The sequence below is a fragment of the Hyperolius riggenbachi genome, chromosome 9 (assembly GCF_040937935.1).
Source record: "Hyperolius riggenbachi isolate aHypRig1 chromosome 9, aHypRig1.pri, whole genome shotgun sequence".
Lineage (NCBI taxonomy): Eukaryota > Metazoa > Chordata > Amphibia > Anura > Hyperoliidae > Hyperolius > Hyperolius riggenbachi.
This window is the reverse complement of record NC_090654.1, coordinates 192,008,299-192,080,387: the sequence shown is the minus strand read 5'-3', so window position 1 is coordinate 192,080,387 and position 72,089 is coordinate 192,008,299. Positions and strand designations below refer to the sequence as shown.

Below are 72,089 nucleotides of genomic sequence, written 5' to 3'. Positions count from 1 at the left end.
AGCCCCATGCAAGTAAAGCTAGCATGCCGTCTGGAGTCGGGAGGGAATTTTTCCCTTTAGGGGCTAATTGAACCATGCCTTGTAAGGGTTTTTTCGCCTTCCTCTGGATCAACAGGGATATGTGAGGGAGCAGGCTGGTGTTGTACTTTATACTGATTGAACTCGATGGACGTATGTCTTTTTTTCAACCAAAATAACTATGTAACTAGGTAGATTCTACAAAAATTATGCAGCGTTGCACTGTGGTAAACTAACACACTTCCTTCCAATTGGCCCAATTCCAAGCTGCATACAATGTGCATTAAATGTAATAAAGCATCAGTCATTTTATGTAGACATGCAGGGTGGCAAAATGGGTATCAGAATTTATTAACCACTTTGGGACAGCAGTAAGTAGAAGCTATGCCACACTTGCAGCTCTGTAATGGATATGGGATAGATTCTACGCTGCAGGTTACCGCAGTCCTCAGTTGATCACTCTTCCTAGAGGAAGTGGACTCGGCTGTCATGTGACAAATGAGCTTCCGCCTAGCGATCAGGAGCAGTTATCATTGGCTCCTGACCACCTAATCGTGAGCCAATCAATGGGTGACAAAAAAAAAATTTAAGAGCCTCTAGTCCTTATAAGGGCCAGAGGCTGCAGTCCCAAAGAGGATAATTAACAATCCTATCTAGCACTGAACCTATAAATCTCTTTTCCCTGTGCTCCCCAATCAAGCAGCCCCAACTTGCAAAGAGCAGAAGGGACAAACAAGATGGACAGATATCTGCTGTGAAAAGACTCCATAGCCCAGCCACCAAGTTCATGCATACTCGTTATGCACTGACATGTGACAACTGATTTGTCATCACAGAAGACAACCGTAATAAAATGCAAATGCTGTAGAGATGTAAAGGGATTATTCTTAATATAGCCCCTTTCCCTATTGCACTCTGCAAAGGGAGGTGTGAATAATCACAAGTCTGGGAAGTTATGAACTTTGTGTGCTGTTAAAACCATAAATCCACATCCCCTAACAGTTGAGCAAAGCTTCTCTAAAAGCAGATGACCTGATAAACCAAATACAGGACTGCCTTCTTACTCAATATTAAGTTATAAAGGCAGCCTGGTTTATGAAGGGCAGCAATAATATGGTGAAAATGAAATACAAACACAAATTACAAATGTCAAAACAACTTTATTATCAAAAGTTAATGTCAAGTAAAATGCTAATGTGTGCAAGGGTGGCAAAAACATGGTAAAATAAGTTAAAAACGGCCACAAATTAAGAATTGTAACTGCAATACAGTAATTCCCAACATACCTGAGCACAGAACAGTACACAAATTATTAAAAAGCTTTTATAATGAAAGGGTATAATAGAAAATAAAAAATTATACAAAGACAGCAATTGAAGGCTACCCATCTTGGGTGTAGAGAAAGATGGGCTGTTTTCTGCACACCAACAAGTTTAGGATCATTACATCTTTAAGAAAGGGGTCCATAGTGTTACCGTGGTGAATGACAACATCTTTAGCAAGCGGAGTTGTTGGTGCAACTTTAAAAATAATGCCATCTCTGTATTGCCAATCCTAAGGGAATAAGAAGTAGATTGAACCTGGTGGCTGTGTGGCTGGGGACTCTGCTTTTAGTGGACTGTGAGGCAGTTTAGTGTATAAAAAAATAAAATTAAAACTAAATGAGATTAAATTATGATTTGTTCAGAGATCTGATTGTTGGTTTGCACCGGCAATCTCTGCAAGATCAAGGGGTATGGTTTTACTGGAAGGAGGAGATAACAATAGCTAGCTCTATTGTGATTGGTCGTCACTAAAGGTGGCCACATACCATACAATTTTTAAATATCTGTTCAATTCAAGAATTGTAAACAATTGATTGTAACATTTCACAAATATGACCAATTTACCCCCACACACACACGTTAAATTTTTCCCCAGCTATGATAAAAATGATTGGAAACTGAGAAAATGGCTAGGGTGTGTATATCAATAAATTGACAAACACACACCATACACTCTTTAGAAAAATTGAAAAATTTCCAGCATGCCGGATCAATAAAAAAAAATTATATATAACAAACCTATAATTAATCAGTTTTTTTTCCATTCGACTGAAAAATCCAAACACCTTCCAATTTTCTTTTCGTAAGATCCAATCATATTTATAGAATTTGTGAAATCGGATCATTTTATTGTATTGTATTGTGTGTGGCCACCTTTAGTCTGAAGAAGATTGTATAAAATTAGAGGTTACCTGAAAACAAAAGTGTCACAAAAAGGGGGGAGGGGGTTGAAGTTCTCAAACAAAACTCATAAAAAAAAAAAAAAAAAAAAAAAATTCAGCTGCAATTGGTCAACATTTGATGGCACACGCTCTTCGCCAAATGATCTAGGTAGCTAGAATTGTCAGATGTTTGAAAGTAGCTTCCTGACCAATTTTCCATTCAACAGATCAATATTGTAATGTTTAATTGTTGATTTTAGTCCTGTTTATACAATGGCAAGCTTAGGCTACTTTCACATTAGGACGTTGTGGTTTGATGCAACGTCAAAGTCGCACCGCAAAGTCACAACGCAGCCAAAAAGTCACAACGCAGCCACAAAGTCGCAACGCAGCGTTACAATCGCATACGGCATGTACAGTAGAAAATACAGGCAATGAAGAGTATGTCGCCAAGTGTTACTGAGCATGTGCAAACAGTCTAACGCAGCTAAAAATGTGTATAACGCACTGCATGCATCACTTTCATTTAACGTGCAGCGTTAGACACCAACGCAATGTGTGCACTGTGAACAGGCCATTGATTTTTCATTGCAGTGAGTTATTCTGCATTACATGTTTTTTTAACGTGCGACTTTAACGTTGCACTGTGAAAGAGCCCTAAAGCTAATATTTACCTTAAAGGACAACTGAAGTGAGAGGAATATAGAGGCTGCCATATTTATTTCCTTTTAAACAATACCAGTTGCCTGGCCATCCTGCTGATCCTCTGCCTCTAATACTTTTAGCCATAGCCCCTGAACAAGCATGCAGCAGATCAGATGTTTGACATTGTCAGATATGACAAGATTAGCTGAATGCTGGTTTCTGGTGTTATTCAGCCACTACTGCAGCCAAATAGTTCAGCAGGGCAGCCAGGCAAATGGTATGGTTTAAAAGGCAATAAATATGGTAGCCTCCATACACTTCTCGCTTCAGTTCAATTATTCCTCAGTAGACACTGCCCTCAAGCAATTAAGTGTTTTGATCTGCATGAGGATGATTGAGTGTAGAGTTGCAAGGTGGAAAGTGGAGGAAGCACTTCATAAGCATATTTATTGAATTAAAGATCACCATATGCTGTAGTTAGAGTACCATGAGCATAAAGGACAGCAAAGCACATAAAATGATTGCACAATGACTATTCCCAATCCGAAACAGACATTGCACAGCCATTTGCTGACCAGCTAATTCTATCTGGGAAACTTATTCCAGACGGTCACAGGTTTACTCAATTAATGATCAAAGCAGTTTTTCTACACAGTATACAGTGATGTGAAAAACAATTTGCCCCCTTCCTGATTCCTTATTCTTTTGCATGGTTTGTCACACTTAAATGTTTCTGCTCATCAAAAACAGTTAACTATTAGTCAAAGATGACATAATTGAACACAAAATGCAGTTTTAACCACTTGAGGAGCCACCCTTTACCCCCCCCCCCCCTTAAGGACCAGCACTGTTTTAGCTGATCTGTGCTGGGTGGGCTGTGCAGCCCCCAGCACAGATCAGGGTGCAGGCAGAGCGACCAGATCGCCCCCCTTTTTTCTCCACTAGGGGGATGATGTGCTGGGGGGGTCTGATCGCTCCTGCCTGCCTGGGTGTTGCGGGGGGGGGGCACCTCAAAGCCCCCCTCGGTGAAATTCCCCCCCTCCCTCTCATCCCTGTCCCCCCTGGCAATCTGGGCTGCACAGGACGCTATCCGTCCTGTGCAGCCAGTGACAGGCCGTCCCGTCACATGGCGGCGATCCCCGGCCGCTGATTGGCCGGGGATCGCCGATCTGCCTTACGGCGCTGCTGCGCCGTACAATGTAAACAAAGCGGATTATTTCCGCTTGTGTTTACATTTAGCCTGCGAGCTGCGATCGGCGGCCCGCAGGCTATTCACGGAGCCCCCCCCCCCCCCGCCGTGAATTGACAGGAAGCAGCTGCTCACGCGAGCGGCTGCTTCCTGATTAATTAGCCTGCAGCTGGCGACGCAGAACTGCGTCGCTGGTCCTGCAGCTGCCACTTTGCCGACGCGCGGTAGGCAAGTGGTTAAATGATGGTTTTTATTATTTAGTGAGAGAAAAAAAAAAACAAAAAAAAAAAAACTCCAAATCTACATGGCCGTGTGAAAAAGTGATTGCCCCCTTGTTAAAAAAAAATAAAAAAAATAATAACTTAACTGTGGTTTATCACACCTGAGTTCAATTTCTGTAGTCACCCCCAGGCCTGATTACTGCCACACCTGTTTCAATCAAGAAATCACTTAAATAGGAGCTGACACAGAAGTAGACCAAAAGCACCTCAAAAGCTAGACATCATGCCAAGATCCAAAGAAATTCAGGAACAAAATGAGAACAAAAGTAATTGAGATCTATCAGTCTGGTAAAGGTTATAAAGCCATTTCTAAAGCTTTGGGACTCCAGCGAACCACAGTGAGAGCAGGTTACCCACAAATGGCACAAACATGGAACAGTGATGAACCTTCCCAGGAGGGGCCGGCCGACCAAAATTACCCCAAGAGCGCAGAGAAAACTCATCCGAGAGGCCACAAAAGACCCCAGGACAACATCTAAAGAACTGCAGGCCTCACTTGCCTCAATTAAGGTCAGTGTTAACGACTCCACTATAAGAAAGACTAGGCAAAAAAAAAAACAAAAAAACGGCCTGGATGGCAGATATCCAAGGCGCAAACCACTTTTAACCAAAAACATTAAGGCTCGTTGCAATTTTGCTAAAACACATCTCAATGATTGCCAAGACTTTTGGGAAAATACCTTGTGGACCGACGAGACAAAAAGTTGAACTTTTTGGAAGGTGCGTGTCCCGTTACATCTGGCGTAGAAGTAACAGCATTTCAGCAAAAGATCATACCAACAGTAAAATATGGTGGTGGTAGTGTGATGGTCTGGGGTTGTTTTGCTGCTTCAGGACCTGGAAGGCTTGCTGTGATAGACGGAACCATGAATTCTACAGTCTTCCAAAAAAATGCTGAAGGAGAATGTCCGGCCATCTGTTTGTCAACTCAAGCTGAAGCGATCTTGGGTGCTGCAGCAGGACAATGACCCAAAACACCAGCAAATCCACCTCTGAATGGCTGAAGAAAATCAAAAAAGACTTTGGAGTGGCCTAGTCAAAGTCCTGACCTGAATCCTATTGAGATGTTGGGGCATGACCTTAAAAAAACAGTTCATGCTAGAAAACCCTCAAAGCTGAATTACAACAATTCTGCAAAGATGAGTGGGCCAAAATTCCTCTAGAGCGCTGTAAAAGACTTGTAAGTTATCGCGAACACTTGATTGCAGTTATTGCTGCTAAGAGTGGCCCAACCAGCTATTAGGTTCAGGGGGCAATTTCTTTTTCACACAGGGCCATGTAGGTTGAGTTTTTTTTCTCACTAAATAATAAACTATCATTTAAAACTGCATTTTGTGTTCAATTATGTTATCTTTGACTAATAGTTAATGGTTTTTGATGAGCAGAAACATTAAGTGTGACAAACATGCAAAAATAGAAATCAGGAAGGGGGCAAATTGTTATATACAGTGATGTGAAAAACTGAGTATCCAAAAAGAAATTGTAAAAAAAGTGTTGAAAGCAGTGGTTAGTCTACGACCAGTGTTTTAAGAAGACAAACACTGGTCCATGAATGCCCCATTTCAGCAAACCTGGATAGATTCAAGAGACCTCTCACTGAAATGTCCAATGGCTATTTAGTCTAAAGAATTTTCAAGCGACATTGAAAATTAGGCCTACCATACTCAATTATTTTGCCATTAAAACTTTGTTTAAAAAAAAAAAAAAAAAAAAAAAAAAAAAAAATTAATATGCCACACACACCCTCAAAGTTTCCAAATGTGTTCATGGACAAGGACAATTGTACACAAGGCAAATGATTATCCAACCTGAATTTCTAAGTTTAATAAACTTAAAATGAATAGTATCAAATACAGCATATAAAATTGAAAAGTGGGTTCAAAACATTTTTTAAATTACAGAGCACACACCTAGGCAGTGGCAAGTCAACTCCTGCTAAGCAGTCAGCACACACTAGTAAATTCACAATCCTTCAAGCCAATGGTTAGTGAGGCCACTGTCAGTCATTAAGTTCTTTATTGGAGTAGTAACTACATCAACGTTTTAACCAAAAGATATGGCAAGTAAACTTCAGAGATTTTAACATTCCAGCCCCCTTGAAATGTTATTGCTTCTACTGGAATAGACAACTTTGGTATGGCCAGAAAGTAACTTCACAGGTGCTGGCATTTCAACACCTAGCAAGTTACAGCTTAAAATGTTATACCAATAACAGAAGGTGTGGTTGGTAAACAGTTGCATAAAAGGTTTTATCAACTTGGACAATGTCGCAATTCACCTCCTTGGATTGATGTGTACCAATCTTGGTGTGTGCAAACCAGGGCTGTAGAGTCGGTACAAAAATCTTCCGATTCAGTTTATGAAACCTCCGACTCCGGGTACTCAAAATTGCTCTGACTCCAAAGCCTTGGTGCAAACTGGCTGGCTTGAATCAGTTTGTAGAATGCCCCAATTAGGAGCATGCTTCGTTTAATGGGGTTTTGTATGCTTGTCAAACTCAAATTAGTTTAGGAATGTGAGTAAGACGACATTTCTCTCTCCCCCTTCATACATACTTAATTTGCAGTTCAAGAACTTAATACCAGTGTCCAACAAGTTTAACATTAGAGGAGAATGGTCAATAGGATGGAAGTAGGCGGCTTCCCAGTGTCAGACAGCAATCACCCAAAAATGCAGTTATATTGTAATTGTGTATTCACATTGGCATGTTAGCAGTGCCATGCAACTGAATCAGAAAACTACAAGGCAGGCGGTGCAATACTAAACGTGTTTTAACACTTGCAGTGAAGCACACTTTATGTACTGTACATGCAACTATTCCCCTCCCTTGCAATCCTGTTTTCTACAGGGTACGCAATGCCCCAGTTTGAAAGTAGCCTTATTGTAACCAAAGTGCCACTGAAAAATTACAATGGCAAAGTGTGCGGCCAGCATTTGGCTTGGTTTCTCTGAACTGCTGACAAGCAGCTTAACAGAATGGTGGAGCCACCTGTGCTGTAGCTTTCCATGGCAGCCATTGGCAGGCTTGGGGAGGAGTAGATTTTCTTGGAGGGTAAGATCAGAAACTGATGCTATATACAGTGATGCAGCACTTCTACAGGCTTGCCAAGGCATTTTCAGAGATCTCCAGTGAGGAGATACAGCTACACTAACCTGGATTACCACCTTTTCAAACAACTTATTTTATGGTGCGTCCACAAATTTGATTGATGCGGCTTGTCTAAGTTGGATTTCGATCCCCTTGGGCCACATCATTGTGCCGGGCTGCATAGACGCATGTCAGCTGTTTAGCTCACCATGCGCTGTGCTGGGAGGCACAGGGCCGATGAAGTAGTGTGGGGTCACGTGGCAGGTTGTTGTCGAGTGCCTCAGCCTGCTTTAGTGAGGCATGTGTAGGAGCCTTTAGTATGACTGAAAAATATCCAGTCAAAGTTTGTTAGATCGGTTAGGGCATGCTCACTTGAGAGATCTGAAAACACAAAGCCTATTAGAAAGTTATCAGTTTGCACGCTTCGACGGCCAAGACTGAACTCTATGCCCAGTTTGTGGCTGCCAATTGCTGCCAGGGTGTAGATTTCAATTACCACTGCAATGTCTGCGTCTCTGCACCCGCTTGCTCTGCTGTCACACCAACAGCAGCGCTTCTGTATATTGGGCAGGAGCAGGTTTATTTTAATTGGCTCAATTTTTTTTATTTTTTTTTAAAGGGCACAGGCGGCTCTGGTATTAAAGATTTGACCTCCTTTTTAAGATTCAGGAATGTCAATCCAATTCCAGCATACTGCATTATTGTTTAGGGTTTCATTTTAGGGAATTTTAAAAATTAGACCTCGCTATAAGTAAACTACCAATTCTAACATTTTATGAAATTTATAGAGCTGACCAATGCATTGGCCAATAACATAGAAAGGTGAGACGAGAGATATGAGCCAACATCAAAGTTCCTTAAGAGCCCGTTTCCACTAACATCTGGCTTTTTTCGTATCGCAGACAGCTGCGGGCATCTTCCAGAAGTCTGGATGAGACTGTCATTCACTGCCGAGGGAAATCTTATGCATGTTGCATTCAATGGAAACTACTCCAACAATATGCATTGGTTGCAGAGCCATTGCAGAAAAATTGGAATACGAATTAGGATGTAGTAGAAACAGGCCCTTAGGGAGTAAACAGACTTCAAAATGTGGAACCTCAACAGGCCAACCCAGATTGGAGTCCATTCACAAAAATAAAATTAAAAAAAAAAAAAAAAAAAAAAAAAAAAGGTATTACTTGTTTTTCACCTATTAAAAATTACCTTTTGCATTTACAAGCGAACTATTTAAAGTAAGTTGTTCCTGATTAACTTCATTTTAATATTACTATTCTTACCCTTTTTAGCTCTTTTGGAGCTTTAAAAAAAAAAAAAAAAAAAAAAAAAAAAAAAATGTAACAAGGTGAAAACCGGTGAAAAAGCTTTTTGAACCATCCCCAATGCCTCAAGATCTGTGGAGACATCAGCTGTAATAGTAAAGAATAAAGCAAATATTTTATACAAACCACTTTGTATAAAAGCCACAAAATACAGGTACAAGAGATAATGCATGGAGTTGGAATATGTAAATGAGATTGTCCAGAGGCAAGATGCTCTCAAAACCTGTAAAAGAGCTTGAATCTTAAAGGGGGTTCTATTACCCTTTTAAAAAGCAAAAACTGCCACTTACCTGGGGCTTCTATCGCCCCCCCCTGCAGCTGAAATGTCCTGTGCCGTCTTCTGATGCGCCGTTCAACGACGGCACCGGTGTAAGTATTTGTCTAACTAGACGAATGGAAGTGCGGCTGCGTGTGTTCGCTCCCGCACTTCTATTCGTCTAGTTAGACTAATGCTTACACCGGTGTCGGGGACCGGCACATCGGAAGAGGACAGTGCTGGTCATTCCAGCTGCAAGGGGGGGGGGGGGGGGGCGCGCGATAGAAGCCCCAGGTAAGTGGCAGTTTATGCTTTTTAGGGCAACAGAACTCCTTTAAGTGGAAAAAAAACAAAACACAAGTCTTGAAAAAGAAAAAAAAAAAATGATACATAAAGTAGCTTTTTATATAGCATTAACCAGTATGCAGATACTAAAAACAGCTCACTTACATAAAACACAAATGATCCAATACACATACACTGTCCAGAAGAGAAAGTTAATGAGGTATGATTTGTCAAGGCTTTTATTATTTTCACAGTATAAATTGTGCAAGAACTGAGCATGAACATTATGTACACTATGAAAATTTAAATATGTATACTATGAAAAAAAAAACAAATTTTAGTAATTTAATATGAATCGACTACCCTCAAGATAAAATGTTTAAGGCAAGATGAGCATTTTTTTTTCCTTTTTCTTCTTCTTAGGAGCATCTTGGATATGAACACACGTTTCAAAGATCAAACAGGTCAGACAGGAATGAAAAACCGCTCCATTTAATGAATTGGAAAACCCTAAACCTGACTTACAAATCTACTCCAGAGCTGACAATCAAATGACCCTCCAACCCTTTACAGCACAGGTGCTGAATGCCTGTCCTCCAGGGTCATATCTATGCCCCCCCCTCCCCCCTAGAAAAAATAAACAAACAAACAAACACACACCTTGGAGAAGTGTTTTACTTTATGAACCACACCATTCCTGATTCAGTCCCATCAATCAATCAATTTGGCCTGTGGCAAAACCGCGAGGACGTCGGCCCTTAAGAGACTGGAGTCTCCTGCTTTAAAGGGTCTCATGAAAGCAATCTGATTGCAAGTCTGCCTACTATGCAGCAATCATTGCCTCTGCAGCACATCATGTAGCCACCAAGAGCATTTAGCTTTACTACTGCTACTGGTTTGAAGTCCAGCCATGCCGCCTTCTACCAAAGGCACAGCTCTTTGTCAATCATCTACCTTACCATCCCCTTTTCACATCAGACTGGATTCTGCTTCAATGCACTATGTGCAGATTTACCACCTACTGGGTATGCAGGGCTCCACTACAGGGCTACTTCATGCAATTATAGGGGAAAGAGTTTAACCTTAGAGTTTAGACCTTCGCTTGGGTTATACTAAACCATAATGAGGGTCATTAACAGATTCATGGATTAGTGGCTATGCAGTTGCACTGTCATGCGTGCACTCTGAGTGAGAGCTGCAATAAACCCAGGATTAGTTGTTGGCAATTCTGTGCACATAACTGCATTTCAACATCTGTTAATTTATTGATAATTTCTGCAACATTTACAGCCCTCAATGATCTTCACGGATGAGACCCATTACCCAATAGAACATGTGAAAACTGGGGAGGGGGGGGGAATTTGGACACCCAATGAAACCCAAAAACCCTCGTTTCTTCAGGAAGAAATTCTATTAATAATGCAAAATAGGCTTTTTAAAGAAGCACTTTACAGTAAGTAAGTTCTACTTTGAGAAAAGTAGACCATGCGCATGGTGACCTGAAATACTTTGTGTAGAAGCTCCCTCCAGCAATTCATATCCCAGGTCGGATGAACTTTACAAAAGTTCTCATCCCCACATTGGTGCTAGATGTCCACCTACAAAAATACCTTAGGAGTAGCAGTGGTGACGGCAAGAATGTCAACTCTCATGCAAAGTGTAATGAAGTTTGAAATTGGACCACCTAATAACATGCTGGTAATTCTAGATTTGTGTACCACATGTAGCTCCCTCTCTGGGCATAGGTTTGGGGCTCTGATTACTGGAAGATGCTTCTAAGGGCTCATTTCCACTATCGCGAATTCGCATGCAAATTCGCATAGCAATACAAGTGAATGGGACTGTTTCCACTTGTCAAGATTCCTTTGCGTTTCTGTGCAGAAAAAATTCGCATGGCAGAGCCATCAGAATTCGCATACCGCTATGCGAATCGCATACAATGTATTGAATAGGAAATTTGCATGAGGTTTGGGTATGCGAATTTTCATTTCCACTTGTGCGGTGCGAATCGCCGCGGTAAAAATTCGCATGCGGGTCTATGCGAATTTGCATAGAAACAATGGAAAAGCACAACAGCACTGCCATGGTTAAATTCGCATACATCGTCATCCATGCGAATTCGCATGAAAATTCGCATATACCCGCATGCGAATTTTTACCACGGCGATTCACACCGCAGAAGTAGAAATGCAGCCTTAGACAAAGGAAACTGCTCTGAGTTTGAAGTGTGATCAGATAATTCCAATAGTGGAACTTAAATTGCTAAAAAAGGTACAACATATTTATAAAACTCAAATCTGTGCTTATTGCTTATTTGAGGTCAATGTTATTAAAACGTGACTCCAGTTTTGAATCTAAACTTTCTAGCAAGAAATTTAAGTCTTGCAGGAACCCTGGATTCCATTTTTTTAAGTGGATAAACTATTAAAGTGGATAAAACTATTAATGTATATGCCCTGCTGGACTGACTAGTAAAGTTGCATGGGGGTGAAACAAGGAGTGGAAAGGCTCACTTTACAAGAACAAAACAAGACCTTTCTTGAATGGCTCCCATGGGTAGAGACTAGCAAGTTTGTACAGGTGTAATATTTTACTGAATAATTTTCTCTTATTCTAGGTTTTTGCAACTTACTGGTTTTAGATTAATAACTTGGCATTGGATTCAGAATCGAGTGAGCAGATCTAGTATCCTAACTGAAGATGTAAAGATACACACAAACTGGCTTTAAAAAAAAAAAAAAAATTATATCTGCAATAGCAGTTTTCATAGTCCAGTACAAGTTTACTGTAAAGGGAATGTATATTCAAATTACATATAAGCAATTGAAAAATATGGAAATGTGATCAATACATGGAGATCTAAGCAGTGGGGAGAGGGGGGGGGGGGGGGGAGAAATGGGAATTAAGCGCATCTAAAAAAATAAAATAAAAATATCCAAACCTAACTTACCACACAGGTCGTAAATAGGCATTGCAGACCACAGCAGTTTCCCCACACTGCTGCTGGACAGACTTTTGCAGGGCAGTTTTAAAAAAAAGTCCATAGTTCAATTTGCTATAAGGGTAAATCAAAAGTTTGTGTTTATTTTCAAAGAAGAAAATGGGCAGTGACACCTGAAGCGCAAATTTGAAAAGCCCACTCATATGCATTCACAGGGACCTAAATGAAAAATTCTAGAACTAAAAAGCATGCTAGATATTCCCTTTAATCATTTAGAACATTAAACAGCATTTTTTAAAAACACCACTTTTCAAATGTGTTCCACTTGTAGTATTCCCAGCTTCCTTCCTACAAACTACCCAGGCTATATAAAAGGGAGTATAGCCCATCAAGTTACACTTGGGGCCTGCTTGAACTTTGTTAGATTACAGCATATTTACACAAGCACCTTTAATTATACACCATTACTAACCACAATCGAAATAAAAGCACTATGGTTGAAGTTAGTGTTACTTTTTTTCAGCTAATGAGGGTAAAAAATGAAAACCTTGAAATTGAAAAAAAAGTAAAAATATATATATTTTTGTAATTATAAAATGGTATGCAGAAATAAGCCATTTTGTCCAGTAGCTAGACCTTCCATAAAGAATCCATTTAATATGGGATTTTAAGGCTATGTGAGAAAGACTTCAAAATGAGGGATGTTTGCCTGTTAGTGAAAACTTATGGGGGGAAAAAAAAATAAAAAAATTAAAATAATCCACACACAACACCCCCCCACCACCACCACCAAATTGGGTATTAAGGAATTGGCAGGAGTCCACATTTTATTTTGCTACTGAGCTACATACTACTTGCTTAATCTGCTACTAGACAGTCAAGTATGCCCAAAAAAAAAAAAAAAAAAAAAAAAAAAAACACTATAGTGTTCAACAAGACATTATCCTAGGGTAACAATCCCATACTACTCAAATATCTAAGCTACCAATAAGTTATATTAAATTTCAACTTTGTACATGTCTGCTGAAGGAGGTCTGTTTTAGTATGAGAAACTGATCTACCCAACAAATATACTTCAAGTAATGTGTTAAAAAGCCTCAACTCTGTACCCTGATCAGTGTGACTTCACTGCATTTGGTCTCGTTACTCAAGAGAAGCCCGATTTAGGCTAAGTTCACAATGGGAGCTACATTTCCAGCAAAAATGCTACGGACCGGGAGGATGTAACACCCGTGCATTCTATCACATGTAGTGAAGCACAGCCAATGAAAAAGTATGCTGCAGTCACCATGCAGGTTTTGCACTCTGTTGGACGCTGCATTTCTTATTATTTCAATGTGATTTCTGCGTAACAATGCAGTCATTATACCCCACTGCAAACCTAGCTTAACCAGAAATGGTCACTGAGTGGGAAGGGATGAAATAAGCAGAATTATGAAGCAGGAAGAAAAGGAAAAAAAAAAAAAAAAAAAAAAAAAGAAGAATCTTGTATTCAAATGACTGGGAAGAACCTGGGAAGGATTCTGGACAGATTGATGGCTGCATATGAAAGATACAGTGTATTTAATCCCAGAAGTGATATCTATTCAACTGATCAGAGCACAAGTACATTTTTCAAATGAGAAAGTTTAGTTTTTCAAGATTTCAACATCATGCAATCCCTTCCCTTCAGCAGGCGCACAAGTATCCCGAATTTAGGAAGTACAGATTAACAACGAGAAAATTTCAGCTTCTAAAAAACATGATTCGTAGTGAAGAGCAGTGGAGGCAAAATTCACGTCAAACATCCAGTCGTGCGCAGCTTGCATTTTTTTTTTCTTCAAATGCACACAACTGTGTCAATTACAGATAAAGTTCTAAATGAAGATTATTTTCTATATGTGGCCTTGCTCTACAACTATAAAAAAAAACAAAACAAAAAGAAAAAAAACAAAAAACACCGGGAACATTGTGAAATAACCCAATACCTGCAGATTTAAAAGCATTCTGAAGTTGGTTTTTGTAGCACTGGAAGGCTAGGTTCACAGTAGGACATTGCGGTGCTGCGTTATAAAGTCTTATGACACAGCTTACCGCTCTGCAGTAAGTCTACGCAACGTTCACATTGCACTGTAACGTGTTGCATTATGGTAACGCACTGCTGCAATGCGTTACCTCTAAAATGCACACGTTACCAGGTAAGCATACTTTACTGTACAAAAACTTAATGTGATGGTATCGCAGTGTTAATGGTCTCAACGCAACATTAAAATGCAGCACAACAAACAAGTGGTAATGCACATCGTCGCATCACAACACTGCGTCATACTGTGAACCTAGCCCAAAGCAGGGATGTTCAGTATTTTGTAAGTGCAAGGGGAGGGGGGGGGGGGGGGCTGAATGTACGCAACAACACTACACACTTTTCTTCCAAATTAGGGTTAAACATCCTAGATTTGGTCTTCTAGTTATTACACAGATAGCACCATTAAAATACAGAATTAAAGCATGTAAACAAATCACAAGAACCCATCCCAACGTGTGCTTTTTCCAAAAAGGGAGACGGAAAAACCCCCCACAAAATCACATTAGTAATCTATACAAGATGAAATAAACACTGAAGGAAGCATTGAAAACCGCCCACCACATGAAGCCCTAAAACATTTAAAATGCATATTGCAGCCTCTACCACAATGAAAGAATGCAGTATGTAGCAAGCTGTTCAGATGGGAATATAGCAGACCAAACAAATGCTCTAGTGTTTCATGGTAAATTCATTCACTCAAAATGAAAATAAACATGAAGGAAAAGACACAAAGCCTAGTGATATTGCCTCAGATATTACCCGTATTAAATTCATCAAAAACTTTAAAAAGATGCAGTACCACTTTGACGTATTGTGCCACGATGTAGCAGTGAAGGCACTCCAACATTGAATATCACCTGCATCAGACAGGGTTTTAAAATTATGCAGAATGAAAATAAAATATAAAAAAAAATAAAGGATTTACTGCTTTCAACTAAAGGCAAACCTACCACGACGGTCAGCCAGATATTTAATGGTGACAGAGTTGTTAGGTTAGGCAAGGGACATCCAAAACCAGCATTTGAATTTGCTTAGACTCACAGGGATTTCCAAGATTCTTGCTCTACACTACACTGCTAAACTCCTCAATGACAATAGCAAACCAGGAAAAAACCCAACATGAGATGCTAATAATGCAAGTGAGTTGATGCAAGTTTTATGCAGCTCAGAAATTGACTAAATTCCTCAGTAGCTGCATACATTTGAATAAAAATTTAGCATCTCGTAGACTTCCCAAATTAAGAATATCAAAAAAGTCTCTAGCTTTGATTATTTGCTTCCAGAGTCAGGAGTAAGGCCCAGTGCACACCGAGCGGTTTTTGAAGCGATCCGCCAAACGGATCCGCCTTGGAAAACGCTTGGTTAATGTATTTTAATGGGATGGTGCACACCAGAGGTTTGAGGTTTTTAGCAAAACCGCAGATGTGGGTCCTGCAGCACTTTTGCAGTTTTGCAGAAGTGTTTCTGCCTCAATGTAAAGTATAGGAAAAGCTCAAACTGCTCTGAAATACGCTAGATCAGAGCTGTTTTCCAGGCGTTTGTTACATTAGCTGTTCAGTTACAGCTTCACTGTAACAATATTGTAATCTGCTACACAAAAACACTCCAAAAACCGCTAGGCATGTTCAGAAAAAAGTCTCTAAACATGCCTAGAATGGCTCAGAAATCTACTTCAAAAACCTCTAGCGTTTTGCAGATCTGCTAGAGGTTTTTGGTGTGCACTGGGCCTAAAAAGGCTTGCAACATGCACATTTCCACCATCAAGAGCCAATAGTAGAAGGAAAAGCTCAAGAGCACTTACAATGTAGGTGCCTTGAAATGGAGTTTAATCAGTGTGGGGTTTTTAACCAGCTAGGAAAAAAAACAAAAACTCAAATACTAGCTTTGGTTGACCTGTCCTAATAATGGGAATGCACAGCAAGGTTTGTTTCTGTAATTCAATATGGATTTGGGAAATATTTTAAATAATTTCAGATTTTTCTAAAGTACCTTCTGCTGGTGTGACTGGCAAGTGTTAGATCAACCTACCTATATAAAAATACAATTTTCTATTAAACCAACCTCCCCAACAGCTATATCCATAGAGAATTGTACGTCTCACAATTCTAGTGACGTCTCAAACAAGCACATCTTGGCCATGGGAATTGTATTCTGTCCACTACTTCAATATGCTGTTCATATTCACTCCCCCAGATTGCCATACAAATTTGCCTTGTTCCATTTAATTTAAAAAGGGCTTTAATGAAGCAAGGAACTTTACTCTAAAAGTGAGATGCAAGAAACCTCTCGTTCTACTAGGAAAGTTAATTATCATCAAGTAAAATTGTTCACTGCAAAGTTAAGGTATGTTATCTTTGCTGTACAGCAATGAAGCAAGACTCTTTTCGACAGTTACACCAGCAGGTAAAAAGCAATAATTTAATAATTTCCCCCCCAAAAAAAAAAAAAAAAAAAAAAAAAAAAGTATAAATTATGAAAGATAAAATCAAAGTCTTAAGTACACTATATATTCCCTTTACATATAAAAATGAAACCAGGGAGACTGCCCTTTAAAAAGATCCGGTGTAAAAGATGTTCAAGAAATCAGAATTTCTGCCACCCAAATTTAGATCAGTTTACCATCAACTGGAGGTTTGCATACTCTAGTGCATAGATATCTTGGTTCCTCTAAAGCAATCAATAACTTACTTTAAAAACAATTCCTACCTACAAATACAACAGAATGAGTTGATTAAAAATGAACGTCATGAAAACAATGCTGATAATTGCACTTTGTAAACTCAGGTTTCACTGAAACAGTGGTGTGAAGAAAAACAAACAAACAAACAAAAAAAAACAAAAACAAAAACACTATGTTCCCCACCCCCCAATTTTTATACTGCAACCTTAAAAAAAAAAAAAAAAAAAAAAACCTGTCCACTTAAAACATTAAATACTGACAAGATTTTTTGTGTGTGTTTTTCCATTAGTTTTTGTCTTCTTCCCAATGGCAGAACAAACAGTTTTAAAGTCTATAAAACTTTCTGAAGACACTGGGGATAAAGTTTAGCAACTGCACATTCAAAATGGCGCCCCAGATCCCAGAGTCTTTCTGGAGTTTCATAGGTCTTTATCCAGCTGTCAGTCACCTCATCATACTGGTAGAGTGAATTTTTACGACTGGTTCGGAAAACCAATTCCTCTACGCTGACTTGGGTCGAACGAACAAACATGTGGAGTTTACCCTTGAGGACCAAAACTTGGACATATGGGTTTGTAGACTGTTCGCATGGAAGATCTTTCTTTCGAGTCCAGCGGTTCTGGTCAACATCATAAGCCTCTACAGTGAGCACCCGACGGTTGCCCTGGATTCCAGCTACATAGAAGATATTGTCTTTATACACAGCTGCCATGCCTTGCGTTCTTGGCACGCTCATGGGAGTCAAGTAACACCAATAGTCTTTTGGAGGGTCATAGCACAGAAACACATCCCCTATATTGAAAATGGAGAAAAAAAAAAAATTAAAAAAAATTTATATTACCTACTTTTCTAAACTAGCTATACTCTACTCTATACTGGAAAATGGTGTGAAGTAAAATTCAGTTACATGACACCAGTATTGTTACTTCTGAAACTCAAGTGTAGTGAAGAAATATTCACATCATTTATGTTCATATAGGTGCTTTCCTCTGCTAACACTCAGTATACAGACCCAATGTGGGCAAGACGCAATGCAAAACAAATAGCTGTCTTGATACCCTAGCTGCCCTAATACCATCACTGGTGTGGTACGGAACTCACACTGCACAGTACAAATGTCACGGGGGGGGCATGGGGTAGGGGAATACACAACACTTTGGGGACTTCAGAGTGCATTGACTTTTCTGTCCCTTAACCTCCTTTGTAAGGCTCAACAGACGAGGAGGTACTCACTGGCTGAATTACCAGGACAACTAGGAGAAGCAAGCAGAGAACCAGTACCCGGGGCACCATGGGAGTATCAACAGAAATATTGTACAACTCCACACCACTTCAAAGTTTAATCTTAACTTATTGTAGTAAAATACAAAATACCTGGGCACCGACATCTGAAATTTAAAAAAAAAAAAAAAAAAAAAAAAAACACACCTGAAGCTAGGTGGATTAGGGAACCTGGACACTAAACACTGGTCTCAATAAGGAGTAGGACCTTCACTTCTTTCACAATAAGTGATTTTTCTGTTTATTGGTATTCAATGCTCTTTTTGTTTGAGTTTTCATAATCCCCCCCCCCCCCCCCCCCCCCAACAGGTTTTGGAGGCCTTTGGGTATGTATGGGGTAGCTTGATTAAAGTCTGAGGTTTTTTTACACGTTCATGTTCTGCAGCTTTATTGGTCGGCACAATTTGAATGTGACTCAATGGTTATATGTTATACGTCCAATGTTTACATATTGACATCCTATTTTACGGCAACGTATTATGTTCTATTTTTTTTTTTTTTTTTTTTTAAACACGAGTGACGTATCTTTTAGGCTATTGGTCGGCACTAAAGCGTCTATGCTTACATTATGATGTATGAGTGGGTAGGCATGATATTTGTTTTCTATTGGTCGGTTGGATCACATTGTTTCTTTGCGCGTTTTTCAATTTAGAACTACGTTTGGCCTTAATACCCAGTCCCCCCGAAAGGCCTCTATTAGGGTGTTAGTCTATTAAGTTCCATGCAAGTAGAAGATTTTTTTTGTTATTTTCAGAACTGGGCAACTTGAAGGGCAGGAGCCCAAAACAGCGGACGGATTGCCCCACGATTCTTTTTAATGTTTGTATTTCACTACAATTATGATTAAAGTGGACCCAAATTAAAATACAAGATTTCAGAAATAAAATCTATTTTCTAAATAATAATAAATAGCAGCCTTTATTCAGCTGCATGATGACAAATATAAAATATTTTACATTTATTGGAGGAACCCCTCCCTTCCTTTCATATTGCCGGGATTTTTCCGGCAAACTGGTGGAGTAGATGGTGTCCGGCAAAGGAGGAATTGCTAATGGCTGCCCCCAGTATAACCCTAGCTATGAAAAGAGAAGGGTGAAAAGCATGCAGTGAAATGCTCATAGGTTTAAAGGAGTGTTTATCTTTGTATGTGTCAGTGGTGCAACTAAATAATTTTTAATTAAAATTTTTTTTTTTTTTTTGTTTGGGTCCACTTTAAAAACTTTGAAGTGGTGCGGAGTTCTACAATACTTCCCTTACTTTTGCACCACTTTTAGACCTGAAAATCCAGAATTAATCAGAATGCCAATTTTCTCTGCTTTTAGGCCCTAAAATTCAGAACAAAGCGCACTTTCGCGAGCCCTGTCCCCCAACCCCTTACAAAACTCCCCTCCACAGAATCCAGATCTCACCCAAGAGATCAAGAGCCACAGAGGACTGTCCAGACCCTGAGGAGATGGCATTTTAAATACTCAGCTGCGATCTACAATAACCTGGCCGGCAGCAACTCCAACCTAAGCTCGGGATTACCACTAGGAGATTTTTTTTCTCTTCACCCGAGCCTGGGTCGGGAATGCGACAAAGGAGGTTAAAGGACAACTGACCTGAGAGGTATCGGGAGTCTGCCACATTTCCCCACTAGTTGCTCGACATCCTGTTGATCCTTCATGCATTAGTGATGTCTGAATCACACACACCTGAAAAGAGCATGCAGCAAATGCATTCAAACATCTGATCTACATGCTTGTTCAGGGTCTATGGCGAAAAGTATTAGAGACAGATTATGGCCTGGTGCACACCAAAAACCGCTAGCAGATCCGCAAAATGCTAGCAGATTTTGAAACGCTTTTTCTTATTTTTCTGCAGCGTTTCAGCTAGCGTTTTGCGGTTTTGTGTAGCGGTTTTGGTATAGTAGATTTCATGTATTGTTACAGTAAAGCTGTTACTGAACAGCTACTGTAACAAAAAACGCCTGGCAAACCGCTCTGAAGTGCCGTTTTTCAGAGCGGTTTGCGGTTTTCCTATACTTAACATTGAGGCAGAAACGCATCCGCAATCCAAAATCTGCAGCAGCCCGGGAGTATGCGTTACTGCAAAACGCCTCCCGCTCTGGTGTGCACCAGCCCATTGAAATACATTACCCTAGCGGATCCGCACCCGCAAGCAGATCGCAAACAGCAGCGGAAACGCTCCGGTGTGCACTAGGCCGATCAGCAGAATAGGCAATGTGCATGGTTTAAAAGGAAATCCAAATGGCAGCCTCCATATCTCTCTCAGGCCAGTTTTTTAAAACAGTTATGTCCAGTACACATCAGTTGGGGGGGCAGAGCCCAACTCAGCCTATAGAGGCTAATGCAATGTGACCGACATCCACACTGAACAAGGCCCCTTTCACACGTGCAACTGACAGGCAGCGAATTCACCACCTGTCAGCTGCACTCTTGCACCAGCTGAGTGCTTGTTGGTGAGGGGGGAAAAAAAAAAAAAAAAAAAAAAAAAAAAAAAAAAGAGAAAGGTTTATGACTAGTAAATATAATCTGTACCGCCTCAATCACTTGCCTATTGATCCATATTAAAAAACTATACAGACATGGAGTAACATGACAATAGGGGGCATCTGTATGGTAGCTACAGTCCACCATTTCGGGCTGTTGCTTTTCTCAAGCAAGTGATTTTATTAATATACTGATTTCAGTCCAGGCCCTTAACTCAGGGCCCCCCCCCCAAAAAAAAAGTGTGTTATTTGGACTGAGTTTAAGGTAAAAGGCTTGTTCGCAGAATATACCTTTAAATAGAGGTTTTCATGATGCAGGCAGAAGCATCAGTGTCTGCTTGAAACACATGATACAAGCAGATACTGGGAACATGTTCCTGAAGGAAGGCCACAGGCCTACACTGCCCCAGACAAATGGACTACGAGATCAATCAACATAGGCCATATTTACAAAATATCACATTCCCGTATGCAAGTTAAAGTCATCATTAAATATTAATCGAGTAGGTGGGTATTATGACACCACGAGGGGTCTATGCCAATAGTTGGGTCTGGGGGATGGCTAAGATGAGGTCACATTTAACTCTTTCCTAGTCAGTATTAAAGGGCCGGATGGGCCAACAGAGCGCATTCTGATTCCTACTTTCATGCCCTCTATCTGCTGACTGGAACACCTAATTATTTCCTTTCTTTATGTAATCTGATATAATGTATGCTGTACATAGTTAGTCTAGATGTAATGTAGGCTAGACAGGAGATCACCTGATTACAGTCACTAGGAAAGTAATCAAGAAGCTGCAACGCAACGGAATGACTAAATAAAAATCTGCTTGGCTAAGATATGATGAACTGTATCTGTATATCTGTTTCTTGAATAAATAACTTGTACATTGAAGAAGCCTGAGAACGGTCTATCTCCAATAATGCTTGCTGTGTTGAGAGTCAAGTTATCTCACAGTCTGTGAGGCGCAACTATACGAAGTTATAACAAGCACTATGCCACTATGCTCCTAGCGTTTGTTCACTCACACCTGGTAAATTGCACTTCATCTCTGCCTCCTCCCCCCCAGGTCTACCATTTCATTAATACTGAGCTGCCAACAATAATTCCTAGCCCCCCCCCCAGCCAGGACATTGATGCTTTGCCGCCTCTAGTCAAAGAAAACATACAAAAAAAAAAAAAAAAACTCCACACACTCTTGTGCTGGACATACACCCCTAACAGCAAACTTGACCAGCGCTGCATAAACTTTCATGTGTCAAACCCACCACCAGCACCTAATGGAGGGGGGCTCACAGATTGGGTTGGACCACAATTTACAATGGTCTGATGCGCATGTGAGGCATTCAAAGGCTCCCCTCGCCCATACGTATTGCTCCAACTTTGCTGCAGCCACCACTAGTAAGCAGGGTCTCAGGCAATTTCCGCTTCAAACAGAACATTTATATCGCGATTTTCTCCTGGCGGACACAAAGCGCCAGAGCTGCAGCCACTAGGAAGCGCTCTATAGGCACTAGCAGTGTAAGGGCCCATTTCCACTATCGTGAATTCGCATGCAAAGTCGCATAGCAATACAAGTGAATGGGACTGTTTTCACTTGTCAGGATTCCTTTGCGTTTTTCTGTGCAGAAAAAAAATTTGCATGGCAGAGCCATCAGAATTCGCATATCGCATACCGCTATGCGAATCGCATACTGTACTTAATAGAAAATTCGTATGAGGTTTGGGTATGCGACTTTGCATGCGAATTCGCATGAAAATTCGCATAGAAACAATGGAAAAGCACACCAGCACTGCCATGGTTAAATTCGCATACATAGTCATCCATGCGAATTCGCATGAAAATTCGCATAGACCCACATGCAAATTTTTACCGCGGCGATTCGCACCGCACAAGTAGAAATGCAGCCTTGGGGAGACTTGTCCAAGGTCTCCTACTGAATAGGTGCTGGCTTACTGAACAGGCACAGCCGAGATTTGAACCCAGGTCTCCTGTGTCAGAGGCTGAGCCTTTAACCATTTCACTTTCCAGCCACTTCAAAAGTTTTCTCAAATAAAAACAAACCTCATAGCGCAACACTGGAATAAAAGCTTTGGATTTTATGCAGATTTGCACTTACAAGCTCCAGGGATAGGTAGCGCATAGAGTTTTCCCTGCAGGCTCTCCCCCGCTCGGCCTCCCGGTATGGCCGAATGGTGTGCTTAATCCCTGTGTCTGCTCCAGCCTCCCACTGCTTGCTTGTGTGGTGGGTTTGACACATGAAAGTCTATGCAGCGCTGGTCAAGTTTGTTAATGCTGAAGGACATACTCGCCTTATTTTGACCATAGCGAAGCCCGAGTCACATGATAATGGGACTTTTTATATTTTTAGTGAATTGGAAAAGTGTTTACAACATTTAACCAGACTTTTTCATTTGTATGACCCACAGCTTGAAGTAGCTGCAGAGCTGACATCACGGTTCTGGATTTTATTAATGGTCTATGTTTGTCATTACAATTTTAGATCACATTGATAGTGTATGTCTGTTATAATCTAGCTTCACATTACCCTCAAACCTCCAGTACTTCTGTAATTTTGATATATCAAGCGCAGCGCTGAACCAGCCTAGGCTGGTATTGGATAGACACACCCTGACCACGAAGTTGGACAGCACTGCCTTATATAAATTTTTGTATTTTTAAATGCTTTCAGCAATATCCTTATTAAATTTTTCTAGTTCTCAGTTCCAGGTCAAGTCCCAAACTAAGCCTTGATCTCCTTTATGGTGCCCATACACTGTACAATAAAAAGATTTTCCTGTTTGACCAAAACGGTTGAATCGAATGAAGGTTGGGGGAAAAAAAAAAAAAAAAAAAAAAAAAAAAAAAAAAACACCCCGAACAATTACCCAATTTTTTTTTTTTTTTTTTAAATAAAAATCTGATCAGACAGGTTGGAAACATCTCTATATTTGACTAAAGGAATAATCAAATGGGAAAAAAATTGTATGTGCACCATTACAAAAAGAAAGTAGAAACCCTGATTTACCGCTCATACTCCTTTCCACATCCTAGCAGCCTGTATACTATGCATGCGGTCAACCAGCTCTTGCGCCACACTGTTGCTCATCTTCGTGTGACTAATATATGTGGTCAGGGCTCATCCTCTGCTCCTGTCTGAGCCCAGGAAGGCTGGAGAAGCATAAGGAACGGGATAAACAGTAAGCATTACTGAACAGATCTGAATGCAAATTAAAACTGATCAAGGAAAAATGTTGCTAATACAAGTACACATACCCTCAAGTGCTCCAAATCTAGACTGATACAATCCCTATGTCATGTCTCTCCAAGTCTACCCTGGATCTTTCAGAAAGGCATTCTGAAGTGTGTGGGTTCCCAGTTTTAAAGAAATACTGTTAATTACCAGTCTAAATTGTAAAATTAATACTTGAGCAGAACACTGCATGCAACCACACAAAACAAAGAGTCTTACCCTGTAGAACGTATATCTTGTCTTTATATTCTATGGCACTATGAAATTCCATTGCCACCGGCATTAAACTTACAGCAGTCCAGCAATTGTCCCTAACATCATAGCACTCAACTGATTTGAGGGGGTTACGTCCATCCCCTTCATAAACCCGCCCCCCTATTGCATACTGTTTACCACAGCAATAAACCAGTTTACACCCTATACGTGCTCTGAGCATGGGGGCTTTGGCCTGCCACCTATTGTTCGAATGGTCATACAGCCAGAAGTCACTTTCTGCTCTGTGGTCTATACAAATGTCATTGTTGCTAGGTTTGAAGCCCCCAGCGATGTAGAGCTCATTGTCTGGTGTCACGAGAATGCCAACTTCTCGCAGGTCTCCGGGGGGTTTGCATAGTTTATAGACTTTTCCTGTGAGAATGTCCAGACAAGGCACAGTTTGTTTCTTCCCTGAGTGTTTGCTGGCGGCTTCAAAGCAGATGATCATGTCTGAAGCAGTCATGCCAAGACGTCTGTTACAGTAGTTGGCACCAAGCTTTCCCTTTTGGATGTGGTTTTTAGGCAATGCCTGCACAAAGACAGGAGGAATTTTCTCCAAAAACTGTTCTTCCATAAGAGGCATACGAATACATTTGGCAAAAACTTCTGGGAGGTCGTCCTCCCTCTCAATCTGGTCATGCTCATACCAAGCGGCGATGCTGTCAAACACACGCTCCTCCTTATCTACATCAAGGTCGTCACTGTCTAGGATACTGATGAGCTGGTCCTTTGTCAGGAGCAGAAACTCTTGTTCTTTGGTGACACACACAAACTTTTTACGAATGTACTCTTGGGCCTTTTCCTTCAGTTCCTGGTGACCGTAGTGATCAGCAAAAATAAAGACCCCTATACAGTTCTGGGGGTCCAGGCGGCTGATCATGAACTGGGCACACTGGTCCTGGAGGGTAGGGATTTGGAAGATGCTAGATGCAGTGAAGAGAGCTTGGACGTTGGCTTCTGTCAGTTGAACTCTGGAGGTGTAGGCATAGTTCAGGACAAGCTGCATGGACTCTGCTTCAATGCCCATTATCCGGACTTCCTTCTTTGTGCTTTCTGTAAGGCCGCTAGTGAACATGGATCTGTGAAACAACAGCTTTTTAAAATTAGTTTACACAAATCAGTTTATTGCATGATAAATAAAATACTGAAAAAGGCTTCTAACCATATCTTTATACTACAAATCAACATCAATCAAAGTGACAGTAAAAACTACTAATTATACAAGAAAAATGTAGGAATTATAGATGTTCTTTCCAAATCACAAAGTAATAACCAAATCATGCAATGTTGTAAAATATATAACATTCAAAACAAAGGGTCCACATAAGATGACTGAACGCCTCATCCAACAGAAATCAAACCTGCCCCTATATTCCGAAAGGGAGGTGGTCTATATTCAGGCCACTTGAGCCTATCAAAAACATAAGTTTTGGAAAGGTACCGGAAATGTTGAGTGCCAACTTGTCAGTTTCTATTTAAAACTATTTAAACACAACTAGGTACCAGTAATATCTGCCCCCTTAACCACTTGAGGACCGTGGGCTTTACCCCCCTTAAGGACCGGCCACTTTTTTTCCATTCAGACCACTGCAGCTTTCACGGTTTATTGCTCGCTCATACAACCTACCACCTAAATGAATTTTGGCTCCTTTTCTTGTCACTAATAAAGCTTTCTTTTGGTGCTATTTGATTGCTCCTGCGATTTTTACTTATTATATTCATCAAAAAAACACATGAATTTTGGCAAAAAAAAAAAAAAGATTTTTAACTTTGTGCTGACATTTTTCAAATAAAGTAAAATTTCTGTATACATGCAGCGCGAAAAATGTGGACAAACATGTTTTTGATTAAAAAAAAAACCCATTCAGTGTATATTTATTGGTTTGGGTAAAAGTTATAGCGTTTACAAACTATGGTGCAAAAAGTGAATTTTCCCATTTTCAAGCATCTATGACTTTTCTGACCACCTGACATGTTTCATGAGGGGCTAGAATTCCAGGATAGTATAAATACCCCCCAAATGACCCCATTTTGAAAAGAAGACATCCCAAAGTATTCACTGAGAGGCATAGTGAGTTCATAGAAGATATTAATTTTTGTCACAAGTACGCGGAAAATGACACTTTGTGACAAAAAAAAAAAAAAAAAAAAAAAATGAAATCTGCCACGGACTCACCATGCCCCTCTCTGAATACCTTGAAGGGTCTACTTTCCAAAATGGGGTCATTTGTGGGGTGTTTATTGTCCTCGCATTTTGGGGGGTGCTAATTTGTAAGCACCCCTGTAAAGCCTAAAGGTGCTCATTGGACTTTGGGCCCCTTAGCACAGTTAGGCTGCAAAAAAGTGCCACACATGTGGTATTGCCGTATTTAGGAGAAGTAGTATAATGTGTTTTGGGGTGTATTTTTACACATACCCATGCTGTGTGGGAGAAATCTCTGTAAATGGACTTTTTTTTTTTTTTTTTTTTTTTTTTTTTACTACACACAATTGTCCATTTACAGAGATCTTTCTCCCACTCAGCATGGGTATGTGTAAAAATACACCCCAAAACACATACTACTTCTCCTGAGTACGGTGATAACCACATGTGTGGCACTTTTTTGCACCCTAACTGCGCTAAGGGGCCCAAAGTCCAATGAGTACCTTTAGGATTTCACAGGTCGTTTTTGTTTCAAGACTACTCCTCACGGTTTAGAGCCCCTAAAATGCCAGGGCAGTATAGGAACCCCACAAGTGACCCCATTTTAGAAAGAAGACACCCCAAGGTATTCTGTTAGGTGTATGGCGAGTTCATAGAAGATTTTATTTTTTGTCACAAGTTAGTGAAAAATGACACTTTGTGAAAAAAAATAAAAAAAAATCAATTTCCGCTAACTTTTGACAAAAAATAAAATCTTCTATGAACTCGTCATACACCTAACAGAATACATTGGGGTGTCTTTTCTAAAATGGGGTCAGTTTGTGGGGTTCCTATACCGCCCTGGCATTTTACGGGCCCAAAACCGTGAGTAGTCTGGAAACCAAATGTCTCAAAATGACTGTTCAGGGGTATAAGCATCTGAAAATTTTGATGACAGGTGGTCTATGAGGGGGCGAATTTTGTGGAACCGGTCATAAGCAGGGTGGCCTTTTAGATGACAGGTTGTATTGGGCCTGATCTGATGGGTAGGTGTGCTAGGGGGTGACAGGAGGTGATTGATGGGTGTCGCAAGGTGTGATTAGAAGGGGGAATAGATGCAAGCAATGCACTGGCGAGGTGATCAGGGCTGGGGTCTGAGGGCGTTCTGAGGGTATGGGCGGGTGATTGAGTGCCCTAGGGGCAGATAGGGGTCTAATCTGATGGGTAGCAGTGACAGGGGGTGATTGATGGGTAATTAGTGGGTGTTTAGAGGAGAGAACAGATGTAAACACTGCACTTGGGAGGTGATCGGATGTCGGCTCTGCGGGCGATCTATTGGTGTGGGTGGGTGATCAGATTGCCCGCAAGGGGCAGGTTAGGGGCTGATTGATGGGTGGCAGTGACAGGGGGTGATTGACAGGTGATTGACAGTTGATCAGGGGGATAGATGCATACAGTACACAGGGGGGGGGGGGGGGTCTGGGGAGAATCAGAGGGGTGGGGGGGTGATCAGGAGGGGGGTGATCAGGAGGGGGCAGGGGGGGGGTAAAAAAAAAAAAAATAGCGTTGACAGATCGTGACAGGGAGTGGTTGATGGGTGATTAGGGGGGTGATTGGGTGCAAACAGGGGTCTGGGGGGTGGGCAGGGGGGGTCTGAGGGGTGCTGTGGGCGATCTGGGGCAGGGGGGGGAGAAATCAGTGTACTTGGGTGCGACATAGGGTGGCTGCAGCCTGCCCTGGTGGTCCCTCGGACACTGGGACCACCAGGGCAGGAGGCAGCCTGTATAATACACTTTGTAAACATTACAAAGTGTATTATACACTTTGTATACGGCAATCGTCGGGTTAACATCCTGCCGGCGCTTCCGTATGGCCGGCGGGATGTTGCGGCGGTAGAGCGGAGACAGGCGCCGACGGAGGATCGCGTTACGGATGACGCGATCGCTCCGCCCATGCCCCTACAAGGACCGCCGCCATTTGTCTATACGGCGGTCCTTGCGGGGTCCACTTCCCGGCCGCCAATTGTCAATACGGCGGTCGGGAAGTGGTTAAAAGGGAATGTCCAAGCAAAAAAAAAAAAAAGTTTCACTTACCTGGGGCTTCTACCAGCCCCATGCAGCCATCCTGTGCCCTCGTAGTCACTCACTGCTGCTCCAGTCCCCCGCTGGCAGCTTGCCGACCTCTGAGGTTGGCGGGACGCATTGCGTACATTTTTACGCATTCCCGCTAGTGCAGGAACGTTTAATGAACCAGTAATGCGTAAAAAATGTATGTGTTAATGTTCCTGCACTAGCGGGAATGCGTAAAAATTTACGCAATGCGGCCCGCCGACCTCCGAGATCAGCAAGCTGCCAGCGGGGAACTGGAGCAGCAGTGAGTGACTACGAAGGCACAGGATGGCTGCATGGGGCTGGTAGAAGCCCCAGGTAAGTGAAACTCTTATTTTGCTTGAACCTTCCCTTTAAGGACCAGAGACTGCTGGTACAGTAAAACGCCACCTCCTGACGATTTGCCGCACATACCTGCCGCTCTTGACGCTGTCCCATCGCCGCAGGCTCCTCTTTCTGCCGTCTCTATGACAGTAGAGCGCTGTCAGATGGTCAGGAGACACTTTCATTGGCTCCTGACGCTGTATATCAATGAGAGCAAGTTTCATTGGCTCTCCATGATCGCGCTTTCAGGAGCCAATGAAAGTGGCTCCTGACCTGCTTACAGAGCTCTACTGTCTTATAGGCAGCAGAGCGAGTGAATTGCAGAGGGATTGGCGGTAACTCATCATTCATCAGGATGTTGAATCTACGGCCAGTCAGAGCAGCAGCACCCCCTGTTGGACATAGATTCATACTGCGCCAGTCCGGAACCAGTTAAGTAGGGTCCTGTTTATCATACGTGCACTCACTTTAGTTTGGTCTCAAGATACTGCCATGTATACACTTTAGCCTGTCACACTTTACACAGATGCACAGTTACAAAGCAGGTAGGCCTCTTTCAGACTGGAGACTGAATTAGCGGCCCATCAGCTGCTCCTATGTACCGACTGGGCACTTGCCAGTGCTTGGTACAGTGGTTTAAGACGCAGCCCCTTCGTGCTCAGATGTGACAGGTGATTATTTTCTGCTGCAGTGTATCACCACCCAAGACTCCCAACTCTGTTGCATTTTAACTGCGCCCAAATTGTGCTTGTGGTTGTCAGAACTTGCTGTGGAATTGAGCCACCCTTTAAAACAGGGCACCACTGCTTTTGTTTGCCATTTAAGTAAACAACAGTGTTCATAAGTGTGTGCCAGCAGTTGGCATGTCACTTGGAGTTTAACAGTTTATCTCAAATGTTTATGAATGGGTACAGTGCTAGTGACTGTGCCCCTAGTCATCCAGCAGTTCCATGACAGCTGTCAGACAGTAAATCCAACAGAGTCAACCAAAGCCTTGTACACAGCCACCTCACTGCGTCGCCAACAGATCAGTGGTGCTGGATGGTCTTGACAGAGTGCACTATTCTCTTTACATTCACGACCTCCCACTTTCGATCCTCTTGCTACGAAAAAGAGGGACGACCAGTCCTGAACATTACCAAGGCCCATATGCAATTAACGTTTTTAAGCCACCAGCAAGCAAAACATACTTCAGATAATTCCGTACTTTTCAACTTCTCAATTGCAGAGTGCTAAAAATGTATTCTAAAGAGAAGATGAAATTGCATCTCCTTGGAGGAAACTGGGGCGATAGTGTCAATTGCATATGGCCCAGATTGTTGCCTGAGGGATCAAGTCCACAGCCTTTAATACAGATCACTAGTAAGACATTACTCATCATTGGCTATACTCCACACTCTAGTGCTGCCCAGATCTGTATAGGGATAAGCAGCGAGTGTATGTTATTACACTACATTCTGATGGGGCAGTGTTCTCCCCAGAATTTTTTTCCAGACGGGTGGCATGAAATAGTAGCCGGGTGGCATGAAAAAGTAGCCGGGTGGGTTGAGATGAAAATGCAGGGCAACTCTGCTTACAGCATAGGAGGTGAGCCGATGACAGCCGGGTGGTCACCAAATCTAGCCGGGTGGAGCACCCGGCTAAAAGAGCCTGGGGAGAACACTGTGGGGACATAACTTGACATACCAATAATGCAGGATATCAAGCTGGGCTGTGCAGTCGGTACAAAATCATCCAAACTTAGGCCACATACAGACATCAGACCATGGTCTTTGGAAAATGAAAGATCACAGACCAATCTTACCACCCTTCCTGTAGTATAAGAGCCATACTCTACACAGTCTTTTCTATGGAGCTGAACTCCCCATCAGAAAAAAATCTTTGCAAGATGCTGCACACACAGATGCTGTACAGACACAAAAGATCAGTATCTGCAAAAGATCTGTTCCTGCCAAAAATCCATTCCTGCAAATTGCAATGATAGTCTATGAGATCTGCAGATCATCATACACACATGATTTAACTGACATTCATCTGCAGATCAGATCCACCAGGATGGATTTTCAGATCTGCAGATGAATGTCAGTTAAATCATGTGTGTATGATGATCTGCAGATCTCATAGACTATCATTGCAATTTGCAGGAATGGATTTTTGGCAGGAACAGATCTTTTGCAGATACTGATCTTTTGTGTCTGTACAGCATCTGTGTGTGCAGCATCTTGCAAAGATTTTTTTCTGATGGGGAGTTCAGCTCCATAGAAAAGACTGTGTAGAGTATGGCTCTTATACTACAGGAAGGGTGGTAAGATTGGTCTGTGATCTTTCATTTTCCAAAGACTATGGTCTGATGTCTGTATGTGGCCTTAGACTACTCAGTTTATTAAACCACCAACCCCAGGCACCCAAAATTGCTCCAACTCCTTGACTCAGACTCCAACTCCACAGCCCTGAAGGCCCCATTTTAAACATGTGAATATGCAAAACATGTAGCTACAGTTCTCAAAGTTTATTTAAAGCCAATTCCAAACATTAAAGAATCTGTACTCAAATTCTTACAATAAAAAGCATACCATTCTTCTCATTATGTTCTCCTGGGCCCTTCTGTGCTGTTTCTGCCACTTCCTTGCTGCGATCCTGGTTCGTAATTGCCAGTTTTAGGCAGTGTTTACAAACAAAAGACATGGCTGCTAACCAGCTTGTGATAGGCTGAGAGGAGCTCAGCCTGACTCACACAGCCTGCAGGGGGCGTGAAGAGGGTGTGTATAGCTTCTATCCTATCACAAGTAGAGCAGCACATCCCTGCCTGAGCCAGACAAAGCAGTCAGAGGAAAGAAGATTAGATCATATAACAGAGATAATACAGCCACTGTGCAACTAGGAAAGGCTGCAGTAAGACAGACCATATTAGAACATGTATAGGAACATATAGGCTTCAATTCATCAAGCATTACCGCATTCGGTAATGCTGAAAACAGCTGACTTAACGAAGCACTTTAGAAAATGTTAATTCATCAAAGCTGTTACCGAATGAGAAGCTGAAATGACACAGCAATGAGATAAATTACCGACATGTGCTCAACAAATGTTAATTCATCAAGGTTCCCACATTCGCTAACACATTCGGTGTTTATCTCAAGCTCTCCCCTGTCGTTACAGGCCTCGAAAGCCTTCTGTGTGAATGTTTTCATGATTAGCAGGAGCAGGCAGCCAATAGAAACAGCCCCTGTTCTCCTGCAAGTGCCGCTGATAGGTCACACAGGCTTCTCCACACAAGCTTTCAGACCCCCCAAGCAGTGAGCAGAGAGAACGGGTCAAAATATATCCCCAGATTCCCTTCGGTGGTGTAACCCTTTCAGGCCCTGTTTGATAATGCAAAGATGCTGGTGGTGAAATCACCAAGCATGGCATTTGTAATGTCTCCAGGAAGTTCATCTACGTTGTGGCAAATAAATAAAATGTTAAGAAAGACTGATCGACAGATTCAGAGCAGCAGAGGCAGTATAAGTAACAGTAACTATAACACCTTTACATCTAAAGGGATGTCTGGATGCCTTCTATTGTTATCAGCTTGTAACAACACACGGACATTCCAAGCTGCTCTGCACCGCTCTGCTGTTATCTAACAGCCTTTGATGAATTGAAGCCTAGTAGTTCGGTAACTTAACGAACCTCTACCACACATGGGAAAATATTGATGAATTAGCACAGTGAAGTGTAAAATACCGAATGCGGTATTTTAAGGACTGGGGTTTTGTTATCGAACACCCTTTGATGAATTGAAGCCATAGGATAGAAGAAATAAGGCTGAAAATGTTGTAAGAGTCTCTTTAAAGAAAGCGTCTCTTTAATGAAAGTCTCTTTAACCACTTAAGGACTGCAGTCATAAAACCCCTTAAGGACCAGAGCCTTTTTTTCCATTCAGACCACTGCAGCTTTAACGGTTTATTGCTCGGTCATACAACCTACCATCTAAATGAATTTTGCCTCCTTTTCTTGTCACTAATACAGCTTTCTTTTGGTGCCATTTGATTGCTGCTGCGATTTTTACTTTTCATTATAGTCATCAAAAAAGACGTGAATTTTGTCAAAAAAGTGATTTTAACTTTCTGTGCTGACATTTTTCAAATAAAGTGAAATTTCTGCATGCAGCACGAAAAATGTGGACAAAACCCATCCAGCCTATATTTATTAGTTTGGGTAAAAGTTATAGCGTTTACAAACTATGGTGCCAAAAGTGAATTTTCCCATTTTGAAGCATCTCTGACTTTTCTGACCACCTGTCATGTTTCATGAGGTGCTAAAATTCCAGGATGTTATAAATAACCCCCAAATGACCCCATTTTGGAAAGAAGACATCCCAAAGTATTCACCGAGAGGCATGGTGAGTTCATAGAGTTTATTTTATTTAGTTTATTTATTTATTTTTTTCATATAGTTTATTTTTTGTCACAAGTTAGCAGAAATTGATTATTGTTTTTTTCACAAAGTTTCATTTTTCACTAACTTGTGACAAAAAAATAAAATCTTTTATGAACTCACCATACACCTAACGGAATACCTTGGGGTGTCTTCTTTCTAAAATGGGGTCACTTGTGGGGTTCCTATACTGCCCTGGCATTTTAGGAGACCTGAACCGTGAGGAGTAGTCTTGAACCCAAATGTCTTAAAATGACCTGTAAAATCCTAAAGGTACTCATTGGACTTTGGGCCCCTTAGCGCAGTTAGGCTGCAAAAAAGTGCCACATGTGGTACTGCCGTGCTCAGAAGAAGTAGTATAATGTGTTTTGTGGTGTATTTTTACATATACCCATGCTGGGTGGGAGAAATATCTCTATAAATGACAAAAATTTGCATTTTCTCATTTTTTTTTTTTTTAACACGCAATTGTCCATTTACAGAAATTTCTCCCACCCAGCATGGGTATGTGTAAAAATACACCCCAAAATACATTATACTACTTCTCCTGAGTACGGCGATACCACGTGGCACTTTTTTGCAGCCTAACTGCGCTAAGGGGCCCAAAGTCCAATGAGTACCTTTAGGATTTCACAGGTCATTTTAAGACATTTGGGTTCAAGACTACTCCTCACGGTTCAGGGCCCCTAAAATGCCAGGGCAGTATAGGAACCACACATTTTAGAAAGAAGACACCTCAAGGTATTCCGTTAGGTGTATGGTGAGTTCATAAAAGATTTTATTTTTTGTCACAAGTTAGTGAAAAATGAAACTTTGTGAAAAAAATAATAAAAATCAATTTCCGCTAACTTTTGACAAAAAAATAAAATCTTCCATGAACGCTTCATACACCTAACAGAATACCTTGGGGTGTCTTTTCTAAAAAAGGGGTCACTTGTGGAGTTCCTATACTGCCCTGGCATTTTACGGGCCCAAAACCATGAGTAGTCTGGAAACCAAATGTCTCAAAATGACTGTTCAGGGGTATAAGCATCTGAAAATTTTGATGACAGGTGGTCTATGAGGGGGCGAATTTTGTGGAACCGGTCATAAGCAGGGTGGCCTTTTAGATGACAGGTTGTATTGGGCCTGATCTGACGGAAAGGAGTGCTGGGGAGGGGGGGGGGGGGGGGGGGGGGAAGGAGCTGATATTGATGGGTGTCTCAGGGGGTGGTTAGAGGGCAAAATAGATGCAATCAATGCACTGGGGAGGTGATTGGAAGAGGGTCTGAGGGGGATCTGAGGGTTTGGCCGAGTGATCAGGAGCCCACACGGGGCAAATTAGGGCCTGATCTGATGGGTAGGTGTGCTAGGGGGTGACAGGTGGTGATTGATGGGTGTCTCAAGGTGTGATTAGTGGGGGGGAATAGATGCAAGCAATGCACTGGCGAGGTGATCAGGGCTGGGGTCTGAGGGCGTTCTGAGGGTATGGGGCGGGCGATTGGGTGCCCTAGGGGCAGATAGGGTCTAATCTGATGGGTAGCAGTGACAGGGGGTGATTGATGGGTAATTAGTGGGTGTTTAGAGGAGAAAACAGATGTAAACAATGCACTTGGGAGGTGATCTGATGGCGGGTCTGCAGGCGATATGATGGTGTGGGTGGATGATCAGATTGCCCGCAAGGGGCAGGTTAGGGGCTGATTGATGGGTGGCAGTGACAGGGGGTGATTGACAGGTGATCAAGGGGGGTTAGGTGCATACAGTACACAGGGGGGGGGGGTTATCAGGAGTCCCCAGAGGGCAGTTTAGGGACTAAAAAATAAATAGCGTTGACAGATAGTGACAGGGAGTGATTGATGGGTGATTAGGGGGGTGATTGGGTGCAAACAGTGGTCTGGGGGGTGGGCAGGGGGTCTGAGGTGTGCTGTGGGCGATAAGGGGGCAGATCGAATTAAACACGCAGCTAGCAAATAAAGCTAGCTAGTAAATTAATTAATTAAAAAACGACCCACCAGGGGCCGAGATATCCAGCCTGGTGGTAATGGACGAGCTGAACTTGTCATTACCGCCAAGGTGGTCAAAACCTGTGCAGCTAATATCTACATTTCTTTAACCACTTAACATCTCAGTTGTTTTCATCTTATGCACCCGAGCAATGTTCACCTCCCATTCATTAGCCTATAACTTTATCACTACTTATCACAATGAACTGATCTATATCTTGTTTTTTTTCGCCACCAATTAGGCTTTTTTTGGGGGGTACATTTTGCTAAGAGCCACTTTACTGTAAATGCATTTTAACAGGAAGAATAAGAAAAAAAATGAAAAAATTCATTTCTCAGTTTTCGGCCATTATATTTTCAAAATAATACATGCCTCCATAATTAAAACCCACGTATTGTTATTGCCCATTTGTCACGGTTATTTCACTATTTAAATTATGTCCCTATCACAATGTATCGCGACAATATTTTATTTGGAAATAAAAAAGCATTTTTTCCGTTTTGCATACATCACTATTTACAAGCTTATATATAAAAAAAAAAAAAAATAGAGAGAAATATTTCATCTTTACATAGATATTTAAATAGTTTAGACCCTTAGGTAAATATTTATGTTTTTTTTTTATATAGTAATGTTTTGTTTTTTTTTGTTTTTTTTTATTAAAACATTTTATGTGGGCATTTTTGGGAGGGTGGGATATAAAAGTGTTTTATTTGGGGAAATATTGGTGTATTGTAATGTTTTTGGGCATTTACTTGTAGTTTTACTTTTTGGCCACAAGATGGCAATCTCGATTTTTTTTTACATGACGTCACTCTAAGCGTACAATGTACGCTTAGAGGGACACAGCTTCAGAAAGAGTGAAGCTTACGAGAGAAGCTGTCGCTTTTTCAGCGGGGGAGAGGAATCAATGATCGGGCTCCATAGCCCGATAAATTGATTCCGTGGCTACCGACTCCGCGGCCGGGAGTGCGCGCGATTGGCCGCGGGAGCGCGCCTGTCCTTGACGTTTTTATACGTCAAGGAGGACAAAGTGGTTAAAAAAAAAATAAAAAATTGTCATATATAGATTACTGTGCTTTGTCAGTGAAATAGATAATTTTTAAAGCATTAAAATAAGTCTGTGTCAGGTAAAAAAAATGCCTAAGACAGTCAGTATGCTCTGTGCAACAGTACGGTCACCATAAGATTGTCCAAAAACCTCCACACAATGCAGCAGTAATTAGCTGCACAGGGCAGATGCCAATTGGCTGATCCAGAAACTACCAGCATACACCTTTGGTCCTTTTTTAGGCTGGGTGCATACATAGCAGAAATGCTAGTGTAGCGGGAAACGCTGTGATTTATGCAACAATGTTAGTCTATCGGACGCAGAAGAAGCTGCGTTTCAATGTTTTTATAGTATGCATTTTGCAAACGCTGGTAGTGTTGCATATTATGCAGGATAGCTGCCTAAACGCACATATTGCAAGTCTATAGTAACGCATATGCATTGCGTTTTGCATGCGTTTAAATAAGTTATTAAAAATTTAAGATTTCTAATGAGTTTCCGCTTTCTGTTTTCTTCCTAGTGATTTGCATAAAGTAAACCGCAAATGCAAAACACACCAAAAACGCAACAGAAAAATCCCAAATGCACCATCCTAAAATGCTACTTTTTCCAGCTTTTCATATGTGAACCCAGCCTCAATCCAGCTCAATTGTGCAAGCCCCCCCCCCCCCCAACCATCACCACTTTAGCTGCATCTTATTCCCACCCACATGCATAATGGAAATGGATTATGATGTCCAAGAATAAGTGTAGTGGATTCTGTAAAAGTGGGCCAAATTTGAAGGGGCTGCAAACACCCAAAGGGAAGGGAAAACAAAACCCCCCCCAAAAGTGAAACCATCATTAGAGTGAAAAATGGTAGATGCTCAGTCCATTCAGAACCTGACTTTTACATCTGCTGAGAGGCCTTCCTTGCAGCCATGTATAAGGCACAGGATATGCCATGGCATCTCCAGTACCAGAAAAAAGGGAGGGGCTAAAACTTACTACACCATCTCTTCTATTCTACAAATTCCTTATTGTCTCGAGCGCAACCCAAGTTGTGGGAGCAAGTTTCATTATTATGTGGAACTGATGTCCCTTTGCAAAATAGAAGTATTGTATTAGGTCAGCCATCAGTAAAAGCAGGCCATTTTTAATCAGGATAAAATAAAATAAATGATGGTGAGGAGAAGAATTTGGCTAATAAGCCTTCTCTCAAACATAAGCGGTGTATTCAAAACATCTTGTCATGAAGAGAGTCTAAAGAAGGCCAAATAGCTGAAAGCGAACACTCTTTTGTAGGATGGAAGAGATAGTCTGTTTCAACCCTTGCCATATCTGGTACTGCAGATGCAATTGCACATACTGTACCTTTAAATTTATAAGGAGGCCCTGCCTGCAGCAATTTATATGCCAGGTGCTGCTTGGTCTGAGCAGCTACCATTATTCACTCTCCAGTGATGAAAAAGGGGGGGGGGGGGGGGGGGGGGAAGGGGTGGTTGCTATATTTGTGCCTTGCTTTGAAAGACAATTGTAATACCAGTTGTCTGGATATCCTGCTGAGCCTCTGCCTCTAATATTTTTAGCCAAAGACCCTGAACAATATTAGCTGCATGCTTGTTTCTGGTGTGATTCAGACACTACTGCAGCCAGATAGATCAGCAGGGCTGCCATGTAACTGGTATTGTTAAAAAGGAAATACATATGGCAGCCCCCATATCCCTCATTACAGCTGTCATTTAAGACTAGTTAAAGATCAAAAATTGTGCCGTTAGTACCCCATAAACTAAGGTAGAGTCTTATTGAGATTCCGGTTGAAACCCAGGTTGTGTGTGTTTGTAGTTAGACGCCCATGGTGGATCTTTGTTGTGGACTTCCTGTGTTGACCATTGGTGTTACACTTAGTCAAACTGATTTTATCCCATATGCAAAGACGTGCAAATCGATCCATACCAATAAAGCAAAATGTAGGTGTCACTTTAAGAAAACATACCTGAAATAGGGGCTGATAGCAGCAAGAACGTTTCTGTGACAAGAAAAATGCTTTCCATTTTCCACCTGTACAACGATATCTGTCAGCTTGTTCTCATCATACATTGCTTTCAGCTGCTGGAGGATAGTGCAGGCATGGAAGGGGTCCACACCATTAGTAACTAGACTGGGTGAAGGAACACCATTCTGTGTTTGTAAAAACTTGGCTACTTCTAGAAGGAAAAACAACAAAAAAAACAGGTAATTTCTATACAATTCACAACAGTAGAATTCAGTCAGTCACTCTATTAACTTAATTTTAGTCTATAGCGGATTTTTAAAAACAATTTTTAATATATACAAGATCATACTAGAGAAAATTTTCCTGGAAACAGACACCATAAGGTCTGGTCTACAATGCCTCTCAGACATCAATTCACTCCACATGTGGCCATTTTGTAGTGTAGTCAGAAGTGCAGACAAAGCAGCAAATAAAATACAACGCAAATATGTCAAATACTTAGGGATTAAAATTACCAAGCATCCAGCAGAAATGGTCTATGAATTACAATCCCACCATTGCCCCTCTCCTCTCCCTGCTGAGAGCCTAGCCTAAACTTCCAATCTCCCTCTCTGGGCATACAGATGCTGTCTGCATGATTTTTCTCCCAAAAATGATATATATTTAAAGTTCTCCGGTATCTAAATTGGTCTCAATCTTCCCTGAATCTCTCAAAAGTAAACCGGAGATTGCTAAAATACAAATATACATACCTGGGGCTTCCTACAGCCCCCTTTAGGCTAATCAGTCCCTTGCCGTCTCCTCTGGAATTCGGCCTGGTAACTCCGCTAGTTGGCATGTACTGCGCATGCAGACGCCCCATCACTGGAAGGGTTCTGCGCCTGCACAATACTACTGCGCAGATGCAAAACGGCTCTTTATGAAGCACCCTTCCCATAGAATGGTACAGCATTGTTAACTCTGCCAGGTGTTATTTGGCATCCAAATGGAAAAATGCCCATTACGGCTGCTTACACACGAAGACGTTACAGGCACACGTTAGTGCGCCTGTAACGCTCCCCCAACGCACAGCAATGTAACACAAGTGGGCTGTTCACACAGCCCACGTTGCGTTATATGTAACGCTGCACGTTCTCCGGAAAGTGCAGCATGCTACGGCGTTGGAGCGGCTATAGCCGCGTTAGACTGTTTGCACATGCGCAGTGGGGGGCGGAGAGGAGGCGGGGAGAGCCAGCTACAGTAGCCGCGCACATGGCTACTTAATAGTCACTGCACTGGCGGCCGCTGATTGGCCGGCGGGACCACGTGATGCGGAGTGTCTCGCTCCGCATCACGTGGTCCCGCTGGCCAATCAGCGCCACTCTGGGAGACATTATAGGAATCGAGCCGCCTGACGCGGCTCACTCTACCGTCCTCACTTGCAGCACCATACGTTGTGTTAGGTGCACGTTATGCGACCTTAACGTAGCACCTAACGCAACGTCTTGGTGTGCAAGTAGCCTTAGATAATCATGTGATATCAAGAGTACGTAGGGTTATGATACATGAAAAAATGATAGCAACAGTTGAAGATAAAATGCTTTAGTTTATGAAAACTTGGACACTACGGGTTGAGTATGCTGACAATACAGGTCTTCACTATTTAATGGTCTTTCAATAAGTTCTATACACTTGTCATTTAGGGTTCTCCCCCCCCCCCCTCCCCCCATTACCAGTCAGTGCTCCCCCCCGTGCTACTAACGTAATATGGCATGTGCTCACCAACTTTACTGCATTAGAAACCAAACAAAAATACACCGGTGACCGTGAAAAAAAAAAAATACACAAAGGGAAGTGAAACTAAACTTTCAAAAAAAAAAAAAAAAGAAAAGACGGACAGTTAATGCTCCAGCGGTGCCCTTAATACATCAGCAGTCAATTTGCTTGGTGCCTGACTGAGTGTCAAATGCAGGTTACGGGTCTTCACCTTCTGACCCTGCCCATTTCCTTGTGCACCATGCCGTTGCTCCTACCTGCAGAGCAACAGAAAGCACTGCTAGCCTGACATCTGTACAGCATCGGCATTGAACTGTTGCCCAAGGGATCAGGTCCCATGTCCTCTAAAGAAGGAGAAAAGCACTACACCATAAAACAAGGTGCTATATGCACTCAATAGGTTGGAGCTGCCCCTTCTATTTAAATAATACAGTGGCTACAGAAGGTAGCACTTGCACAACGCTAACTATAAGGCAATAGTAAATGTTCAAGAGTTCATGTGGTCTTCACACAATCCAAATCTGCCAATAAGGGGAATGCAACCTTCGCAATATCTTGCTCTGTCTTCCTACTACCTCCACCAACACCTCGTGAGCAGACAGTCAGCAGATTTAAAGACCTTCACTCAGGTCTATTAGAGCCTTGGGACACTTCGGGCCGTCCCCCACCACACCAAAACGACTTGTCACCACTATTCCTCCTTTTCTCACAGCAGATACATCTCTGTGTACACATGACCTCAAAACAAATGCCTCATAGTGTAAAACCATAAACATTTATTGGGATATAAAATCAATTGCACACAGATGGTTTTCTTGTTAGTTCAGCATAGAGTTTGGTTACGGGCTCTCCCCAGTTTAGTTGGTCACCGGCTGGCACTTGTAGTTCCTTGGTTGCAAAACCGGATGGCATGTACCTGCACTACCGCCGCAGGTCAGGACAATGCTCTTTCGCCCACTGCGCTTTCCATCCCAATGGACGCCTGTACGGTGCTGCGTTCCACTGGTCTCCCTTCACGCTGCGTTCCAATTCACCTTATCTACGCAGCAGTCCATAGAGGGCTCTCAGCACACATGCACACTACCAAACGTACGCACATCTCAGCGCATCCCAAGCCCACTCCTCCCTTGAATTCTATAATGTATTCCTTTTGCACATGCGCAATGCTTCTATTTCAGCTATACATCTATTAACGCCTATTACAGGGTAAAAATCACACCCCAGGGAAGGGGGGGGGGGATTAATTAGTGCCCAACTAGGTGGGGAAAACTCTGCTTCTAATCTGAACTACACTATAATAACTAAAATAAAAATAAGACCTTATATTCCTAAGAATTAAATGGTACAAAATATGGACATTATATGTATGAAGTAACTATCGCGACATAGGAGGTTTAATGCCAAAGAACCACCATGTTTACTAATACAGATTACAGAGAAAAAAAAAAAAAAAAACCCTATTGTTCCCCAAGGAAGCACATAATATCCACCTCTATATTAAATCCTCCTGGGAGAGGTAGATATATCCTGGGTACTCTTACCCCAGGAGGATCGAATAGAGGTGGATATTCTGTGCTTCCTTGGGGAACAAAATTGTTTTTTTCTATGTAATATGTATTAGTAAACATGGTGGTTCGTTGGCATTAAACCTCTATGTAGCGATAGTTACTTCATACATATAATGTCCATATTTTGTACCATTTTATTGTTCTTAGGAATAGAAGGTCTTTTTTATTTTAGTTATTATAGTGTAATTCAGATTGTAAGCAGAGTTTTCCCTGCCTAGTTGGGCACTAATTAACTTCCCTGGGGTGTGATATTTTACCCTGTAATATGGGTAACATCGATGTATAGCTGAAATAGAAGCGTTGCGCATGCGCAAAAGGAATACATTATAGACTGCAGTGTTAGAATTGAAGGGAGGAGGAGCGGTCTTGGGATGTACTGAGATGTGCGTACATTTGGTAGTGTGCGCGTCTGCTGAAAGCCCTCTATGGGCTGCTGCGTAGAGATGAGTAAGGTGAATTGGAACGCAGCGTGAAGGGAGACAAGTGGAACGCAGCGCCCTACAGGCGTCCATTGGGATGCATGTGCAGTGGTGGCTGGGGAGGGAGGAGCCAGTCAGTTGGATTGCATTACCTAGACAGGCATGCGCAATTGGTAAGAGCAGGCTACGAATTATAATGGGAGGTCCACTCAGTCGGAGAAAACAATGGGAGGATACTTAAAGCTTTCACACCACACTGGGCCTTCGCTTGTGATGAGTCATAACGACGAAACATGTAAGGCGGGGTTTGGGATGCAGAAGTGAACACGTGGGCTAAAGAGTGGTGTCCTGACCTGTGGCGGTAGTGGAGGTGCGCACCATCCCGTTTTGCAGCCAAGGAACCACAAGTGCCAGCCGGGGCCCAACTAAACGGGAGAGCCCGTAACCAAACTATGCTGGACTAACAAGAAAATCTGTGAGTGCAATTGATTTTATATCACAATAAAAAAAAGTTTATGGTTTTACATTATGTAAGGCATTTGTTTTGAGGTCATGTGTACTTGATTTTTCTGCTGTGAGTAAAGGAGGAGGAATAGTGGTGACAAGTCATTTTGGTGTGGTGGAGGACGGCCCAAAGTGTCCCAAGGCTCTAATAGACCTGAGTGAAGGTCTTTAAATCCTGTGAGTGTCTGCTCACAGGGTGTTGGTGGAGGTAGTAGGAAGACAGAGCAAGATATTGCAAAGGTTGCATTCCCCTTATTGGCAGATTTGGATTGTGTGAAGACCACATGAACTCTTGAACATTTACTATTGCCCTATAGTTAGAGTTGTGCAAGCGCTACTTTCTGTAGAGAAAGTCCCAATTCCTGCATAGAACAGAACATCTTGCTCGCTTGCAAGCGAGCGATGCTTCTGCCCAGATATGTCAGGGCACACTGGTTGAGCAAGAGTATTGGCCTTTAAAAAACTTATATGCAAGGCAGAATAAAATTGCTGCTCATTGACCATCTGTACTAGTAGTTTGCTCCCTGCACCTTTGGGCATTTTGGTTAAGCATTTTATTGGAGTAGTGGTTGGTTAATGCCCCAGTTCGTCAGATTTTTTCTCTTCTTTTTTCCCGTTCATGAAAAAAGTCATTACTTGATTTTCATATTTGGAGCAAATGAGGCTAGGTCAGCACACAGTTGTCACAATGCAGTATTCAGTTTTATTGCAAAAGTCAGCACAAGCTTGCGTTGCAGCGGAGTTGGAGTCTGAGTAATATTGGGTACCCAGAGTTGGAGTCGGTGATTTCATAAACTGAGGAGTCAGGAGTTGACAATTGTTTCGGGGCCTCGGAGGGTCCCATTCTTCAGAAAGGTGCAGAGCTATCAGCAAAGCGAGTTTCCTCTGAACAGCGTAGTTACCCAACCATGTCCACTTTTTCCTCCTGCTACCTCCTGTGTGTAGACAGCTCTGTTCACAGGAGAGGACCGACCGGTGTTCCCTCACAGCTCTGCCCTACCCATTTTAAGGGAGTCATTTTACAGCAGTGAGTCTGGACTGGACAGTTCACAGCCTGCCATTCAGTCTAACCAAGTTGCATATGACATCAAAAATCGACATTACTCTTACCGGTTATGGGATTACCATATAGCCCTCCACGGCTGGAGAAGAGATTACGCCTCCTACCTAAAAGGGGCAGGAAGCACAGCAGAGTTTAAAAGACCCTCCCTCACACACGTGCCCTAGTGTTTTACCTATTATCTTTAATTGTGTGAGAGAGTTACCACACAAGAGTGGGCATTCAGTCAAGTTCCCAACGGCAGATCACAGCCAGATGAACAGGGATCTCCACCGAACAATCATTCCGTGAGCCATCTGGCCAAATTTGCAGCTTAAACGTTTGATTACACAATCGCAGCAAAACTCAAAAGTTAATGCAGAGCGGAAAAAACCCTTTATGACTTAGACATGGCAATCGTTATAAAACAAAAAAATGATTGCCATGGGTGGTGTGCGTTGTGAAACATTGTTTAATAAAAAAAACAAAAAGCACACAAGTTGTTGAAAAAAATCACTTCGTGGGTATAAGCCATGGTCCATTAGAGCTCTTTTAGCCGCAATTTGGAACCCACAGCAATGCAAAAATCGCTAAGCTAATTAAAGTCAATAGGAGCAATTGAGAATAGGGAAATCGCAATCACAGGTACTGCAGCATTTTTTGAGCAATTGTAGTTCAATCCCTAATACAGGTCCTTCTCAAAAAATTAGCATATTGTGATGAAGTTCATTATTTTCTGTAATGTACTGATAAACATTAGACTTTCATATATTTTAGTTTCATTACACACAACTGAAGTAGTTCAAGCCTTTTATTGTTTTAATATTGATGATTTTGGCATACAGCTCATGAAAACCCAAAATTCCTATCTCAAAAAATTAGCATATTTCATCCGACCAATAAAAGAAAAAAGTGTTTTTAAAACAAAAAAGTTAACCTTCAAACAATTATGTTCAGTTATGCACTCAATACTTGGCCGGGAATCCTTTTGCAGAAATTACTGCTTCAATACGGCGTGGCATGGAGGCAATCAGCCTGTGGCACTGCTCAGGTGTTATGGAGGCCCAGGATGCTTCGAGAGCGGCCTTAAAGGGACTCCGAGCAGTGCAGAAACTACGGAAAGATGCATATCATTTTAAAGCTCTCTTTCTCCTCTTTCCAATGATATATAAACCGCCGCCCTACGCCTTTTAGTTTGATATTTTCGTGATTGAAATTGCCGCGGACGCGATTTTAATCACGAAAATAGAGAAAACTAAAAAGGTGTAGGGCGACGATTTAGGCGTCGCCAGAAAGAGGAGAAAGCTTTAAAAAGGATATCCATCTTTCCATAGTTACATTGTATTACACAGCGCGACTTTTTCCTAAAGTCAGCAGCTCCATTCTGCTGAATGGAGCTGCTGATACTGGGGAAAGTGTCGTCCTGTGTAATACAAGTAACTATGGAAAGATGGGTATCATTTTAAAGCTCTCTTTCTCCTCTTTCTGGCGACACCTAAATCGTCGCCCTACACCTTTTAATTTTCTTTTTCGCGATTAAAATCGCGGCAGCGGCAAATTCAATCACGAAAATATCGAAAACTAAAAGGCGTAGGGCGGCGGTTTATATATCATTGAAAAGAGGAGAAAGAGCTTTAAAATGATATGCATCTTTCCATAGTTTCTGCACTGCTCGGAGTCCCTTTAAGCTCATCCAGAGTGTTGGGTCTCGCGTCTCAACTTTCTCTTCACAATATCCCACAGATTCTCTATGGGGTTCAGGTCAGGAGAGTTGGCAGGCCAATTGAGCACAGTAATACCATGGTCTGTAAGCCATTTACCAGTGGTTTTAGCACTGAGCAGGTGCCAGGTCGTGCTGAAAAATGAAATCTTCATCTCCATAAAGTTTTTCAGCAGATGGAAGCATGAAGTGCTCCAAAATCTGATAGCTAGCTGCATTGACTCTGCCCTTGATAAAACACAGTGGACCAACACCAGCAGCTGACATGGCACCCCAGACCATCACTGACTGGGTACTTGACACTGGACTTCAGGCATTTTGGCATTACCCTCTCCCCAGTCTTCCTCCAGACCTTGATTTCTAGATGACATACAAAAGTTGCTTTCATCCGGAAAAAAAGTACTTTGGACCACTGACAACAGTCCAGTGCTGCTTCTCTGTAGCCCAGCTGTTTCTGGGGAATGCAGCACCTGTAGCCCATTTCCTGCACACACCTGTGCACAGTGGCTCTGGATGTTTCTACTCCAGACTCAGTCCACTGCTTCCGCAGGTCCCCCAAGGTCTGGAATCGGTCCTTCTCCACAATCGTCCTCAGGGTCCGGTCACCTCTTCTTGTTGTGCAGCGTTTCTGCCACACTTTTTCCTTCCCACAGACTTCCCACTGAGGTGCCTTGATACAGCACTCTGGGAACAGCCTATTCGTTCAGAAATTTCTTTCTGTGTCTTATGCTACGTACACACATGCGACAATGATCGTTCATTGTCAACGACGAACGAACTTTTAATTGATGAAAGAACGACCTAAGTAAAGTTAGTTTTAAAAGGTGTGTAACGTTGAGATAGTTAGAACTAACGTTACATCACGTAAAAGCAACTATTGCGCCTGCGCATAAAAATGAAAAGTTCCATGGAGAAATAGTGAAATGCACATGTCAAGTCTAGTACGAACGACCGTTTCCAACTATGTACTACTTTTGCAAACGATCGTCGCTGGAAAAAATCCGCCAAGCTAGATCGTTCGTTTTTAATGATCTAGCTCGTCCAGCGTTAGACTTAGTCGTTGGCTGCTTTTTTTTTTTTTAAACGATCGTCGTTTGAAACGATCGGGGAACGATCGTTTCAAACGACTATAGTCGCATGTGTGTACGCACCTCAACCCTCTTGTTTGAGGTTGTCAATGATGGCCTCCTGGACAGCAGTCAGGTCGGCACTTACCCATGATTGCGGTTTTGAGTAATGAAACAGGCTGGGAGTTTTTAAAAGCCTCAGGAATCTTTTGCATGTGTTTAGAGTTAGTTGATTCAGATGATTAGGATAATAGCTCGTTTAGAGAACCTTTTCATGATATGCTAATTTTTTGAGATAGGAATTTGGGGTTTTCATGAGCTGTATGCCAAAATCAATATTAAAACAATAAAATGCTCGAACTACTTCAGTTGTGTGTAATGAATCTAAAATATATGAAAGTCTAATGTTTATCAGTACATTACAGAAAATAATGAAATGTAAGTACCTGTATATGAGCACTGCAAAATTGCTTTTGGATCGCTGTTTAACAATTTTGCTTTTTTGTGTGTGCCGCAATTGTAGGTAAAGCTTTACCTACATGTCGGGTCCTTGTGCGGCGGCTTCAAGCAAGTAGCCCCACCCCCTTGTACAGAAGAGACAACACGTACAATGGGTCAACACTCCAAAAAAGGACCCACATACATGTAACTTTATTCAAAAGAACAGAACAAAAGATCGCAACCACTGTACATAAATCATTAGGACCTGAGCCCACTGATGCAGTTGTGTCCGCTTTTCAATTACACATCAATGTTAGAGATGCTGAAAAGCTGACAACTGCGTTAGTGGGCTCAGGCCCTTACATTGTTCCCCAACCTTGTCCTCAGACCCCAGTAACACTCCATGCTTTATGGAAATCCATGGAAGGCCCATAGTCAGAATTGCTGACAAAAAGGGATAATTTGACATGTGAACGTGTGCAAATCATTCACGGTTGATGGGCTTGGGAACAGAGCTGGGGAACACTCCAATGAACATACCATTCTGGCACCTTACACACAGGTTCAGGTAACACAGAGATTAGTATGTTTGAGACACACTTAAAAGTGGGGAAGAAAAGGTGTTTCGTCTTTTCGTGTGAATGTGGTGCCGCACACCATGCAATCTTGCCCCCCCACAACACTTACCAGTCTAGGGATACCCTCGCTCCTTAAAAAGTTGTGTCCCCGTGCTGCACTCGCCTTCTTTTTTGAATGAATAAGTCCCAAGGCTCTGATCCCCTCTCTCCAAACGCACAATATGCAGGCAGGATCATTGCAACTCACCATCTGTCTTGCCAGCAGCGCCTCTGCCCTGCATTACACAGGCATTCTCTACTGTTGGTGTAATGCAGAGAAGAGCTGTGGTCAAGGGGACAGAGGATGAGGGCCGCTGTCTACATAATTTGCATTGGAGGGAGGGGAGTGGGGTGAAGCCTGTTGGAGAGGGGAGTGCAGCAGGGGACTTTTCAAGGAGGGGAGCTCCTCCCTGCCTGATGCCACCAAGTGCCTTCAAGAGCTTAAAGTCAAATCCCTGCCTCATATCACGGACCTCAGGTGCTTACAGTTTAATCCTGGTCTCACATCACTAAGGATGGCATGGTTATAAGAGTAAAATCCTAATGACCGTAACATGAGGCAGGGATAAGTGTTTAGAATATTTATCTTCTCGTTTTCCTAAAAAAAAAAAAAAAAAAAAAAAAAAAACCCACACACGTATGTCTTATGGTCAGATGCATCTTATAAAGTCTAAAATAAATAAAGAAAGAAATAAAATCTATACATTCGGTATTATCCTAGATTTGCCAAAAAAAAAAAAAAAAAAAAAAAAAAAAAAAAAGGAAGGAGACAGTTTTTGGCCCCAAATTTACGTTGGAAGTGAAAGCTCATTTTATACTTCGGTCACGGATTCACCAAATCTAGAGCATTATTGGCCTGGTATAGTTTCCCTTCCCCATTTCAGTCGTTTTACTACTTCACCAGGTGCAGTATAATCACGACCTGGGAAAACTTCACTTTAAGTCCCAGGGCCGTGAACACACCTCTTCAGCGGCAGATGGCTGCCACGCGTGCGCCCGTCACTGCCCGTCAGCGGGGAGAAGAATGGGAACTGTTCCCATTCATTAATCTAAGCCACCGTGTCACTGAATGCTGGCATCTATTAGATGGATGAGTCATTGTATCTTCCTGGAGTTGCAGTGCCACACATTACTGCAGATTCACGTACGTACGCGAATGAGAAATAATGTGCAAGGACATCTTGTGGCCAAATAGTAAAACTGCAGCTAAATACATTTTATTTAATAAAAATAACACTTACAGTATCATCTAAAATTATATACACCTTTGTATACGCACACATACACAAAAAAAAAAAAGTTACCTTATGGACTAAACTTTTTTTTTAGAAAGGTATGTCAAGAGAGTATATTACTGTGATTTTCTAATTTACGGGCTTGTAATTAGTGATGACGCAAAACTGAAAAAAATGCTTTGCAAAAACCGGGACAAATGGGCAAATAAAGTGTGTGAGTTTTATCCACAGTAGAACGTTTTATTTTAGCACTATACAGGACAAAAACTGAGAAATAATGAATTTCCATTTTTTTCTTACTATTCCAAATGAAATGCGTTTAGAATAAGATTCTTAGCATAAGTGTACCTCCCAAAGAAAGCCTAATTGGTGGCAAAAAAATACTCCTATTAGAGGTACCGGTAATGGAGTTTCTGGTTGTCATCCGGGACAACCAGAGATCCGGTCCCGCCCAGGATCTGGAGAAACACCAAACCAAGAAGTTTAAAAGTCCCCGTCCTCCCTCAATCCTCAGTGCGTCTGAAAGTAGACTAGAAACACCAAGATGAAGGAAGAACTAGACACCTACAAGTGACTAAAAATTCCCTGTGCTCCTGATTAGCAGAAAGGCGCTGGATAGGAAAGGGAAGGGTTATAGACATTGTCCCGGATGAAAACCAGAAACTCCATTACCGGTAGGTCTAATAGGAGTATTTCTCTAATTGTCATCCGGGACAACCCGAGAGATAGACAAGAAGCCTTATCTAAAGACTCACCTAGGGAGGGACCACCGCCTGAAGCACCTTTCTGCCAAACGACTGGTCTTGTTGCGATAAAACATCCACTCTGTAATGCTTGATAAAGGTAGATGCGTTTGACCATGTTGCCGCTTGACAAATCTGGTGTATGGTGGCTCCTGCCCATGATGTGGATAAAGAGCGAGTTGAGTGAGCTTTAATGTTATCTGGTAAGGGACTGTCACTACCCTCATAGGCTAAGGTAATGGTCTGTCTAATCCATCTCGCAATCGTCTGTCTGGATGCCTGCTGACCCCTATTTTTCTCAGGAAATAGGACCAATGACTAGATTTTCTGAATTCTCTAGTCCTGGAGAGATAAACTAGTAAAGATCTCCTGACATCTAAACAATGAAAGGACTCCTCTTTAACCCCCGCTGGCCTGGAACAAAATGAAGGCAGAATAATCTGTGACCTATGGAATTCAGATGCTACTTTAGGTAAATACGACGGATCTAGTCTATGTCTCACACTGTCAGGGCAGATAATGAGAAAAGGATCCTTAATAGATAACGCCTGAAGATCGCCCAAATGTCTGGCCAAAGTTATAGCAATCAGAAAAGCCAATTTGAGTGTCAAACATTTTATATCAAATACTTTCTATGGGCTCAAAAGGACCACCTGGAAGGCTGTTAAGTACTAACTAAAGATCCCACTGGGGAAAAATCTTCAACTTAACAGGAGTAGATCTCTGTAATGCCTTGAAAAAAAATTCCTTACTAACACCTCCAGGTGCTAAGTGTCTACCCAACAATATAGATAGAGCTGAACACTGGACCTTGAGAGTGCTGGGAGCAAATTTCATATCGAATCCGTCCTGATGAAATTCCAGAACAGAACTGGTTAAATCTTGATTATTGCCATGAGAAATCATACCATGCTAAATAAACTTTCCGGATAAATCTTTTGAGTTACCGGTTTCCTACATCTCATTAAAGTCTATAACTTTCTCTGAAAGACCCTTCGGTCTCAAAATTAACCTTTCAGGGTCCAGGCTGCCAGTTTGAATAACTGAGGTCTGGGATGGTTTAGAGGCCCCTGCATCAACAGGTCTGGACGGAGTGGTAGAGGCCACGGGGGCTGTACTGCCATTCTCAGTAGTGTTGCATATCATGGCCTTTTTGGCCATTGAGGTGCTATCAAGATAAGATTCACTCCCTCTCTGTAGTTTTAGAAGGCCCTGGGGAATTAGTACTGTTGGAGGGAAAGCATACCCTAGAACAAATTCCCAAGGAAGACTCAGAGCATCCAATCCCAGAGACCTGCTGCATCTGTGAAGGAAGAAGAACCGCTCCACTTTCGCGGTCTTCGGGGATGCGAAGAGATCTATCTCCGGTAGCCCAAATTTCTCCACCAACATCTGAAAAACTCCGGTTGGAGTTCCCACTCGGATTGGTTCATCTGCTGGCGGCTTAAAAAATCCGCCTCTACATTGAGAGAGCCTTTTATGTGGATCGCTGATAAGGAATTCAAGGTTCTGCCCATGCCAGAATCTCCAAGCAGAGAGACATGAGATAGAACGACATCGTCCCTCGTTTTGAAAGATAAGCCACCATCGTGATGTTGTCCGAAAATACCAATACATGATTTCCTTCTATCAGGGACTGAAAAGATAGAAGAGCCCTCTGAACTTCCATCAGTTCTCTGAAATTGGATGATCTTTTGCTTATTAACTGAGGCCAACTTCCTTATGCATGTTCTCCCCCTGGCTGTTGCTCCCCAGCCCCAGGAACTTGCATCCCCCTGGCTGTTGCTCCCCAGCCCCAGGAACTTGCATCCGTAAAGATTTTTACTGGATGCATCTGTCTTCAAAACTGACCTTCGCTCAGGTTTTGACTGTCCAACCACCATAGTAGATACTAGATTGGACTTCACTAACTCTGGCATACAAATCAGACGATCCAGGGAATCCTTCGATTTGTCCCAATTGGAAAGAAGCAGGGCTTGAAGGGATCTTGGTGAGACTGGGCCCAGGTTACTGCTGGGATGGATGCTGAAAATAGACCGAGGACTCATGATTTGACGAAGAGAGGATGCCTCTCGAGTCAGAGAATTTACCTCAGATTGAATCTTCAGAATCTTTCTGGAGGTAAAAAGCTTTTCCTCTCTATCGAGTCTATCCTGTCACCCAGAAATGTAATTTGTTGCTAACTGGCTGATAACTGGCTCCAGAGCTGACTTGTTGTAATCGACAATCCACCCCGCCTGAGTTAATGTCTTGATGACAATATCCCTGTGTGAACAGACCAGATCTTTTGTCTCTGCAAAAGCCAGCAGATCGTCCAGATATGAAATTATTAAAATTCCCTGGATTCTCAACTCCTTCATAATTTCTGCCAAAACCTTCACGAACACCCGTGGGGCTGATGCTATGCCAAACGGGAGTGCCTGAAATTGGAAATGGCGACTGTGCGAAGGAGCTCGGATTGCAAATCTTAGAAATTTCTGATGTCTGTAAAAGATCGGGATGTGCAGATAGGCATCTTGGAGGTCTATTGAGACAAAGAACTCTTTCCCCTGCAATAGACCCCTTACTGAATAAATGCTCTCCATCCTGAATTTCTTGTAAGTCAGAAACTGATTGAGAGACTTTAGATTCAAAATAAACCTGAACTCCCCACTGGTTTTCTTCACCAGAAAGACATGGGAGTAGTACCCCTGGAAAACCTCCTCCCGGGGAACTGGAATGATCATTTTTTTTTTTCTAGAAGTCTCTGAATTTCTATTTCCAGACCGACTGCCTTCTCGGGGTCTTTTGGAAATGAATTCACAAATTTCCTTCGAGGGGGATTGACTGAAAACTGAAGGCGGTATTCCTTTTAGGATACGCAAAACAAAGGGATTGGGATTTAATTTCTCCCATTCTAACTGAAAATAAAATTGGTCTTCCCCCTACCGGTAAAACGTCATTTACTCTGCTTAGGGGGTTCAGTCTTGCCAAGAATGAACCCTCCTTTCCCCTTCCCTTTCGGAAAGGACCATTTCCTCTGCACATTCCTATTCTTTACCTGTTCACCTCCTTGTTTCTTAGGGACAAAAGGTCTTTTAGTCTTAGGATTTTTTTCTCTAATAGGGAATTGCTTCCCTTTCTCCGCAGAGCGGGCTAAGATATCATCTAAGCCTGATCCAAATGACAGAGTACCCTCAAATGGAATTAAACCTTGTTTCTTGACGTCTGGTCTCCGTCCCAGGTCTTCAACCACACCGCTCGTCCAGGGCCGGCCCTAGACTTTTTGCCGCCTGAGGCAAATTTTTAAAAAATTGTCACCGCCGCCCCTCCCCCCCCCACCACTCACCTCTTCCCAGCGTGCGCTCCACTGACGTCACTTCCTTCAGCGTCCTGCAGGAAGTGATGTCAGTGGAGCGCACGCTGGAGCGAGGAGGAGGCGAGTGTCTCCCCGTCCGTGCCTCTTACACATACGGCTGCTTCTATTTAGGCTGGAGGGGAGCGGAGGACGGAGGACCCAGGCGAGGGAGGGGGGGTCCGACCCCCCTCCCCGCCGCTGGCCCAATACCCCCGTCCTGCCAGCTACCCCTCCAGCTCGGCGGGCCGGCTCCCCGCACCCACGGACGGGCGGGTGCCGCCCCTGGAAATTTGCCGCCTGAGGCAAAAGTTTCACCCCGCCTCATGAGCGGGCCGGCCCTGCGCTCGTCGTGCAGAGTTAATTAGAGCCGCAGTACGTGCCGATACCCGTATCAGTTCAGTAACTGCGTCCGCTAAAAAAGCTACTGCTTTAAGAATGACCGGGAGAGAAGCCACAATCTTTAAGAGGAACCCCCTTAGAGATTTGCTCAACCAGATTATCCATCCAGATTCTGAGGTTGCGCGAGATGCAGGTGGCTGAAATACCTGGGATAAAGCCAAAAGCCGCCGATTCCCAAGCCTTCTTTAGGAGGGAATTAACCTTTTTGTCCATCACATCTTTGAGGACCCCCGAGTCCCCAAAGGATAAGTGAGGCTTTAGAGTATTTAGATAAGCATGCATCAAGCTTTGGGCATTTAATCCATTTGTCAATCTCTGATTGAGCAAAAGGAAATTTCCTTTTGGAGGATTTTAGGTATAAACAAAGGCCTCTCCGGATTCTGCCATTGAGAGGTAATAATTTCCTGTAGTGTTTTATGAATGGGAAACACTCTCCCAGTAGACTGGCCAAGGCCTGAATATACTTGATCCTGAGGCGTAATCTCTGGAACTGATTCCTTAATTTGTTCCGTGGTGTACACGGCTTTTAATAACTCAGATGATTCATCCGGAGTAAAAAGAAATCTAGGAGCCTTTGCTATATCTTCCTTACCTGAATCCTCTGACCTGATCTGTTCACCTTCCTCCAAAGAGCCTGACCCAGAAATATCCCCCCCCCCCCCTCCTCAGCTCCCAATATATCAGGCGTGGTAGGTGGCTGAGAAAATAACCCAGTGGGACCTGGAAGGGGATCAGTGGGGGGGGGGGGGGGGGGGAATGGAACAAAAAGACTCCTTGAATCTATCTAGAGTCTCTTGCATATTCTTATTAACTGCCTCCATAACTCCTTTTAAAATGTTAGATGTCTCAGATACTACAATAGAATCTGTACAAGCTTGACAAACATTCCCAGGGGCATCTGGAGCAATTTTAGTGTTGCACAACCCACAGCTTTTATATTTGGGGTGAACATTAGTTCTAGACTCAGTCTTTGCCTATAATAAAACCCAGAAAAATAGACATGCAACTGAGAAGTCATCCAAAGGTGATTCGAATAAATATTAAATATCACCCTCCACTGAAGGACTTACCACCCCAGACCCGGATGGCTGCGTTTGTGTGGAGGACTTAGGTGCCGTGCCTGCCACCTCCGACTGCTGCGGCGGCGACATGCTTCCTCAATGGGCACAGACCGCTGGAGGAGACGCCAGGAACCCGCTAACTTATTTCCTTGATCTCCGATCCTCCCCCTTGGGCCCGCGTGACGTCAGCACGCTCTCACCCCTCTTTCTTGCGGCTCAGCGTTACCTCTGTAAATTGCTCCACACCGCCCCGTTCCTCTGCTCTTCTTGCAAAATAACCCACACTCTGGTGAGGGCCATAAAATAAAAATTAGATGGGAGCTTGCTTCCAATGGTGTTTCCGTGACGGAAACACAGATGAACTGAGGATTAAGGGAGGGCAGGGGCTTTTAAATTTCTTGGTTTGGCGTTTCCCCAGATCCTGGGCGGGACCGGATCTCGGGTTGTCCCGGATGACAATTAGAAAAAACAAGATATAGATCATTACGTTGTGATTAGTAGTGATTAAGTTATTGGCAAAAGAATGGGAGAAGAGCTGACAGGTTAAAATACCCTAAACAGGTAAAAATAATGTCAGTGGTCAATCTTCAGTCTTAGGGCTCGTTTCCACTTTTGCGTTGCGATTTTGTTGCGGAAAAACAAGTCAACGAATCCGCATGCGGGTGCAGATTCGTTCGCGTTTCCATGCTGATTTTCACGTGGAATCGCTCGCGGTTTGCACTATGCGATTTTAACCATGTCAATGCTGGCAAGCATCGACATGGGTTTTTAAGCGATAACATACGAAAATGCATGGAAAACCGCAAAACAGACGCTTGCGGTTTTCCTATTAAGTTACATTAGCGGCGATTCGCGTGCGGCATGCGAATTCTGAAGGGCTCTGCCGTACAGATTTTTTCTGCACAGCAGACCGCACAGAATTCCTGACAAGTGGAAACAGCCCCATCCACTTGTATTGGTTATGCGAATCTGCATGCAGAAAACGCATGCAGGATCACTCTAGTGGAAATGCGCCCTTAAAGGGAACCTGAAGCAAAAGGGATATGGAGGCTTACATTTATTTCCTAGTGAACAATGCAAATAACTTAGCTCTCCTGCCTCTAATACTGTTAAAATGCATACAGACTAGGCCTGAACGATTTTAGAAAAAAATTGAATTGAGCGATTTCTGTCCGAAATTACGATTTCGATTCGATTCACGATTTCCTTCAAATCAAGCTTCGTTCCCCCCTTTGTGCCTGTTTGTTCCACCTCTGTCCCCCTGTCTCTCCTTGTGCCCCCTTTGCCTCTTCATGCCTCTTGGTCTCTCTCTCTTGCCCCCTTTGTGTCTCTGTGCCCCCTCTGTCTCCTGTGTCTCTGTGCCCACGCTGTCTCTCTCTGTGCCTCCTCTGTCCCCCAAGCTGCATTAGTTCTGGACATATGAAATATAGTTACTGCTGCGCTCTCCAGACCTTAAATTGCAGCGATCCCAGGAACTGGTTAAAGAACTTTTATATATCACTCTTTGTGGACTGCGGCGCAGTGTTATATATTGATAGTTCTGGACATAGCTTCAAGCACAAGTCCAGCAATGCCCGTCTATCCACTTCGCCTCCTGCAGTCTCTAATGCACGGCATACTTCCTGTATGTCATGTGACATACAGGCACCCGGAGTTTTGCCAAGCACAAGAGCCGGCAGCGGGCGATAGAGGACGGAAGGTATGTCCAACGCTGCGGGCCTCACGCACTGGGACTTCGGGAAAGTTTGAAGGCGCTTCTTCAAACTTTCCCATGTGGAAATGACGTGATCGCGATATTTGCCGCTTTGACGATTCTGAAATTGTGATCTTGGTGATCGCGATTTCGATTTAAATTCGATTTATCTTTCAGGCCTAATACAGACCCAGTTGGCCAATGATTGATTAACTTCACCACTTCCATGTAGTATGAGGGCTCAGAGATTTTGAATACTATGAATAGATTGTATATGCAAGCTTTAATACTACATGGAAGTGGTAAAATTTGTCAATCAAAATTGAATGAGAGTACAAACCCTTATGCCTGGTACACATTGAGATTTTATGGTCGATTTACTGTTAGATCGATTACCAAGCATTTTCCAATCGATTTCCTATTAAAGTTAAAAGAAATCGATCGAAAAGCAAATCGGACATGTTGGAAATAATCGATCTGAAATAAATCGATACTGGTGTACTATGCAGTCTACCAATGGTTGCTCTAGGTTTCCCTGGCAGAAAAGTCTGATAGGATAGCAGCAGATTTGTCACAAAAGGAGCAATTGATCTATTCCATGGACAGCAGCTCCGTGCTTCCTGAGGGTGTGGAGACCCAGTGGGAATCACTACCCATGCCACCAACCAAATAGTTTGGTAAAGGCCATGGCCTGGTGTACAATTTCATGGTGTGTATTGAGCTGCTGTATGTGGAATATATCAGCTGCTCCTTTTGTGATGAGTCAGCTGCAATCCTATCTGGCAATAGACTTTTCTGCGGATGAAATACACAGTGGCCATTGGTAAAAAGCCTAATACTCAAGAAGCCAGCAATAAAATACATGGTAAAAGTCCGGAGAGGGGAAGAAGAGTAAAGGTGTGTTCACACCTTTGACAAATGTCACTCGTCTTGGATTAGGGCCTGCTGTGTAAGTGATAATGCACTGTGTTGCTATGCAGGGGGACGGAGGGATGATGAGCGGCACGTCCATGACATAGTGTGAACAAGCAGATCAGCGTCGCTGGGGCAAGTAGATCCACTTGCAGGATTGCTCACAGGTTGGGGGTCCCCAGCTGCCGTACACACTCGATTATTGGCGGAGGTTATCAGCTGCCTTAAAAGGATACTTAATCCTCATTAAAATTCCAAAAAAGAATTTTGTGGGGAGGCATGCATGGGCTTACCGTACCACCCATGGCCTGGCATCTGCCTCCATTTCCCTGCTATGCCTCCCATTTTCAGAGTCCTGGTCGGCGCCCTCTGACCAGCGCCCTCTGCACTCCTGCGCATAGAGAACATACTGCACATGCGCAGCTCAGCATGTCCAGGTCAAAGGGTGCCGACCATGGCATTGAAAATGGGAGGCATATCGGGGATACTGTGGCAGATGCTAGACCACAGGACGTGTGGAAAGACTATGCGCAGCTCCCTAAACACACAGGGTGTCAATTTGAGAATTTAATGAGGACAAAGATATAAGTCAGGCGTGTGTATGGGCCTTAAGGCATATACTGTGTAAATGTACACAAAGTGTCTAACTAAACTTTTCCTTTCAAAGATGATATTTTCATAGGCTTTGCCACATGTCCTTGCCTTCCTTTTGACAATGCTCAGGTCTGGCTTTAGATATATAAAAAAAAAAAAAAAAAAAAAAAAAAGGGGGGGGGGGGGGGGGACGACGACACAATTATGCTTATGGCAGCACTCGCAAGCCTACTAGTAGCTTCCCATTCGGGCTCCGGCGGAAAAAGCAGAGTCCAATCAGATATGCTCTACTGTGCAGGCGCAGACTGCTTATGCCTGCACAGTAGAGTGGACCCAATCAGGTCCAGCTGTTTCCACCAGAGTGCGAAAGCAGAGCTTTTAGTGCGCATGCCTGCACCGCCATCAAGGGAGTTTTTGGGGGAGCCAGTGGGAGGATCCCCTCTGGTGAGGCGGAACCAAGGTAAGGTGCACTTTTTCCCCCCTTTAAGTACACTTTAAAGTTGCAAAGGGTAATTGGAGAACTTTTCCCTATGGAATTTACCGCTGGGTCACCTATAGAATCTAAATGATGCGACAATGGGTTTGTGGTATTATTGCTGTGCGCATTCAGCACAGGGCAATATTACCGCTACCAGTTAAAGAGACTCCGTAACAAAAATTGCATCCTGTTTTTTATCATCCTACAAGTTCCAAAAGCTATTCTAATGTGTTCTGGCTTACTGCAGCACGTTCTACTATCACCATCTCTGTAATAAATCAACTTATCTCTCTCTTGTCAGACTTGTCAGCCTGTGTCTGGAAGGCTGCCAAGTTCTTCAGTGTTGTGGTTCTGTGATGCATCTCCCCCCTCCCGGCCCCTCTCTGCACACTGCCTGTGTATTATTTAGATTAGTGCAGCTTCTCTCTGCTCTATTATCTTTTACAAGCTGGATAAATCGTCCTCTGAGCTGGCTGGGCTTTCACATACTGAAGAATTACATACAGGCAGAGCTGTCTGCACTCTGCAGGAAGAAACAGCCTGACACTTCAGTGGAAGATAGCTGCAGGGGGAAAGAAACACACAAATGATCTCTTGAGATTCAAAAGGAAGGGTGTATACAGCCTGCTTGTGTATGGATGTATTTTCTATGTGTGGACATGCTGTACATCAACCTACTTCCTGTTTTGGTGGCCATTTTGTTTGTTTATAAACAAACTTTTTAAAACAGTTTTTAACCACTTTTAATGCGGCGGGGAGCGGCGAAATTGTGACAGAGGGTAATAGGAGATGTCCCCTAACGCACTGGTATGTTTACTTTTGTGCGATTTTAACAATACAGATTCTCTTTAAGTTAAGCTATAAGAGTGACCCGCAGTAATCTAGTAGCACGACCGTTGCTAGGGTAATGCACATTACTAATAAGCCCAACCATTAGTAATGCGGGTTGCCGTAGCAACATCGCACTACTAGATTACTGCGGGTCATGCCAATAGCTTAACTCGCAGTACCATACTACCTGTAGTAATGGCAAGATTCCATGAATGAACCTCATAGTGAGCTACATGACTGTGCATGCAAAAATTGCCCGTTTGTTGATTGGCATATCAGAGACTGCTGTGCAGGTGCCATGTACACCGCTTCACTCACTGGTTGGTTACTGGTAAAAATAGCCAATGCTGAAACAAAACAAATTTTTACGAAGCTGTAGATTATGTCTATGGAGGCAAGATAAACGTGAGGTATACCCTCTGAGATTAACTGGAATCCCTAACAAGCAGAAGGGGAGGGGTGGGGGGGAGAATTAATGTTGACTAGGTGCCAAGGTTTTAAAAGCCTCTGGTTTCTCTAAGGTACCCATAGGTAAGATACACTGGATGGCCAAGAAGGCTTAGTGCTAGTATGATTGAAGCGAATAGCATATCAAACAGCATAGAAGCCCATAGGGATATTCTGCCAATGATGCGAAACTAAACTGCTAGGTTTCAGATAGATTGTAATAATACAGCCACACGATTCAGCCAGTTAGAATGCTTTAAGTTGTAATTGGAGAACAGTTCCCTATGGACTTTAATGCTGGTTCAGCTCAACCACAATAGCTCCCAACATTTAAAGCAGACCTGAACTCAGAACTTCCTCTTTGCTCTAAAAGATACACAACAGCATTAACCTTTAAATAAAAAAACATTTGTTACAGCTGATACAAATCCTGTAATAAATCAGAAGTTTGTCCATTTCCTGTTTTTGAGGAAGCAGACATTGTTAACATCCTGTGTTTACAAATGAGCTCTCTGCCATGGCAGTCAGCTGAGGGATCAAATTACAAGTCACAGATGAGGGGAATAAAGACAGGCTGAACTCTCTAAGTACATACAGGATGCATCATTTCTATATGTTCTTTCTGTCCTGTGCAAGAACTCAGGTCCACTTTAACCTGGCTCAATGAACAACCTTCTGGCTGAAAACTGTCAGCCAATCTATGAAACAGTACCATGAACACCATCACAGCTTCGGCCAAAGTTTGGCAAGTAACACAGGACCATTGCACAACAAGCTGATTACAGCAAAATTAGTCAGAAGAATCCAGAGAACTTCATCAGCAGTATTCCTGTGAATGGCCTCAATTACCCAGGTCATAACAGTACATCTGAAGAAAAGAATAAGATTGGAACCTTTGCATCGGACATTGTATGGTTTACTGACCCGCTTCTTAAATAGTCAGAAGATGAAGGTAAAGCCATGGATGTAGAATTTAACTGCCAAAATTATTCTAGCTGAAACCACCTGTAAGGCAGTGCCAGCTCATTGACAGCCAAGCTGCCTGTTCTAGCCAACGTGGAAGTAGGTAGGAGGAGACAAGGAAGACAAAATACTTATTGGATGCTCACCTGCAGATTGTAGGCCATACACCTTTGGTTGGGATATTTACATGTATACAGAACCAACAACACACCTGCAGATATCCCAATAACACTGTATAGTGGCTTTGTTTCAGATGAAAGCCTGGTGATGATTCAAGTTTCTGGGCAATGTTGCCATAGATACTTCAGGCACACTTGATCAACATAAGCAAATAAGTTTTGGGGGGGGACAAATAATGGAAGTGTGATCATTACTGCTGAACACAGTCTAATGAAACTAAAGGTGGCCACTAACAGTCCAGTTTCTAGCAAAAAAAAAAAAAAACAAAAAAAAAAAATCATTCGAGCGATCAGAAACTCTGATCGGATTAATTGTAAATCTCTGTTGATGGGCACAACGGATTGTGAATGATTATAAAAACGATATAGATTGGATTTTCATCAAACCAAGATTTGGATTTTCTTGTTGGTTGTGATAGATAGAAAGCAAAGATTGTTTTGTTGATGGTGTAGTGAACGATTTCACTTCCGATCAGAATTTCTGATCGCTCAAACGATTTTTCACTAGACACTGAACAGTTAGTGGCCACCTTTAGGCTTAGTAGACAGTGGTGCATTGCGGTGTAACAGCTGGTTTGACATGCAGCTTACTGCAATGCACCACCTATACAAAAAAAAAAAAAAATCAGTGTAGCAACAGCATTTGCGGTAAAACAAGTTGCAGTATGGGAATGCACTGCATGCTCTGTGTTAAAGAGACACTGAAGCGAAAAAAAAAAAAATGATATTATGATTTGTATGTGTAGTACAGCTAAGAAAAAAACATTAAGATCAGATACATCAGTCTAATTGTTTCCAGTACAGGAAGAGTTGAGAAACTCCAGTTATCTCTATGCAAAAAAAGCTATTAAGCTCTCCGACTAACTTGGTCATGGAGAGGGCTGTTATCTGACTTATTATCTCAACTGTAATTGAACTGTTTACTTTTCCTCTGCTAGAGGAGTGTTAAGGTCCGTACACACGCCGGACTTTAGGCAACGACGGGTCCGTCGTTGCCTCCCGCTGGGTGGGCGTGCCAGCGACTGTCCGGCGTGTGTACGCTCTGTCGTCAGACTGATACGGCTGTTCCTGAGCGATCCGCCGGGTGGATCGCTCAGAAACAGCCGTATCAGTCTGACGACAGAGCGTACACATGCCGGACTGTCGCTGGCACGCCCACCCAGCGGGAGGCAACGACGGACCCGTCGTTGCCTAAAGTCCGGCGTGTGTACGGACCTTTAATTACTTCACAGACTGCTCTGAAAGACTCATTTTGAATGCTGAGTGTTGTGTAATCTGCACATATTATAGAGTGATGCAATGTTAGAAAAAACACTATATACCTGAAAATATTATGAGAATATTTTCTTTGCTGCTAATCTTCTAGTAATTATTCATAGTACACAACCAATTCATTATATCATATATTTTTTTTCGCTTCAGTGTCTCTTTAAGCACAGCATACTTTTCATTGACTGTATGCAACAACGCAGTACAACTTTTTCAGTCTGTTGCATTGCATTCCTGTCATATGTTTATTATGACACAGGATGGCTAGCCTAACCAACCACAGATGGCTCATATCGGACATGAAATCATCCTTCTGTAGGTAATTGCCTTTAGTGCTGGTACACACTATACTTTCTTACTTCAGATCCAATTTGAGCAAGTAATCAAAACAAAATTCAGACTGGATATCACCCAGATACAGAAGAAAGATGGCACACATGCATTTTTTTCTGACCAGGTTTCCAATCATTTCTCCATTTAGATACCAATCAAAATGGAATGAAAGGACATACACAGAGAATGATAGCCAGTATTTCCATAGATATTTTCCAACATGATCTGCTTCCAATCAAGTAAGATCAGTTTTGAGCTTGGGAATCAGTCACTGGCAATCAGGCAGGCTGTATTTATTTTTTTCCTGATCCAATCATTTTTTTTTCAATAAGAAATGTGATCTTACACTCATGTAGCATGAAGGCCTATCTAAGCAATTCATTCAAATTACATTGAACCCAAATGACCCCACACCACACTACTGTTATGGCCAGAGATCACAGACTGCTGTAGGTGGGGCCAGTGACAGGTTCTGTACATAGTAATAAATACAACCTGTTGATATGTACGTTGTTGTCTGATTCCTGTCAGGAGCAGACAAGGCATGCTGGGACTTGTAGTCCCCAAACAGCTACTGAACCCCCAACTAGCTACTGCCTAAGCTGGCATTAGGAGAACCAGCATCAACCTTCCCCAGACACTCCATGTCCGCCCCGCACCAAGCAGCAGCATCTTCCCCGGTCCCCCTACTCACTACCCACCTCCCTGCGCAGCCATTCTCCTCCTCCAGCTCCAGCCTCAACACACAACGTCACTGGCTTCCTCTTCACAGTCCGGATGTACTTAGCTGGCCAATCAACAAACTCGCAGCTGGGCGCCACCGGGACCCCATTGGTAGGATTGACGTATAGTGTGTCGGGAGTTGTAGTTCAGAGGAAGAGGCAGGCGGAGCAGGCTGCTTCGTGTGACATGTCATCAGCTGGCGGAGGGATGCCGGGAGGTGTAGTTCTGGGAGGGGATAGAGTGGATCAGCTGTTTGTAGGCGGAGTTTACAGCTGCTCAGCAAACTGCCAATGCCATGTAATGTTTCTGTGTGCCAGACTGTCGGTGTTATTGAAACATGCTGACGGCTATATTTTAAACTATGCAGCTAAAGCGAACAAAATTTTGGGATGCATTAAAAGGGAAATAAAAACTCGAGATGCTAGCATAATATTGCCCCTGTTTAACTCTCTAGTAAGGCCACATCTGGAATATGGAATTCAGTTCTGGGCACCACATTACAAAAAAGATATTGCAGTTTTAGAGCAGGTGCAGAGACGAGCTACAAAATTGATACGTGGGATGGAAGGTCTCGCTTACCAAGAAAGGTTAGATAAACTGGGTTTATTTAGTCTAGAGAAAAGACGCCTTAGAGGAGATCTAATTAACATGTATAAATACATTAGAGGGCAATATAATAGCTTGGCGGATGAGCTTTTTGTCCCTAGGCCTTCTCAAAGGACTAGAGGACATGAGCTGCGCATGGAGGAAAAACGTTTTAGCCATTTATTTAGGAAAGGGTTCTTTACAGTAAGAGTGGTTAAGATGTGGAATGCATTGCCACAGGAAGTCGTTATGGCAAACTCTATACCTGCATTTAAAGGGGGCTTAGATGCTTTCCTTGCGTTGAAAGACATCCATGGCTACAATTACTAGGTTATGCCTAATGATGTTGATCCAGGGATTTTATCTGATTGCCATCTGGGGTCAGGAAGGAATTTTTCCCATTTGGGGCTAATTGGACCATGCCTGGTGGGGTTTTTTTCGCCTTCCTCTGGATCAACAGGGGTATGTGGGGGACGGGCTGGAGTTGTACTTTGTACTGGTTGAACTCGATGGACGTATGTCTTTTTTCAGCCAAAATAACTATGTAACTATATATGCTTGGTTGTCCTTTTTGTTCCTAAATGATATCCCAAAAAAATCCCTCCCAACTAACATAACAGTATACTAAACCCGAACAGGGGAACAAATATATTTACATAGGCAGGGCAAGTTCTAGACCATTTGCTGCTTGTCATACATACAGTGCAGTTTCTAGGCTAAAATGCACCCAGGGCGAGGGTGTAAAAATTGCGCCCCCCCCCCAAGCAAGGTATGGGGGCCCACAGTGTAGGTTAGCCAGGTCTAGTTGCAATCAGTATAGATTCCCCCAGAATAGGTACCCCAGTATAGGTAGCCAGCTATAGGTACCCCAGTATAGGTAGCCAGGCATAGGTACCCCAGTATAGGTAGCCAGGCATAGGTGAGCCAGTATAGTTGCCTCCGGTATAGGTTAGCCAGGTAGGTGCCTCCAGTATAGGTAGCCAGTATAGTTGCCCACAGTATAGGTTAGATAGGCAGGCGTCCCCGGTATAAGTTAGATAGTTAGGTGCCCCCACTACAGGTTAGCTAGGTGGGTGCCTCTAATATAGGTAGCCAGAATAGTTGCCCCCCGCATAGCTTAGATAGGTAGATGCCCCCAGTATAGGTTAGTTAGGTAGGTGCCTCCAATATAGGTAGCCAGTATAGTTGTCACCTGTATAGACTAGCTAGGTAGGTAGGTGCCCCCAATACAGGTTAGATAAGTTAATGCTCCCACTATAGGTTAGATAGGAAGGTGCCCCCCAGTATAGGTTAGGAAGGTGCCCCCCAGTATAGGTTAGATAGGTAGCTGCCCCCCAGTATAGGATAGGTAGGTGCCCCCCAGTATAGGTTAGATAGGTAGGTGCCCCCCAGTATAGGTTAGATTAGGTAGCTGCCCCCTCAGTATAGGTTAGATTAGGTAGCTGCCCCCCAGGTTAGATAGGTAGCTGCCCCCCAGTATAGGTTAGGTAGGTGCCCCAGTATAGGTTAGATAGGTAGCTGCCCCCAGTATAGGTTAGATAGGTAGCTGCCCCCCAGTATAGGTTAGATAGGTAGGTGCCCCCCAGTATAGGTTAGATAGGTAGCTTCCCCCAGTATAGGTTAGATAGGTAGCTGCTCCCCAGTATAGGTTAGATAGGTAGCTGCTCCCCAGTATAGGTTAGATAGGTAGCTGCTCCCCAGTATAGGTTAGATAGGTAGGTGCCCCCCAGTATAGGTTAGATAGGTAGGTGCCGCCCAGTATATGTTAGATTAGGTAGCTGCCCCCTCAGTATAGGTTAGATTAGGTAGCTGCCACCCAGTATAGGTTAGATTAGGTAGGTGTCCCCCAGTATAGGTTAGATTAGGTAGGTGCCCCCCAGTATAGGTTAGATTAGGTAGGTGCCCCCCCCTCAGTATAGGTTAGATTAGGTAGGTGCCCCCCAGTATAGGTTAGATTAGGTAGCTGCCCCCCAGTATAGGTTAGATAGGTAGGTGCCCCCCAGTATAGGTTAGATTAGGTAGGTGCCCCCCAGGATAGGTTAGATAGGTAGGTGCCCCCCAGGATAGGTTAGATAGGTAGCTGCCCCCCATGATGGAGGGGGAGCCGCAGCCGCGGGGAGGGCAGCCCGACCTCTCCCTCCCTCTCCCTGGGCCGCCCTCCATGTGATCCCCCTCGGACGAAGTGCAGAGTAATGCGCAGGGAAGCGCTATAGAAAACTACTCACCTCGCTGGCTCCAAGCGCTGCTCTCTCGCCGCCAGTCTCATCTCTGCCTACACGCTGATACACACACGCTGCTAAACAGGAAGCAGCGTGTGTGTGTATCAGCGTGTAGGCAGAGAGAGGAGACTGGCGGCGAGAGAGCAGCGCTTGGAGCCAGCGAGGTGAGTAGTTTTCTATAGCGCTTCCCTGCGCATTACTCTGCACTTCGTCCGAGGGGGGATCGCATGGAGGGCGGCCCAGGGAGAGGGAGGGAGAGGTCGGGCTGCCCTCCCCGCGGCTGCGGCTCCCCCCTCCATCACAGCGCCCCCCTCCCAGCAGCGCCCCGGGCGGCGGCACGCCCCGCACGGGGCTAGAAACGGCCATGCATACATATTAAAAAAAAAAAGTTCAGTCCCTAAGGTAACTACTTATGTATTTTTTTTAAATTTGTAATTATTTTTTTTTTTTCAAATGCAAAAAAAAAAAAAATTGGTGATTATGGGATAGTGTGAGAGGTAAAGTGTTAATTTTAAATGTAAATATTTAAATGTTGGTCTTTTTTTTAGAAAAAAAAAAAAAATTGCGTGTAGGTGTAATTTTACTATTTGGCCACAAGATGTCCTCTCGTATTATTTCCTATTGCGCACCTATAGTATGCTAAATAGGAAGTTATGCGTACATAGGTTCCGTTGGAAGTAAACAAATGATCGCGGTATCTCTTTGATGCCTGCAATCATTCCCACAGAGACAGAGATTAATGAATGGGAACTGTGATCTCCCGTGTAACGATCACACCATGTGTGTGTGTGTGTGTGTGTGTGGCGAGGAGCACATAGGCTTGCCACACCTCCTGTAGCTCAGCATCTCCTTCCGATCATGGGTAAATGGCCCTGTTCTAAAGCCCCGGTTGGCGGGGTTGGCACATGCGCAGTATGTCTACTATGGCACCCGGTGACCACCTGTGCCAACTACATCTTCCTGCGGGAGTGTGCGCGTACTCCCCGGGACCTACTGCACATGCGCTTTAAAATGGGGCCGTTTACTGATGATCGCAAGGAGACGTCGGACCAAGGGAGGTGTGGTAAGCCTATACGCCCCTCCCCACAAACACACAGGGTGTCCATCTCCGATTATATTTCGGAATAAGCTATCCTTTAAAGCGGTTTAAAACCCTGACATAATATTCAATAAAAACATGTTACCTACCTTTTTATATGCCCTACGGTTATCATATTTGCATTTGTGCATAAGTATTATTTATTTAGAAGTTATAAGTTTCCAAAAGTACATTTTTTTTTTGCTTTGTGAGCTGACTTTGCATTTTATTAATAACTGGTTTTATTCATTGCTGTTTTGCAGGCAGACATGCTTTCAGTGTCTCTCTGTCTCCAGCAGCTTCTCCGCAGTCAGAGAATGTGTCACATTCCTCACTTGACACATTTAAGTAAACACAAGATAACATTATCTAAAGTTCGGATGCGTCTGTATTTCATTGCACTGAACCTTCAAGCTCTGTGTGTAACCCTTCGAATGCTAGTCTAGTTAAAAAAAAAAAATGCTGGTTGCATATAATATTCTGTAAATAATGTTTTAGAGCAAAGATGAAATGCAGGGTTATATTCCACTTTAAGCTGGAATTTGTTAATGACTAAAGTATAAGTCTACCCAGCAAAGTTAATGGCTGCACTTGGGGACCAGGATGGATGCACTGCATAAAATATTGTAGCCATGTAGCTATTGTAACCTTTAACCCCTCCTGACCCACAAGTGCAGTCATTAACCTAATGAGCTGTCCCCAATCCCCATGCCCCCTATCAGTCTGCCAGTATCGATGTCACCCGTTCAGTCTATCTGTATAGGGCCGGTTCTAGCTACAATGGGACCCTGGTTCAAAAGTAACTTTCCCCCCTTCCTCCAGCAATGCCCCCCTGCAGCCTCTGAACCAACTCTCGGGACCCATACCACCACACTCCCAGCCACACAAAATCATTAGGTATCCATTATTCCATTCCTCCTTTCCCTTACAAATTCAGAGTGTACACACATGGTCTTACCTAATCCAGGCAGGATACAGGAGGCAGCACAATGCTCTACACTCCAGACTTCTCCCCACAGTGCCTCTCTTCCTTATTCCCTGCAGGCATGTATGGGGTCACCATAGCTGGAGGGGAGGGGACACATATCTTGGGGGCCCCTACAGGCTCTGAGGTCCTGGGGCAATTGCCCGCTTTGCCTCTATGAAAGCACTGCCCTTGTATCTGCATGTGTCCTCATGCCCCCTTTACGTTTGGCCAGAGTGCCCACAGGCCCCCGTTAAAGTGTGGCCAGTGTGCCTGTAACAAATCCTCCCCTCTCCCCCCACCTTTCTAAGTAAAGGTAATCTCACGTAAAAAAAAAAAAAAAAAAAGTTGGAGATATTTCATTATGTACTCTTTTAGAAAATATCACAGTTTTGTATTGCTGTGTCAGAATATATACTCATGTCTATGAAGAATGTGACAGAGAGGGAGATGTGATAGGAGAAGATGACTATGAGTGGTTGGATAGTGTACTGTTAAGAGGTCTGTATCTGACACAGGTGACCTGGGTTTGAATTGCAGCTCTTCCTGTTCAGAAAGCCAGCACCTATTAAGTAGGAGAACTTGGGCAAGACTCCCTAACACTGCTACTGCCTATAGAGTGCGCCCTAGTGGCTGCAGCTTTGGCATTGAGTCTGCCAGGAGAAAAGTGCAATGTAAATGTTATTTGTCTTAGCTTTTCCTGTGTGATTAGTGTGAACAGGCAAGGGCACCTGATAATGCTACCTCACCTTCTCACAATTGTCCAATTTTCCTGTGCACAAGTTTCCAGTGTTTCTAGAGCTTCAGCGTCCAACAGTTAGATTCCTGCAGCCCTCCACCATGTTAAATAGTGGGGCTCCCTCTCTCTATCCCTCCCCAGTGTGTAAGTAAAAGGCCAAGTCATCACTGCAGCAGAAGCATATTCACTCACGAATCCAGCTCCAGGCTGCGCTTTCTCTCATCTTCTCCCTCCGGTATGCGTGTATTAGCATACCTCTGGCTGCCAAAGTCACCAAAAGCACCTGTTGGATATGTTGTCGTAACTACTTTACCCACCATGTACTTGCACAGATACAGAACAGCCGCACTTGAACATGAAGGGGTATGTGGCCATGAACTCAAAAAGGGCCCCAGCCAGCGGGACATTTATAGAATGTAACGTAATTTAGAGAGGGTAGTACTACACCGACACCATCTCCTCTTCTTCCACCCTGCTGAAGCTGCTCTCCCTCATGGCTTGTCTCCTCTGTCTATCTCTCTGATGTCCTCACTTTCATGGGCAGCAAGACCATTTATGCTTTCAGTGCTGTCCCCATAATCTGCTGCCCTGAATCATGTGATTTAGATTGCTTCATGGTAGGGCCAGCCCTGTTACAAACAGAACTTAAATTTAAACTGATGCGCATTGCCGCAGGAGAAGTTAACTCACTCTTGTCGCTGCCTCTGTGCGCAACCCTCCACTTCCATTTCACCTCTCCAGCTACCTCCTCTTTCATTCATTATACAGTAAAGGTGGCCATACACTGGTCGATTTGCCATCAGATTCGACCAACTGATAGATCCCTCTCTGATCGAATCTGATCAGAGAGGGATCGTATTGCTGCCTTTACTGCAAACAGATTGTGAATCGATTTCAGCATGAAACCGATCACAATCTGTGGAGCTGCCGCCTGCTCGCCAGCTATACATTACCTGATCTGGCCGGCGTGACTCCCCCCCGGTCTCCGCTGTCTTCTTCTCCGCGCTGGTCTCTGGTCCGGCTGGCTTCACTGAACTTCCTGTCTAGAGGAAGTTTAAACAGTAGAGGGCGCTCTACTGTTTAAACTTCCTGCCGGGAAAGGAAGTTCAGTGAAGCTGCAGCCCTGGAGCCCGGAGCGGAGAAGAAGACAGCGGAGACCGGGGGAGTCCTGCCGGCCGGAACAGGTAATGTATTGCCGTTGTATTGCGTCGGTCGTCAGGCATTCAACGCACTCCCGACCCACCGGCGCTCGAGAAAAATCTTCCGCGCGGACGGATCGATGGGAATCGACGGGAACGATTGATTTCAGACGGAAATCGATCATTCTGTTAGCGTTTGCTCGACGATTACACAGCAGATTCGATCAGAGTGATCAAATCTGCTGTATATCGGTGGGAAAATCGTTAGGTGTATGGGCCCCTTAACACAATGTATCTGCAATGTTATCCATTGCATTGCTGACAGTGCTGCTAATATAAATGTATGCAGTGGTCCGTACTTGAAATACACTAAAGTGCTTGTTTGCAACGCATAGATGGGAACATAAGACAATTCATGAGAAGCGCTACCTGATGTGCTTTGTATTGCACACTTTATACATTGCTGATATCAGGGGCTTAACTAGAGGGGAGCAGCACCTGCGATTGCATAGGGGCCCAGAGCTGGTGCTCTGACACAGGGGACTATACTTCTGATCAAGTTTTTTGTGGCCACCAGGGGCGTAACTAGACATCACTGGGCCCCCCTGCGAAACTTTGGATAGGGCTCCCCCACCCCCCTCGCTTTCTGCACAGGAAAACTGAGGACCAATGTGTTTTCCCCATGCAGATAAAATCACTTAGGGCCCATTTCCACTTGTGCGGTACGAATTAGTCGCGCAAAACGAATGCAAATTTTACCGCGATTTTTACCGCAAATTCGCGGGCGTTTTCGCGTATGTTAGTAAGTATGCGAATTTATCCATGTCAGTGCCTGTGTGCTTTTACATTGATTTTATGCGAAAACACCCACGAATTCACGGTAAAATTCACATGCGAAAACGCATGCGAATTTCCTATTAAATACATTGTATGCGAAGATGGCTCTGCCGTGCAGATTTTTCCTGCACACAAAACCGCACAGGATTTCTGACAGGTGGAAACTGGCCCATTCACTCGTATTGGTTATGCGAATCTGCATGCAGAAAACGCATGCAGATTCGCACAAGTGGAAACGGGCCTTTAGACTTAAAGGAAACGTCAGGCAATTTATGCTACCCCTAGATCTACTTATTCGGGGTTTCCTCCAGCCCCTTGCAGCCGACAAGTTCCTCGTTGCAGCTCTGCTCCCAGTACATACATACACACACAGCAGTATTATTTTACTACATGAGAGAACATGCTATATGGAGGAACAACAATGACATGCTGAACATAAGATATAGTATCAATGTAACTTTGGCAAAACATTCAGAATGTCACTGATTGATACTGTTATTACAGGATCTTAGACTCCATGTGAGACACAAGCTCTTAATGAGGCAGCTACAGTTGGACATCAATCTGCACTCCACTGTGTTGTAAAAGTAACTAGAGCCATAAGGTCATTACCCTGTGTGTGATAAGAATCTAGGAATCATTTGCTGAAAAGGGAAAGTCTACAACTTTTTTCAAAACGTGACTCCTTTGTTTGTAAAGTTGTACATGAAGTCATCAGAACTTTGCAGCAGTGAGCGACAGATGTTTTTTTATGAACCCTAGGGAGCAGGGACAGTGTGCAAATTCCAAAGTGTGCATTAATCCTTATCTGTGCGGTGGACACATGCAGTCAATATAACAATGGTGCAAGAGCAGAATACGTTTTTTCGCTCCATGCCCTTAGCTGTCAGTCTCTCAAACATTTCCCCCCATGGGCCCCTGTGGCTTTTGGGCACCCCTGCGGAGGCATCCCTTGCATGGTCTTTAGTTACGCCTCTGATGGCCACACTTGTTTTATGACCCTTGTGGGATGAGCCACAAAGCCATGAGGGCACCAAGGGGAGGCAAGGGAAGAGGTGTAAACATTGGGGGCCCCATCAAAGTTTTGCTGGGGTGCCCCATGAACTGTAGTTACGCCACTGGCTGAAATGCACACAACAAGAATTGTATACAGGTTAGGTGGTTCTTGATCAATTCGGCCAGTAGGGGCTGTCTCTGCCGAGAATATAACTTGTACAGCAGCCCCCAATCCCCTCGTTGCAGTGGTGTGCAATCCGCCAGGCAGATCATCTAGGCCAGTGATCTGCAAGCTTGGCTCTCCAGCTATTAAGGCACTACAAGTCCCACAAGGCATTTGCCTTTATGAATCATGACTGTGGCTGTCAGACTCCTGCAATGCATTGTGGGACTTGTAGTTCCTTAGCAGCTGGAGAGCCAAGTTTGCAGATCACTGATCTAGGCTGAGCACAGGTCGAGATCATTGTTCTAGTCACCCAGTCCAACCAGTGTGTTGCGCCATTGCACCCCCCTCCCTTTCCCAATAGCAACAGGACGCATAACTAGCCTAAAGGCCAACCAAACATCTATAAAGCATTAGATCCTGAATAGTGGCCTGAGAGATTGATTTCCGATCCCTGAGGTATATATTTGCACTTGATTGGCTGACAGGCTGTCTGCATACCAATATAAATGAAAGAGTGCTGCCTGGGAGTAAGCATTGGCTTCTCTTGTGTTTAGGATTCAGCATTCACGGCAGTGTGAGAGCACCAGGGCTCACCTGCGCTCCCCCTCTTGGCGTTGCATGTGGGTTTGGGGGTGCCGGGTGGTGGCAGAGCCTGGGCCCCCACCTGTCATGTCCACCACTGTTTGTGCAATCTCTGAGGACTACAGAAATGTAATATGCGTATATGCTAACAGCTGGAAATAATCTTGCTTTACTTTTGATGTGCAGGCTCTCCGCTTTCTGTAGAAGTGATTTGTGT

General features: G+C 43.2%; 1 protein-coding gene across 2 annotated transcripts; it reads right to left on the bottom strand.

The window, feature by feature from the left end:
• Nucleotides 1-17,238: 17,238 nt before the first annotated feature.
• On the bottom strand, nucleotides 17,239-62,691 carry KBTBD8 (kelch repeat and BTB domain containing 8). 2 transcript variants are annotated; one of them, XM_068251769.1, is made up of 5 exons: nucleotides 62,546-62,691; nucleotides 43,597-43,653; nucleotides 38,241-38,451; nucleotides 24,223-25,337; nucleotides 17,239-17,768 (listed from the first exon to the last, which is right to left on the bottom strand). In XM_068251769.1, the coding sequence occupies exons 1-5, from the start codon at nucleotides 62,559-62,561 to the stop codon at nucleotides 17,308-17,310; spliced, it is 1,860 nt and encodes a 619-aa protein (XP_068107870.1). In that variant the 5' UTR covers nucleotides 62,562-62,691; the 3' UTR covers nucleotides 17,239-17,307. The 2 variants fall into 2 exon arrangements, with proteins under 2 accessions (XP_068107870.1, XP_068107871.1); XM_068251770.1 differs by lacking the exon at nucleotides 43,597-43,653.
• Between the last annotated feature and the right edge of the window lie 9,398 nt (nucleotides 62,692-72,089).

What these genes read in the sequence shown, in the direction of transcription:
- KBTBD8 (XM_068251769.1), bottom strand. An exon ending in ATATGGTAATCCCATAACCG is followed by an intron (nt 38,452 to 43,596) that starts GTAAGAGTAATG and finishes TTTTCCTTCTAG; the next exon opens with AAGTAGCCAAGTTTTTACAA. An exon ending in CAAGATATACGTTCTACAGG is followed by an intron (nt 17,769 to 24,222) that starts GTAAGACTCTTT and finishes TTTTCAATATAG; the next exon opens with GGGATGTGTTTCTGTGCTAT.